The sequence below is a fragment of the Zingiber officinale genome, chromosome 2B, assembly GCF_018446385.1.
Source record: "Zingiber officinale cultivar Zhangliang chromosome 2B, Zo_v1.1, whole genome shotgun sequence".
Lineage (NCBI taxonomy): Eukaryota > Viridiplantae > Streptophyta > Magnoliopsida > Zingiberales > Zingiberaceae > Zingiber > Zingiber officinale.
The window spans coordinates 12,439,624-12,509,305 of record NC_055989.1 but is presented as its reverse complement, the minus strand read 5'-3'; the positions used below and the strand labels follow the sequence as shown (position 1 = coordinate 12,509,305).

Genomic DNA, 69,682 nt, shown 5'->3' with positions numbered 1-69,682 from the left:
GGTTCAGATAACCTAGCTCTAGGTTCAAATAACCTAGTAAAAGTAAGGTAAGATAAATCAGTTTATAAACAGTATTTTACTTTATCAGAGGCACTGTACTGGACTCTCAATTGTCCTTGGGTTGGGCTCCCATAGTCGTCCCTAGGTTTAAATAACCTAGTAAACCCTACTAGATTCGGGATTTGTAACCTCGGGTCTAGTCAGGGATGCGCGCATAGCAAGTACAGTTACCGGGCCCAACAGCAGCATGATTATTATTTTTATCTATGTATGAAAATAGTTTTCAAGCTCATCATGATTATAAGATATGGCAGATGGATGTGAAAACAGTTTTCCTTAATGGAAATCTGCTCGAGGATGTGTATATGACACAACCCGAAGGCTTCACATCTATCAACAAGAATAAAATATGCAAGCTTCAACGGTCCATTTATGGACTAAAGCAAGCATCTAGGAGTTGGAATATCCGTTTTGATGAGGCAATGAAACAGTTTGATTTCTCATAAAATCCAGACAAACTTTGTGTGTATCAAAAAGTTAGTGGGAGTGTAGTCGTATTTCTAATATTATATGTTGATGACATATTGTAGGATCGAAAGCGCTAGGGGGGGTGAATAGCGCTCGTGGCTTTCACTTTCGTTTCGTAAATACGCAGTGGAAATAGAAATAAACAAAAAACCAATCGCTAACACTTTAGTTACTTGGTTCGGAGCATGTGTCGACTCCTACTCCAAGGCCCGCACGTAAGAGTGCTTTCGATGGCCAATCACTAATTAATCGAAAGATTACAAATTGAGTATTACAAATAATTAGCAATTTAAAGAATACCGACACCAGCAAATCTTCGGTGGAACAGTCGTCGGAGCTTTTGGGCATCGTAGAAGCGTTTTCTGAGCAGCTCGAAGAAGCAGAAGTCGTTCGTTATGTTGTTCTAAAGCTTCTGGTTGAGGCTCCTTATATAGGTTGTTCCGGATGCCCGGAACCCCTCTGGGCGCTTGGAACACGTGTCTCAACCACTCCGCGCACACCACATCAGCTTCCCGATAACTTTTGGGTTCCGGGCTCTTGGACCGACTCCGAGCACCCGGACCCCTTCTGAGCGCCCGAACCATCTTTCTCCAGCCCTTGTTTTCTACAAAACAAAGTTAGTCTAAGAAAAAATAATATACATATAGTGTGAAATTATGGCAGCCTCTGACTGTATAGTTCTGACTTCGAATTTTCATCCGGAAACCCTAAGTCGAACCGACGTCTACTGTTCCCTCACCAGGAAACACATCCTCACCTACTCCACTCAGGAGAGTTTACCTGTTGCCAGTTGATCCTCTAAACCAACTGGACTTTTGCTCAGCGTCCAAAGCTTTCGATCTTTATGCTGGACGTCCGCTCCACGACCCGTCCAGTCTTCCACCCAGTTCGCGACATCAGGATTTCAAACTAGGGTTACCACCCCTAGGATTTTGCCCGAAGCTCTCGACCCGCCAAGACTTTCTGCCTAGGGTTACCACCCCCTAGGACCTAGGGTTACCGCCCCCTAGGGGTTTCTCTTTGCCTAACCGCAGCTAGGACTTTTCCTCACCTAGGGTTACCACCCCCTAGGGTTTTCCACCTGCCTAACTGCAGCTAAGACTTTTCCTGCAATCTCGATCAAACTCGTTAGATAACAAAACAACTTAACTTTGGACCCTTTGACATAATCAAAACACAGATTCGATCGTCGGATGCTTCCCGCAGTAACACATACTTATAGGAAATGATATACAAGTTCTACAATCATTTAAAGTTTGGTTGTCCAATACGTTCTCCATGAAAGACATGGGAGAAGCAACTTACATCCTCAGGATGAAAATATATAGAGATAGATCGAAAAAGTTGCTTGGTCTTTCACAGTTAACATATATAGATAAAGTGCTAAAATGGTTTATCATGTCTGAATCTAAGAAAGGTTTCATACCTATCAGGCATGGAATTCAACTTTCAAAGTCTATGTGTCCACGCATAAAAGACAAGAGAATTTGCATGGATAAGTTATCTTATGTGTCTGCAATAGGATTTATCATGTATGTTATGTTATATACAAGATCCAATGTATCATATGATCTGAGTGTTACGAGCAGATACGAGTCTGATCTAGGAATGATCATTGGGTGGTTGTCAAGATGATCCTTAAGTACTTAAGAAGAACTAAGGATATGTTCTTAGTTTATGAAGATGGTAATATGACCATACGCGGATATACGGATGCTAGTTTCTAGACGGACAAGGATGACTCCAAGTCCCAGTATGGATTCATATTCATATTAAATGGAGGCGCAGTTAGTTGGAAAAGTTCCAAGCAAGACACTGTTGCAAATTCTACCTGTGAGGCGGAATACATTGTAGCTTTAGAAGCAGCAAAGGAAGTGAGATCAAGAAGTTCGTTACTGAATTTGGAGTGGTTCCATCCATTGTTAAAGCATTACCTGTTTACTGCGACTGTTAGGATATATACTAAAAGCCTAGCATTTTGTATGAACATTTATTTTGAAATAAGAATCACATTGGTCAAATGTCTGTATTTAATAAAATATAGTTGTCTATTTAATTTATATTGTAGATAACATGGTGTGTGGTGTCACACAGAAGATCATGTTATCAGTTTCTTATAAATTATAAATAGTAGCTCACAACCAAGATGGATTGGGACAAATCATTGGAATGGTTGTAGTGTAATTTGATATTAGTTTATCTTGACTATAAAATTACACTAGTGCACTATGTGTGTATTGAGCAGGATCATTTGAGGTTGTTTCTTTTTATACTGACTGCATAAAAGAACATAACCTCTGTTATTATGGATGTGTGTACTCTTAATCCCGATATAATAACAAGCACATATACTTAGTATTTATTTCTTTAATTTATCAATGGGTGAGATTTATTCGTTAAATCAATAGGCCCGATAAGTTGAAAAATAATATTATTTATATGGTATGTTGTTGATTATAGAAGGAAACTATGTCCTAGTTATTTAGGTTGATGATGTCCCCTTAAGGAGCTCATAAGGATTGTCATGTAAACCCTGCAGGTGGACTTAGTCTGACATGATAATGAAGTTGAGTGGTACTACTCTTGGAGCTAGATATTAATTAAGTGAGTTGTCAGTAACTCATTCAATGGACATTCGATATCTTAAACACAAGGAGATTAATGCACTCATGATAAGAAGGAACCCATAATGTAATATGAGATTGGTGTGATAGTTCAATAATAACTCTTTAGTGGTATGAGTTATTATTGATGAACTTGAGTTGGGTGTTCGGGTCGAACACAAGAAGCTCAAGCTCATCAGGAGGCCAAAATCAATCCTCCTCTCGGTCCCTGCTGTAGCCTCTATAAAGCCTCGCATTCATCCTTTTTGATTTTCCTTCTTAACCAAATAAGGGGTCGGCCACATCCTTGCTTGGTGCCCAAGCAAGGGGCCGCCCAAGCCCTCTTGGTGCCCAAGCATGGGGCTGGCCATACAAGAAGAGAAAAGAAAGTTTTGTTGAAAACAAAATTTTGTTAAAATCTTTCCTTTTATAGCTTTCTACAATGGATTAATAGAGAGATTTTAATTTTGTTAAAATCTTTCCTTTTTTATAGTTATCTACAATGGTTAAAAGAGATATTTTAGTTTTGTTAAAATCTTTCCTTTTTTGTAGTTATCTACAATGGTTAAAAGAGATATTTTAATTTTGTTAAAATCTTTCCTTTTTTGTAACCAACCATTATAGGAATAAAAGGAAGATTTTGTTTAAAACAAAATTTTGTTATAATCTTTCCTTTTATAGCTATTTACAATGGTTTAAAAAAGAGATTTTAATTTTGTTAAAATCTTTCCTTTTTGTAACCATCTATAATAGCAAATAAAAGGAAATTTTATTAAAAACTTTCCTTATTAGCCGCTAGCAAAGATTATAAAAGAGGAGGAGGGGATGCTCTCTAATAACACAACCTAAGGCTCCTCTTCTAATTTCTTGTGGTCGGCTCTTCCCTCTTTTCCCTTTCCTCTTCATAAGGGCCGGCGGCACTTGGAGAAGGACCTTCACCTTGTGGCCAGTTGCTTGGAGGAGAAGAAGAAGAAGGTCTCTTCACTTTGTATTCTTTGGTGGCCGAAAGCTTGGAAAAGACGGAGAAGGTCGGGTGTCTTCGTCTTGGTAGATCGTTACCCACACGACGTCCAAGAAGAGGAGAGGAATACAGTAGAAGATCAAGATGTCTTTAGCTACAAGGAAAGGTACAACTAGTTCTTTATTCCGCTGCGAACTAGTTTAGTTTTTTTTTTGTGTATGGATCATGAAATACCAACACAAGAGGCTAGCGATTTTGTGTTTCAATTTTGTGCTTCAATTTTGTGTTTCGATCTTGTGCTTCGATTACGGTCTCTTTAGTTAAACCTAGGGTTTACTGTGAGGAGTTTAAATATTCAATTTCTTTGAAAGGCTTTGTCTAGGAAGTGGTGGATGATCCCATAACCAAGAAGGTCGAGTGTCTCGCCAACGACCTGGAAGTCAATCCCTAAAATAGATATTTGATCAACTTCTATAATATGGTTTAACTTCTGATGAACACATGGGTTGAACTTGGATTAATAATGTTAAGTTTCGTTTGCAATCCAAGTTTAACTTCTGAAGATCACATGGGTTGAATTTGGATTAATAATGTTAAGTTTCGTTTGCAATCCAAATTTAACTTATGAAAAGCACATGGGTTGCTAGGAAAAGTTCTGTGCTTGTACAAATTTTTGTACAGGGGAAACAGAACGGAATTCCGAGTAGCACCCAACAGCGACAACACTGGAGCCATTGCGCAAGCAAAGAAACCAAGGTCTCATCAGTGATCAAAACATGTGCTTCGTCGTTATCATCAGATTAGGGAGATCATTAGTAGGAAAGAAATACAACTCAAGAAAATTTCCACTGAAAGGAATCTAGCAGATCCTTTGACAAAAGCTCCACCATAAAGTAAGTTTGAGAGTCATGTATGTTCTTACGATTTAGGACATCGTGGCGATTATCTTTAGGCAAAGTATGAGTGTTAGAATTTGAGGGATGTCCTAAGGCAATCGCCTTACTTTTTTTCTATTTATTTGATAAGTATAGATTCACTATTTGAGTGCATATTATATGTTTGATTGTCTTAAACTCATTTACTGAATATCTGTAATATAATTCATAGCATGAGAGAATTTATGATTGGACCGCAACTAGTGATTATTTCTACATGTGCAATTATGAATATATTGAAATTTCTCTAGTCGTCGAATTGATGTATTCGGACACCATCAATTTTGTAAGACTAACACGAGTTATACTTTTTAGTTTAGCCAAGCAGTTGTTTTCTCACTGGCTGGAGACATTGGAATGTCGAGAGTTAACGTGGATATTAGTTACGGTAACTAGTTCATTGGAGTGACTCACTGTAAGACTTCATATGGTTATATATATATATATATATATATATATATATATGTTTGTGAAGTTTTTACTGCAGCACGAGTGCAAGTTTCCTTCGACTTGAGGTATACAAGTCATCTTGGTCATAGAGATTTACACTTTGACATCTTAAGCAAACATCTCATTGAAGTGTGGAAACGGGATAATTGGGTATAAGTTGAAGTGCCCGAAGGTATTTGGATAGTCCATAGAGGATTCATCGCTCCTTGCGAGAAGGCGTATATCCTATGACCACTCGTTATGATTATTATTCAAAGTCTTTGACCAAAGCATCATATATTAAGAGTACGAGACTCTTGTGCACATGTACGAGTAATTTGAATCCGCAGAATGAGGAAGTATTACTTAAGCTAGGTGTGACGTAGTCATCCTAGTGGGGACAAGACACATAGACCATGTCCTGAACCAAGTGGGTATAAGATGAGTGAAAGGAATGAGGCACGACTCACTGTAGCTACTGAAGGGTTTAGAATTAATTCTAAGATAAACTATGATTTTTCGGCTAATTGGTGATCATGATGTACTACTAGGTGTCACTCATGATCGTTCTATAATTAAGTAGTTAATTATAAACAGCCAAGATAACTCGGAAACCTATTGGGTCACACGCACTTACGAGTCTCTAAAAGACTTAAAACAAGTTAAAGAATAGGATTCTTAGATCAGGAGATAAATGTTTGATTGAACCACATAAGACAAATATGGAAATATTTATCGTAATGGAAGCACGGATGGGTCACATCTCTTATGGAAGAGTTGGACCATATTTGGTTTAATCATGAATTAGTCATGAACCAACTAGTAGGGCTGTAAATGAGTCGAGCCGAGTCGAGCCAAGTTTTGGGGTGTTCAAGCTTGTTTGATAAGATAACTGAGCCGAGCCGAGATGAGCTTAAAATGAACCAAGCTTTTGACATGATTGTTCAAGCTTGGCTTGGTTTATTTTTTATGAGCTTGAGCTTGTTTGAAGCTTGTCTTCAGCTTATCTTGTTTAGATGTTATCGAGCTCTCAATTCAAGCTTGGCTTGAGCTTGGTTCGAGCTTGGTCAGAGCTTGGTTTGTTTAGATGTTATCGAGCTCTTAATTTAAGCTTGCTTGATTGTTTAAAAATTTTAGTTGTTTGATTGATTATCGAGCTTGATAATTTAAACTTATTTGTTTATTTTATTTTATTATTTATTTAGCATATTGAAAAAGAGTTTTATTAATGAATATGGCTCGTGAACATTATTCACAAACGTTGTTCACGAACATTGTTTACGAACGTTAACGAGTTGAATACATATGTGTTCAAGCTTATTTATTTAGTTTAACGAGTTGTTCAAGCTTGTTTATTTAATTAATCTTGTATATATTAAACAAGCTGTTACCAAGTCGAACATCAAACTTGTTCACGAAGGCTTGGTTCATTTACAACCCTATTAGGTTTAGTTGTGAACCAAACCAAGGGGTTAATGGGTTAATTTTTTGTTAAGAGATAATGGTTTGAATTTCGACTTTCTAATCTAACTCATTAATTAAGGCTATATATTGATATGGTTGAGAGAAAATTATACACATGAGATCATTAATTAGCTTGTAAGGTTTTTGGAAAACCTTAACCTAATTTCTCTTCTCCTCTCCCTCTCCCCTCTCTCTTTGCCGCCGCCAACAAGGGGAAGCCTTTCCCCTTGTTGTCGTGACCACCACAAGGGAGAAAACTCTCCCTTGTGTGCTTCTCTTCCTCTTCCTCTTCCTCTTGATCCCTCTTCTTCGCTCATGGCTAGTAACTTTCGAAGGAGAGGCTTGTACTCAAGGAGTTGTCTTGAAGAGCTCGACATGGATACGGATAGAGGTGAGATTCGACAACGTCACTACAGTTGATGTCCTTCTCGTTACAGGTCATCCGCAAGGAACACCTAGCGCAAATTTATTTTCTGTAAAAATTTAATTATGCGATCATATTTAGCATGTTGTATCCTTGTATATGTGTGGTGCGTGTGATGTAATAATTTAGAATTATTATTGTTTTATTTTTTGCTACGTATGTTTACGAAATGTGTTTTAACACGCACCGCATATCCCAACAAGGAGAGGAGGGAGATGGCTAGTACAGGTTCGATGAAAACCTAAATTTACTTGTCGCAAACTGAGAGTTGAACAAGAGAGTCAGTGTCTAGGTTTTCGGCTTTTGAGGTTTTTGAAAACATGAGAGAGGGATTGCTTTTGGTGCCATGAGAGAGATCTTTCCCTGATCAGATTTCTGAAATAATTGCTTTCCCCAAGAAGAGAGTGTCAAGATTACATACATTCGGGCCAACGAAAGCTTTTTTTTTTATTTAAATATGGCTTGAATACTTAGGAAAATATGAATGAAGTTAGCAAAGGAGTATAATTGGAATAAAGTGTGCCTTTTGGGCAATCACAAAGTTCGGTGCGTCTTTTGGAGATTGCCAATGAGTATTTCTTTTTTTCTTTGTACGAGCAATTTATGGGATTGAAGTAGGTGAAGGCCCTCTGCTCTATTCATCTCAAATATAGTGAAGATCTTAGTCAATGTATAGCCTAAACCTTCACCTTAGATTTTAGCAATTTGTGGGGTAGAAGTAAGTTAAGGCCCTCTGCTCCATTCATCAGATTACAGATATGGTGAAGATCTTATCTTAATCAATGTATAGGTTGAACCTTCTTCGCCTTAGATTTGCTGCATTGCATAAAATATTATCATCCATTCCTGAGTTGAGTTTAGCAAATAACATGTTAGTTATTACTATCAACCACAAGACATATTCCTTAATTATTATGCATTAATTTTAGCATCTAAACCACCTTAAAATGACCTAAACGATCTAAAAGAGGTCAAGAACCTGCAGTTTTAAGTTTGAAATTCGCCTCTATCAGAATGATGGGATGTAATGTAATCCGGTAAAAGTGGGAGAGAGAGAGAGAGAGAGAGAGAGAGAAGAAAGGTGGGGATCCAGAATCCAGTAGCTATATTGAATTTGGAGAAAGTAGAGGCTTTTCATTTTGAAAAGTTACAGAAGATATCATTATTCTATGTTGTGAAAGAACTGGCGTGGTGCACCATTCTTGGAGTTAAGTAGACGTTAAATTTCAAGCTTCACTGAGCACATGCTTGTTTGTTTCTGACCCTGCTAACTCCAGTCTGTACAGTTACAATCAATGAGCTCCCTTAGGAGATAGTTGCAGGCCATGCAATGCAATTGTCTTCACATACATTGACTAATATTCACTTGTTCTTGCCATGAAAACAAGCTAACCCCACTGTTATTGCTCAATATTATTTCCTTGTACCAAAATTAAAGAAAACAAACAAAAGCAGCCAAGCATAACAGATCAGAACACATTTCCTAACCTCAACAACAATGATTAAACTTTTATCTCACAGTTTCTATGCTATTCGACTTGAAGAGAATGTAAAAACTAAAGACAGTTTCACCTTTGCCATCTGTCAATCGTTGCTGCGATAACAACATGAATGGCATATTTTACTGAAAGGTTGATGAGATGATGATTTGAGGGTTTAGCTCCATTAAAATTATGTGAGAAGAAATATGACTTTGTCGTGCATAAACTGTGACTAAAATGATTTGATCCTTGGCTAAGTGTTCAGCTATCTACATCCACTGTTACATGGCTTTTAAGTCTTATTTGAGCACTGTAAACTCAGTGTGGCCTCTAAAATAGTCTTGTTGTTTTTGAGCAGACCACACAAATCTTTATTTCAATTATGACAGCGAGATTAGAAGAAAAGAAGAATGTGAAGAAAAGAAAAAAGGAAAAAGAAAGAGCAAGAAGATGCAATTAAAAGAAGAAAAGTGATTAAAAATGGAATAGATGGAAATAGAAAAATTATTTCAAAGGAATAGAATATATAATAAATAAATAATATATATTTTTACTTTAATTCACATTATGCTAATTATTCATATTTTTATTCGACTCCAGTTAGCCACATGATCTATCAATAGATTTACTTGTAAATCTGACCAGACAATCTATACTTGCATGCCAAGCTCAACCAAGTATAATTAGTATTGGCAATATACTAAGTTCGACAAACCTACTCAACCTGACTAACTAGATCGATCATGTGGCTTGCTTGACCGGGTGACCCTACTTGATTAACTCACTCACTCCAACTAACACATCCCTTCCACTCAGCTCGTTTGGTCCTCTCAATCATTCAAACCTAATTGAATTATTTTACTCAACATGGTTACATGAACACTGGTAGCAGAGAAATTGATTAAATCATTTCTTAGTACATTAAGAATTGATCTTCCCAAAAGTTAAGAGAGGAGGCAAGTTTTATGAGTAAAACACAGGAAAATGGCACACTTTCTTGTATGACAACAACAAATATTATCATACATGTCAAGAACTGACGAAGTGAAAAGAACAAATACCATTATTGTGCATCGTCTAGACAAGACGGCATTGCAACTTTAGACTTTGGCAGCATGCAGATTTTGCAATCTGATTTGAGGATGCCTCAGATTGGATCAAACTCTAAGGCTGATGTTTAGAGTATATGCTCGCGTCTGCATAGGCATCTTGCAATTTTTGGAGCATGTATGCCGCACAAGTCACTGGAGGGAACCTGATCGATATGGTCATGCAACAATTAAAACGTTAGTGCAAGGAATAACTTCTCGGTCATCAAAAAAAAGAAAGAAAGATTATACATTGCTTCCACATTTCTTCATCAGATGCAAATACTTTAAGCTTTGATCAACTTCACATGGTATAAAGTCTTCACTTGGAGGTATGTCATGCTAGAGTGGAACTTACTTGGGGGGGTCTGCCTCAGATTTGCAAGTCGGCAAGCATTCAATAAGACAATCATGGCTTGGATCCGCAAAATAAGCGATCTGTTCCAATGGAAGTAGACCATTCAGTTAGCAGAGTATACAAATACGGTCAGAAACTGTGTTGAAGCAAATATCTAATCAACTCCATTGAAGAAATAGATTAAGGAAATAAATGTCCTACCGAATAGCGTTCCCTCCCATCTAAAAGTACTCTGTGCATAGTGGACCTGCATGTCAAATAAGAAGAATGTCGATGATTGTTTTTGCAAATGCTAGATTGCAATGCATAATCTAGTCAGTGGCAAAATGATACATGAGGATCTGAATATCTTTTTATTATATTTGAGTAGTTTTTGAGTTTTTTGATATTTAGGATATTTTTGGTATTTAGAATATTTTTGGTAATTTTTATTTTTTATATTTTTAAATTTTGAGTCTTTAAGATTTTTAGAATTTTGAGTTTGTCAAGAATTTTTCCTTCTCTATTAGGATTTCTTTCCTTTCTTTGTGTCTTAGGATTTGGAATCTATATAAATAATTGTTTGGGTTGATGTAAGAAAGTTTTTGATTAATAAGAATTTGCATCCGTGTCGTTTCTTCCCAAACGTTGAGTTTGGTTGTCTATCTCTTGGCATTCCGCGAAATCAACAGGATTTAGAAGTTTGCTTCCGGTATTCATCTGTGAATCTACAACAACAACAACCAAACATTTTCCCACTAGGTGGGATCGGCTGTATAAATCCTTTTATGCCATTAAGCTCTATCTCCTACTATATCATCATCTATATTTAAATAAATTTTATCTTGTTTTATTGTTGCTAACCAAGTCTTTTTTGATCTTCCTCTTCCTCATTTAATATGCAAGTTTATCATAGTTTCACATCGCCTAACTGAAGCATTTATTCGTCGTCTAAGTACATGTTCGTACCATCTTAAACGTGTCTCTCGGAGTTTTTCATCAATAGATGCATCTCCGACTCTCTCTAATGCTCTCATTTCTTATTTTGTCCATCCTCGTATGTCCACACATCCACCTTAACATCCTCATCTCTGCAACTCTCATCTTCTGTTCATGTGCTTGAGTCATAGTCCAACATTCAGCTCCATATAACATAGCAGGTCTAACTGCGGTTTTATAGAACTTACCTTTAAGTTTAAGAAGTACTTTACAGTCACACAAAACACTCGACGCTCCCCTCCATTTCACTCATCTTGCTTGTATTCTATGTAAGACATCTCTCTCAATCCCTCCATTGTTTTGCAAAAATGATCCTAAATATTTAAATCTCTCGGTTCTGGGCAGCTCATCCTCTCCTATCTTAACAATTGTCTCATTACTTTTAATATTGCTAAACTTAAATTCCATATATTCTGTCTTTAATCTACTAAGCTTAAAACTTTTCCCTTCTAGTATTTCCCACCAAGATTCTAGTTTAGCATTTACTCCTTCACGTGTTTCATCTACCAAAATAATATCGTCTGCAAATAACATGCACCACGGTACTGTGTCTTGAATGTGCGCAGTGAGTTTGTCTATAATTAGTGTAAAAAGATAAGGACTTAAAGCTGATCCTTGATATAACCCTATCTTTATTGGAAATACTTCAGTTACTCCGTCGGAAGTCTTTACTCTGGTCGTTACATCGTTGTGCATATCCTTAATTAGGTCAATATATGTTACGCTAACACCTCTCTTTTCTAGAATTCTCCATATAATTTCTCTTGGACTCTATCATAAACTTTTTCTAAGTCAATGAATATCATGTGTAGATTTTATTTTTGCTCCCGATATTTTTCAATTAATTATCTAAGAAGATGTATACCTTCTATTGTCGACCTTTCAGGCATGAACCCAAATTGATTTTCGGTCACTGTGGTCTCCTTCTTTAATCTTTTTTCTATTGCTTTTTCCCAAAGTTTCATAGCATGACTCATTAGTTTAATACCCCTATAGTTTGCACAATTTTGTATATCTCCATTGTTCTTATATAAGGGAACTAGAGTACTTATCCTCCATTGATCAGACATTTTTTTCGTTTTCAATATCATGTTAAATAATTTTGTAAGTCATTCAATACCTTGTTCCCTAGGCACTTCCATACCTCTATCGGAATATCATCTGGTCCAACGGCTTTTCCATTGTGCATCTCATTTAAAGTTTGTTTTACTTACGATAAAAATTAAAATTTCTATGCTCATTTGACTTACTTAAATTACCTAAGTTAAGTTAGTCACCTAAACCTTCATTACAAAGTTGATGAAAATACCTCTTCCACCGCTCTTTTATTTCTCCATCATTTACTAATACCCTATTACTTTCATCTTTAATACATTTTATTTGGCTAAGATCTCTTGTTTTCCTTTCTCTCACTTTAGCTATTCTATAAATGTCTCTTTTCCCTTTTTTTATCCAATTTTTGATATAATCGTTCAAAAGTTTTATTTTTTGCTTCACTCGCTACTTTCTTAGCTTATTTCTTGACTATTGTATATTTTTTAAAGTTTTCCTCATTCTTACAAATATATAATTCCTTATAAGCTATTCGTTTTTCTTTCACTTTCTCTTGTACTTTCTCATTCCACCACAAAGATTCCTTAGTGGTGCATGTCCCTTTGACTCACTATATTTCACCTAATGCTTGTACTTCTACCTTCTCCTGAAATATATTTTGCTTCACATCCTTTAACTTCCACCACTTAACTCTAGGAATTGTATATATTTTCTTTCTATTGATATTATATTTGAGGCGTATATCTAACACTACTAACTTATATTGGGTAGTTAAACTTTATCCAGTGATGACTTTGCAATCTTTACAAATCTTTCTATCCTTCTTCCTAACCATAAGAAAGTCAATTTACAATTTATTATTCCCACTTTTGAATGTGACTAAGTGTTTTTCTTTTTTCTTAAAAAACGTATTAGCTAATATAAGGTCATATGTTATAGCAAAATCTAATATAGTTTTCCCTTCCTCATTTCTCGTTCTAAACACATAACTCCCATGTACCCTCTCATATTCCTCATTTTTCACTCCGACATGCTCATTCAGATCACCTCCCATTAAAATCATTTCATTTGGTGGAATATTTTGTAATATTTCATCTAAGCCCTCCCCAAATCTTGATTTGATAGCTTCATCTAATCCTACTTGAGGTGCATATACGCTAATTATGTTTATAGTTTCTTTCGCCACTATTATCTTAATGGCTATAATTCTATCTCCTTTTCTAATTACTCCTACAACTTCATCTTTTAACAAACAATCTACAATAATACCCACTCAATTTCTTGGTTTACTCTTTCCAGTACTATATCTTTGTCTTCTTGCCTATCTATTTTGCCTTTTGTACACACAAAATATTAATTCTTCTTATAATCATCATATCTACTACCTCCATTGATTTACTGGTGAGAATTCCTATGCTCCATGTTCCAAATCTTAGATTATTAGTTTTCTTATCATATTTATTCTTATCCAACCTATGGTGTGAATCCATGGATACGATAATTATCTACTACGTCAGTAGTATCAGAGTCGAGTCGTCGTCTCCTTCAAAAACAATGAGTTTTGCTTTTCTATTTCTTGGCATTCATGTACGAATCAACAGGGTTTAGAAAATTACTTCCGATATTTGTGCGCGAATCAACGGATTCAATAGCTTTCCATTGCATCACACCAAGAAGATCGCAACGCATTAACAACGCTTCAAATGATGATATGACAAGCAATTTGAGGGCGAATTTTCTCCACCATGGGAGAATGATGTCGAAGGATTTGAAATTGACATAAAATGTAAAAGACATAAATTATCAAAAATACCCTAAATACCAAAAATACTATAAATATATAAAAAAAACCTCAAAAACTACTAAATATAATGATGCGGAAACATAAGAGTAATTTTAGTCTCTTTTAATATTTTGCCGAGTTTGGTATTTAGAGTATTTTTGTTAATTTCTAAGTTTAGTGTTTAGGCTATTTTTGTTAATTTCTATCTTTTATATTTTTTTTAATTTGGAGTCTGTTTTGGATTTTTAATATGTTTAGAATTTTTTTCTGTCAGGATTTCTTTTCTTTCTTTATGTCTTAAGGTTTTGAATCTATATAAGGGTATGTTCAGTTTATGTTAGGGGATAGTTTTTAATCAATAATAATTCGACCACGTCGTTCTTTTCCCTAAAGCTTCAAGTATTTTTTGGATGCCTATTTCCTGGTATTTGAATACGAATCAACAGGTTTAGAAAACCGCTTTCAGTATTCATGCGTAAATTAACGGATTCGATAATTATCCGTTGCGTCAGTTGGTATCAAAGATAAGTTGATCCAATGAAGTCATGTAGACAAGAAGACAGCAACGCGTTAACGACACACGATATGGAGCAGCAGGTTCTAGCTATTGGCAAATGGATGGAATGCATGGTTGGGTTTGTGGAACAACTTGCTGAAAGGATGGCAGTGAGGATTGAAAATCAAAATAAAAAAATCCGATCTGACACCATCACCGGATAAACTTGGATCTCGAAACAGGTGATGGAGAGGAGGATGCTTATAAAGAAGTTCTCCGCGGGCGACAAAAAGCAATAGCAGAGGAGGATCACATGCATTAGGAGACAGGTATGAGAATCGAAATCCCTGAGTTTCATGGCACCCTACAACTAAATCTATTCATTTGTTCATTTGACGAGGAGGCGGATGAAGTCGACAACAATGAGGGAGATGATGGCTAGATCAAAATATTTGGTGATCTAATTTATGACGATGATGAGGTGGATAAAATTGTTGATGAAGGATGTGAAGGCAAAGACAACAGCAAAATCAACCTATTTGATGCCTTCATGGAAGGGATCCAGGAGAAGATCCGAGTTTCACCTCTACAAAACTGAAGAACCGAGAGGAAAATTATAATTCGAACGAGGTGGTGTATGCTACGACCAAAGCCTCAACCCAATCCTGGAATATTTCAGTCATATCCGATCATGTTTCAACGTCTCTGTTTATGAAACTTCTTCAAAAAATAAAAACTTTCAAAAACAAATGTCGGAGTCCAAGGGCAAAAGCTTGTATTTCCAAACGAGAATGGAGGAAGAAATCCTTAGAGATGGTCGGTGGAGTGAGGAAGTTGTCATCCTCGTCCCCGGGATATTATTAGCATCAAGTTTGGAGACATCATCCCTGCATATGCCTTTCTGCTTGAAGGAGATCCTTTGAAGATAGATCAGAGTGCACTTACTCGGGAGTTGTTACCTGTCATGAAAGACTCCGAGGATGGTGTAAATTCGAGTTCCACTTGCAAGCAAGGTGAGATTGAAGCTGTTGTCATTGCTAAAGGTGTACATACTTTTTTTGGCAAAGCTGCACATCTAGTGGACACCACCAACCAGCACCAAGCCTATTGTCCTAGAATCGACAATCTTTTGGTTCTTCTCAATGGAGGAATTCCCATAGCTATGCCTACTGTGCTTTCAATTACAATGACAATTGGTCCACATCGCTTATCCCGGCAGGGAACTATTACAAAGAGGATGACCGCAATTGAAGAAATGGTTGGGATGGGAGTGCTATGGAGGGATAAAACTTGCACACTTACTTTGAACAAGCTTAGTGTAGATAAAAACCTTATTGAGGTCTTCTCCAATTGTGTAAGCCAGGACACTGTGATTTTGATGGTTGTTAGATCCTCGAGGATAGAAAAACAAGATACTATAGGCATTGCTATTGTTGGAATGCTTGCTGATCCGATAGAGGCACGGGTTGGTATTCAATAGAGAGAACTGCTTTAACTTATATTGATACTGAGGGGAAACCATATCGAGTTAGCAAAGGAGCGCTGGAACTAGGGGTGCAAATGAGTCAAGTAGCTCACGAGCGGCTCAATCAAAGCTCGACTCGAGCTTGGAGTTAGTCGAGCTTGAGCCGAGCTGAGCCGACTCGTTTAATATTCAAGCCGATCTTAAGCCCATTTAATACTGGCTCGATGGCTTGTCGAGCTTGTTCGAGCCAAGCTAATTCAATATTCTAATATTTAAAATAATTACTACTTTAAAATTAAATAATAAGTTGAGGAAGTGTTTATAGCTAGAGGGTTTCATTAGGTTTGCCTGTGGTTGAAGGTTCAAATCATATCATCCTAAATAGCCCTTTTTTAATTTTTGTAAAATACCGGAAAAATGGCAGATAATGATAAGGGAATTTTCCGGAATTTTTAGAAATTTTTCGGAAATTTTTCGGAGCTCGTATGGACGAGTTTACGGGGATAAAAACGGGAAAGCCTGTTTAGGCTACCCCATCTAAGCGAGGAAAAGTTTAATTATTTATATTCTTTTCCTTTTCTTTTCTTTCTCCCCAATCGCCGTTTTCTCTCCCTCACTGCCGAACCCCACGCCGAAGCCCAAACCGCCGCACGCGATGGTTTTCTTCCCGATTTAAGTCGTGGCCGAGGTTTTTCAATGTCTTCTTCTTCTCCACTTCGCCTCCCAGTGTCGAGTTCTTTCTCCCCTTTGTCGCGTTGCCCTCTTCTTTCCCCGACAGCTGCTCTTCCTCGCCGCACACCACGATCCCGACGCCACTGTGCGCCGCTCACCGCCGACGTCTTCTCCTCGCCGGCACTCGAGCACCGTCAACATCTATTGGCGCCGCCCTTTCTCATCTGTGCCCTAGCCGTCTCCACACGATCGCCTGACTTTCTTTGTCTCTGCGTGCCATTGTCGATCCATCGCCGGTGTTCCCGTGCCCTAGCAGCGATCCTCAAGGTAAAGCAGGGACGAGAAGTTTATGGATTTAATGATCTTGTTTGATTGGGTTTATCGGCTTGTGACCTTCTTCCTGTTTTACACTAGGAGGAAGATTTTGGATCGTTTCTTGCTACTTCCCCTAATCGGAGCTCAGACTCCTTCCTTGCGGAAGAAATTTAGGGCTACTGGTTGGAGGTAAGTGTCATACCTAGCTGTGGATTTGGGCTTGATTCTCTGTTTGGGTGTTGTTGCTTGATCTCACCTTGATCCAGAATCAAGGCAGATTGGCTCACTCTGTTCTAACAGCTGCTACCTTAAATTCCAACAGCAAACAACCCTTGTTCCAGAAACAAGGGCGGTTGGGAATTTAGGTATAGTGTAGGAATTGATCTTCGTTGTAGATGATTGCTAGTTGTGTTAGCAATAATTGTTAACATAGGTTTAGAATTAACCTAATGGTGTAATTAGGGTTAATGAAGTTAACCCTAGATGGTTGGTGGATTATGAATTTGTTTAGCTATTTGTTTATAATTAATTTAGCTAAACTGTACGGTTTACTACAGGACTTTGACGCGAGACGAGAATCTCGACGTCGGATTTGGACCGGATACGATCCTTTCTATTGGAGGCGAGTACTTTGACTTTATGTCATATGATATGCATAATAATGTCTTTAACAAATAGCAACGATTGTGTTTTCTTATCTGTTTCGGTTGATCACTACCTGACCAGTTACATGCTTGCTTGTTTATTTGCTATGCACATCATGTTAGTATTTACTTGATTATACCTACTTATAGAGGTAGTGACACAACCATGTTATTTATTATGTTCAGGACCTAAGGTTTTTGATACCTTATCTGGTCTGTGTACTTTGATTTGATTCACTTTCCGATGGTACACATTTTACATATATATGGATATTGCTATGCTGCTGAGTATTTTGTCATGCTTAGTATCATGCACCATTCGCATGATTGCATGCTGTGCGATAGTCTGCTCCATTATTGTTGAGCACATCGTCAGTTTCATCACTGTCGGTGCTCCGTTGGTCCGCTCATGGGTAGCGTGACGCAGCGTGGTAGCACGTCAGTTTTGCTCTGTTCGGTGCTCCGTTGGTCCGCTCAGGGGTAGTGTGACGCAGCGTGGTAGCACGTCAGGGATCCCTCCCCGTCATGGTGTTCCGGGAGATGAGAGCATTACGCTCCCCCATTTATGATTTGGGGTAGGAGTATGTGTGTACTCCGACAGCATCCCGTCCACTCGGTCATTCATCAGGGGCAATGATGGCAGAGTGCACGGTTGTCACAGCCCTACCCACTCGGTCTCACTATTGTGTGTGACATGGCTGACTGGCGTCAGGGGTGACCATAGCATTTGCATCTTATGCATGATGCATTTATTGTTTGTGTTTGCTCCATTTACTTGCTGCATTTATATGGATGCATATGATTGACATGCATACAGGATTATGACACTTTCGGTCTGACGACCCTATTGTCCTTATACCTTGGTCCTAGTTAGTACAATTTTCTCCTGCTTGTTTCAGTTGCATTTATCCTTCTTGTATCAGGAGACTGTATGCATAATTAGTGTTGGATGTTATTTTCTTTATTATGCATATCAGTTGATACCCGCTGAGTGTTGGACTCACACTCTCCTCCGTTGTTATTTTCAGGTTGATGCTGTCCAGAGAGTTCCAGTCGCTAGTCCCCTGCAGTCCACGAGGATGTTTATTTGTCTTTTGGTGTCTTTTACTAGAATATGTTGAGACTTGTTTTATTTTGATACACTTGGATCTTATATGGACATTGTCGATGAGTTTTTATTTGGATTTGTTTTACTACATGCCTGCCTGGATGGCAGAAGAGGTAAGTTGATCTTATCGTCGGATTTGAGCTTTATGAGTGTAGTGGAGTAGGAATATGTTTTGAGCTTTATGGGTGTAGTTGAGTAGGGTTGTTTTTGAGTCATATTATCACTGTTATAGTTTGTTAAATTATTAACTGCGTGGGTGATTGTTTATATTATTGTTATTGTTCCGACCGTGTTGACCGAGGTATATGTGGCCCAGAGGGCGATGTAGAAAGTTTCAGATTGTCCGCCGTACAGGGGAGATGCTGCCGAAATTCGGACAGGGACTCCTCCGGAGCGTGACAATTTATTTGGTATCAGAGCACAAGTTTTACGATCTTTGTTTTCGTATTTTGGATATTTTGGATAACCTTATACCAATTTATTTGGTATCAGAGCGCCAAGGTTTGGCGATACTTGTTTTGATTTTCGTGTTACGGATCTTGAGATTTATCTGATACCAATTTATTGGAATTGGTATCAGAGCAGGGTGTGATACCTGCTTTTGGTGTTCTGGATATTTGAGTTAGCCCAAGTTTGCGAGTCAAACTGGGTAGTTATTTTGGATTGCACGGATTTTCCATTTTGTATATGTTTGGACTTCCGTTTCGGATTTATATGAATTTCCGGCGATTTTCTCGTTCGGAATTTTGAGGTAAATTGGGGACTGGACAGCGACGGAACATCTCCAGACAGCAAATAGGTATGATGTTTATTTTATGATTGTTATACTTGTAGTAATATCTGTTATATAACTTAACAGATATGAGGAGATCTACACGTATTGCTGCGAGACGTGGTGCTGGACGGCCACGTACGAGGACCGTGGGATCTCTGGATTTGCCAGAGATGCCTACTGGGGTTGAGCCTGTCAGTCAGGGACAGACTCAACATACTGCGGCGCGTCGGGCTCTCAGACCCCGATGGCTCCTATAGAGGTACCTACCTCGGCTGTGCCGAGTGTACCTATCCCTACTGTATTTCCGATACCACCAGGGGTACTACCGGCATACCCCGCATCTGCTCCGGACCAGCCTACGGCATACTCGGCACCACCGCCATCTGGACCTACCGTGTACACGACATCAGTGGCACCTGTGCCCCCAGTACCTACAGTGTACCTAGCAGCATCTGCACCAGCGATGTCGGCTGCTCCACATCTGGTACCACCACCTACCGTACATCCAGCCGCGGCCACCTATGCTCACCCTGCAGTGCCACCGACGGCATATGCTCCAGTTTATACAGCAGCACCGGGAGTACTTCCTCCGGTCTATTCAGCGGTACCACATGTAGCACCAGCTCCAGTGGTTCCGCCAGTTCTTGCAACCGTTTCGACACACCTCACTGACATTGTCGCGGCACGAGCCAGGATTCCAGCGTTGGCAGAGTCAATGAAGAGTCGATTTACACTCTTCCGAGGAGACCGTGATCCGAGTGTGGCCCTGTCTTTGATTGAGACTATGGAGCGCACTTTCTTCTATATGGCTTGCTCCGAGTGGGAGAAAGCAGAGCTGGCTGTTTTTCACTTACGGGACAAAGCCGACACTTGGTGGGTTACTCAGCGTTCCATCATCGGCGAGCAGAACATTACTTGGGCCAGATTCAGAGAGGCTTTTGAGAGCTGCTTCCTTCCACGAGCTTATCAGATGGCTTGCCGGTAGGATTTCCTGAGTCTGCGACAGAACCACCGGTCAGTGACAGAGTATAATGCAGAGTTTGACAGATTGGCCCAATTTTGTCCAGAGCTAGTTGCTGAGGACAGTTCACGTATGCATCAGTTCATTCAGGGGCTGGATGGACATTTGCAAGTAAGACTTGCCGGTCTTGATTGCGCATCTTATTTAAAGACGTTGGACAGAGCTCTCATGATTGAGTCAGCTCAGCAGAGAGCGTTTTCAGACAAGAAAAGGAAGCAGACTGAGCGGACATTCGGACAGTTCAGTCAGTCCAGAACTTATCGAGGAGGGCGAAGAGCCCAGCCTTCGCATGGCCAGCAGCGGGTTGCTCCCCCTGCAGCTGTTGCATTTGGCATGCTCGGACAGGAGTAGGGTACTCCCATAGTACCCCAGAGCTCCGTCCCGGGACCTCATTATCTGACTCAGGGGCAGTATCAGCTGCAGCCCCAGCCACAGGCTCAGTATCAGACGCAGTCCCAGCCCTCGGTACAGTATCAGTCGCCGCCCTCTCAGACTTCTATGGCACAGTATCCAGTACCGCCTCCGTGGCAGGCTCCTGCCCAGACGCAGCAGTCGCAGGCAGTGTTACCACCTCTTCTTCCGCCAGAGACTGGGCATATTCATGCGGTCACTAAAGAGGATGCGCAGAGAGCCGACGGATCCATTTTCCGCGGTACGATTTCTATTTATGCCTTATCTGCAGATATACTGATAGATACTGGTAGCTCGCATTCTTTTATATCTCGTACTTTTATGCGGGAGATTGGTAGATTACTCACTTTCAGATCGCAACGACTGACCGTCTCTCTGCCCTCCGGTGACACCATGGACGTCACCCAAGAGATCAGAGGTTGCCCGTTAGATTTTGGCAACCTAATACTTAAGGTGGATCTTTTAGTATTGGAAATGGTCGATTTTGATATTATACTTGGCATGGACTGTTTGTCAGCATATCATGTCACAATTGCCAGACGAGGGTGGTCACATTCCGGCCATTATGAGTTTTTGGTAATGTCATTTGGGCTTACCAATGCTCTAGCGGTATTTATGGATTGTTGTGGTGGAGCATTGCTCCCACATGTCATGGATGGTTGTGGTGGAGCGTTGCTCTCACATATTGAGGATTTCTTGTGATAGAACGTTGCTCCCACATATGTGGTATTTCCTGTGATGGAGCGTTGCTCTCACACTGGAGAATTTATTCTTTGGTGATTTATATTGTTGGTGATTAGATTTCAGATTTGTTGTCGGGGATGATCTTATAGTTGAGTATGTCTGTTGTACGGGCATTATGAGTTCTAGGTTTTACCATTTAGGCTTACAAAGCCCTAGATGCTTTCATGGATTGGATGATTTCGGTATTCATAGATTGTTTGGATCGGTTTCCACTGTCCTTGTTGACAATGTTGTAATCTATTTTTTTTTTTTTATCCGAGCTCGATATCCCCACCTTTTCACTTGAGGTATGTGATTTAATTTACCGGTCAGTATTTATACTCTATATCTATTGTTAGTACTTGCTGATAATAGATAACGAAATTTGGGGACCAAATTTTTATTAGTGGGGGAGAATGTAAAATACCGGAAAAATGGCAGATAATGATAAGGGAATTTTCCGGAATTTTTAAAAAAAATTCGGGAATTTTTCGAAGCGCGTATGGACGAGTTTACGGAGATAAAAACGGGACCCGGGAAAGCCTGTTTAGGCTACCCCATCTAAGCGAGGAAAAGTTTAATTATTTATATTCTTTTCCTTTTCTTTTCTTTCTCCTCAATCGCCGTTTTCTCTCCCTCACTGCCGAACCCGACGCCAAAGCCCTAACCGCCGCACGCGATGGTTTCCTTCCCGATTTAAGTCGTGGCCGAGGTTTTTCAGCGTCTTCTTCTTCTCCACTTCGCCTCCCAGTGCCGAATTCTTTCTCCCCTTTGTCGTGTTGCCCTCTTCTTTCCCCGACAGCCGCTCTTCCTCGCCGCACACCGCAATCCCGACGCCACTGTGCGCCGCTCACCGCCGACGTCTTCTCCTCGCCGGCACTCGAGCACCGCCGACATCTATTAGCGCCGCCCTTTCTCATCTGTGCCCTAGCCGTCTCCACATGATCGCCTGACTTTCTTTGTCTCTGCGTGCCACTGCCGATCCATCGCCGGTGTTCCCGTGCCCTAGCAGCGATCCTCAAGGTAAAGCAGGGACGAGAAGTTTATGGATTTAATGATCTTGTTTGATTGGGTTTATCGGCTTGTGACCTTCTTCCTGTTTTACACTAGGACGAAGATTTTGGATCGTTTATTGCTGCTTCCCCTAATCGTAGCTCAGACTCCTTCCTTGCAGAAGAAATTTAGGGCTACTGGTTGGAGGTAAGTGTCATACCTAGCTGTGGATTTGGGCTTGATTCTCTGTTTGGGTGTTGTTGCTTGATCTCACCTTGATCCGGAATCACAGCAGATTGGCTCACTCTGTTCTAACAGCTGCTACCTTAAATTCCAATAGCAAACAACCCTTGTTCTAGCAACAACAGCGGTTGGGAATTTAGGTATAGTGTAGGAATTGATCTTCGTTGTAGATGATTGCTAGTTGTGTTAGCAATAATTGTTAACTTAGGTTTAGAATTAACCTAATGGTGTAATTAGGGTTAATGAAGCTAACACTAGATGGTTGGTGGATTAGGAATTTGTTTAGCTATTTGTTTATAATTAATTTAGCTAAACTGTACGGTTTACTACAGGACTTTGACGCGAGACGAGAATCTCGACGTCGGATTTGGACCGGATACGATCCTTTCTATTGGAGGCGGGTACTTTGACTTTATGTCATATGATATGCATAATAATGTCTTTAACAAATAGCAACGATTGTATTTTCTTATCTGTTTCGGTTGATCACTACCTGACCTGTTACATGCTTGCTTGTTTATTTGCTATGCACATCATGTTAGTATTTACTTGATTATATCTACTTATAGAGGTAATGACACAACCATGTTATTTATCATGTTCAGGACCTAAGGTTTTTGATACCTTATCTGGTCTGTGTACTTTGATTTGATTCACTTTCCGATGGTACACATTTTACATATATATGGATATTGCTATCTTTTCGATATTTTGCCATGCTTAGTATCACGCACCATTCGCATGATTGCATGTTGTGCGATAATCTGCTCCATTATTGTTGAGCACATCGCTTCAGTGTCATGCTACGCTTAGTTTCAACGTGACGCAGCGTGGTAGCACGTCGGTTTTGCTCTATTCGGTGCTCCGTTGGTCCGCCTGTGGGTAGTGACGCAGTGGTAGACGTCAGAGATCCCTCCCGTCGTGGTGTTCGGAGATGAGGCATCGCTCCCCATTTATGATTTGGGGTAGGAGTATGTGTGTCGACAAAGATCCCGTCCACTCGATCGTTCATCGTGATGGCGAGTGCGGTTATCACACCTACCCACTCGGTCTCACCATTGTGTGTGACATGGCTGACTGGCGTCAGGGGTGACCATGACATTTGCATCTTATGCATAATGCATTTATTGTTTGTATTTGCTGCATTTACTTACTGCATTTATATGGATGCATATGATTGACATGCATACATGATTATGACACTTTCGGTCTGACGGCCCTATTGTCCTTATACCTTGGTCCTAGTTAGTACAGTTTTCTCCTGCTTGTTTCAGTTGCATTTATCCTTCTTGTATCAGGAGACTGTATGCATAATTAGTGCTGGATGTTATTTTCTTTATTATGCATATCAGTTGATACCCGCTGAGTGTTGGACTCACACTCTCCTCCGTTGTTATTTTCAGGTTGATGCTGTCCAGAGAGTTCCAGTCGCTAGTCCCCTGCAGTCCACGAGGATGTTTATTTGTCTTTTGGTGTCTTTTACTAGACTATGTTGAGACTTGTTTTATTTTGATATACTTGGATCTTATATGGACATTGTCGATGAGTTTTTATTTGGATTTGTTTTACTACATGCCTGCCTGGACGGCAGAAGAGGTAAGTTGATCTTATCGTCGGATTTGAGCTTTATGAGTGCAGTGGAGTAGGAATATGTTTTGAGCTTTATGGGTGTAGTTGAGTAGGGTTGTTTTTGAGTCATATTATCACTGTTACAGTTTGTTAAATTATTAACTGCGTGGGTGATTGTTTATATTATTGTTATTGTTTCGGCCGTGTTGGCCGAGGTATATGTGGCCCAGAGGGCGATGTAGAAAGTTTCAGATTGTCCGCCGTACAGGGGAGATGCTGCCGAAATTTCTTCGGACAGGGACTCCTCCAGGGCGTGACAATTTTAATTCAATGTTTCGAGTCGAGCCGAGCTCGAGCCCATGATTAATTGGTCGAGCCGAGCTCGAGCTCAAATTCACAAACTCGCTCGAGCTCGAATCGAGCATCTTTAATCTTCTCGAGCTCGAGCTAACCCAAATTTGAGCTCGGCTCGGCTCATTTGCACCACTAACTAGAACAGATTTTGAATCTTGCACACAATAAGTCTGAGATAGAGCAAAGGGTCCATGCTATTATTGACAAGATTGCTGAGCATGGAGTACGATCACTTGCTGCTGCATATTAAAAAGTTCCAAAGGGAAGAAAAGAGAGCTCAGGAGGTCCGTGGCAATTCATTGGTCTCATGCCACCTTTTGATTCCCCAGGACATGACAATGCAGAAACAATTCAAGAACAAATTTTCTCTATGTTGGAGAGAATGATGCGGAAACATAAGAGTAATTCTAGTCTCTTTTAATATTTTGCCGAGTTTAGTATTTAGAGTATTTTTGTTAATTTCTAAGTTTGATATTTAGGGTATTTTTGTTAATTTCTATCTTTTATATTTTGGATTTAGAGTTCGTTTAGGATATTTTAAATTTTTAGTATGTTTAGAATTTTTCTTTTCTGTCATATATCTTTCCTTTCTTTATGTCTTAAGGTTTTGTATCGGTATAAGAGTATGTTTAGTTTATGTTAAGGATAGTTTTTTATCAATAATAATTCCGTCATGCCGTTCTTTTCCCTAAAGCTTCGAGTAGTTTTTGGATCCCTATTTTCCGGTATTCGTGCACAAGTCAACGGATTCGATAATTGTCCACTGCATCAATTGGTATCAGAGCCGAGTTGATCTTATGGAGTCAGTCATCGTCTCCTTCTTAAAGAATGACGAGTTTTTCTTTTCTATTTCTTAGTATTCGTGCGGGAATCAACAAGATTTAGAAGATTGCTTCTGGTATTCATGCGCGAATCAACGGATTCGATAGTTATCCGTTGCATCAATTAGTATCACCGAGTTGATTTTGTGGAGTCAGTTGTCGTCTCCTTTAGGAACGACAAGTTTTGCTTTTCTATTTTCTGATATTCGTGCACGAATCAATAGGATTTAGAAGATTACTTTCGGTATTCATGCGCAAATCAACAGATTTAATAGTTTTCCACTGCATCACACCAAGAAGACCGCAACGCATCGATAACGCTTCTGATGATGGTATGACTAGGAATTCGAGGGTGAATTTTCTCCACCATGGGGAGAATGATGTAGGAGAATCCGAATATCTTTTTATCATTTTTAGTAGTTTTTGTATTTTTTGATATTTAGGGGATTTTTGATATTTAAGATATTTTTGATAATTTCTATTTTTTATGTTTTTGGATTTTGAGTCAATTTTTAGTATTTTTAGAATTTTGATTCTGTTAAGATTGTTTTCCCTTTTTTGTCAGGATTTCTTCCTTTCTTTGTGTCTTGGGATTTAAAGTCTATATAAATAATTGTTTGGGTTAATATAAAAAAGTTTTTGATGAATACTCCTTTAGTTGCTTATCTCCTGGCATTCTACAGAATCAATAAGGATTCGAAGATCGCTTCGGTATTTGTGCACAAATCAACGGATTTGATAGTTATCCGCTGCATCACAAAATAAACATGCATGCAACAGGAGGAAGGGTCAAGTTTTTTCTTCCATTCCTCTGCATTTTCTCTTCCAAGATATTGTTTGCCTTACCAGCTAGCTATTAATTAAAATTTGAAGGTAAGAATATGAATAAAATAGCTTTTCTTACATTATCGTAACCTTAAATATCTGACACCAGAAATTCAGATGATTTTCCAACTTCACTAACAAGATTACAAGAGTCCAAATAGCACCACAAAAAGACTCCATGAGAATATTGTTATTTATATTATTTTATCAACAAGAATAGAGAGATACAGAAATTTTTATGACATTAAAGATTACATTATTAACCAACAAAATTGTAATTGTAAATTTCCTTTTTCCAGATAAAATCTAGACAATTAAAACAAACTAGTTATCAATCACTTTATGAATAAATACACGAGCTATTCTGCATGCAGAATGTTAGATTACCTGAAAATCCCATTACTCCAACGTTCTAGCAGGTCGCCAAGATTGACAATGAACCCTCTGGAACAAACATGGAAAATAAGCTAGCAACAAAGGTAAATTTTAGAAAAAATCTTTCATGCACAAGATGTACAACATATCGACTAGAACCTTTGCGTAAAGTACATCAAAGGAAAGATACAAATGGATATTGATGAGTTTGGAAAAAATCTGCTAGAGACAATTTTTATACTAACTATGAGGTGTTGTTAAAGTTTATAGATGACGAAGAACTAACCCACTAACTGGTGCCACATATTCCCACACCTGAGGCCTGGCATCTTTATCCTTGCATATCTGTGCCATAAGGAAAAAAATAAAACCAATTAAATCATAGAACATTAGAAACATATGGGAGCTTGTATTTGTACCAATTAATGGTGTTGGTACTTGGAACTCACTTGTAGACCCATCACATCATCAGTTGCCAATAGAGTTATTAATCCATAATCAGAATGTGCTCCGGCTCCAAATACTCCTTTTTCAGGACATGATACTTTACCTGATAGTTAGAAAAGGCATCATCATGGCATGTGTTGCATCAGCAAGAATTCCACAAACATAAGACTAAAACATGACCCAAACTTGTTTCATACCTCCGTAGTGTAGGAGCCGCAAACTTGCAATAGGCTCGCCAAGCATTTCTGGCTTATCAAAGAAACCAACATCTAAGTTAAGTGCAAGGGCTATGATTCTAGCAACTGCTTTTGCCACCCTCCTGACAGTGAAAGAATAGATATAAGATCAAAATCTCATCTTGCTCAATCTATATAGTAGGATAAACAAATATTTGGAAGAACTACACTTCTATCAGTATACTGGTCATATAGCAACTACATATCCATGAAGATAAGTGCTACTGTTTTCACAAGAATTTAAAAAGTAACACAATTTAATTTATAATAAAATACTGGCTTGAGGTTCTTCGCTTAAACAGCTCCATGGTGGAACCTAGGTGATAGACTGCAATCCACTTTGAAAAGAAAGGGCGAAGAATCCCTATAAATCCACCGTGCATGCCAATGAAGTGAAGCACCAAAGAAATAATGTTCAAATTAAGGACACTTAATTCCTTTCCTCTAGGAGCTTTCTCGGGTGGAGGGTCAAGAAGAAACGAAAGGTGATTACATACATAAACACTCTGATGATTAATTACAGTCTTAAGTAATATGTTATGCAACAACTCTTTTTTAGACTATGTTTGTTTTTTTTACCTATTTTATATTTTTTTTGAGATTTGGATCGGATTTGGTGACATGGCCAAGTGGTAAGGCAGTGGACTGCAAATCCTTTATCCCCAGTTCAAATCTGGGTGTCGCCTGATCAACAAAAAACGGGGGATTTCTTATTCTACTATTTAATTCGACGAATTTTGTCCCCGGAGCCGGAGAAGTATAAGCCTATCGATAGTTTTTTTTTCTCAAAATCTGGTATTTGGGTGTGACTCAAACCGATACAAATAGGGATGAAGTGAGTCTTACTTAGTAATATCATTGACTCTCGCTATTTTTTTTAATAGTGAGAGTCAATTCTGGAATTCAGAACGACGAAAATCAGAGGTCCCCACAGATGGCATATCAAAATCTTCAATTAAAAAATCATCAATCTCAAAGGTTGTGATTAAGGCACCAAAATATGATATAATCACTATGTTAAATTGAAGAGAAACACTTACAGTGACTCCTTATGATACTGCTCCATAATCTCCTTCCATCCAGGTAATATATCTTCAGAAAGAAAACATGAAATCAGAATAGAAATTTGAAAAAAAATTCAGATACAGCCCCCATTAACCAGTTCATTAAAACCACTTCAAAGAGTAAATTTTTGGCTCCTTGGAAAAAAATAATGTTCCTGTACATAAATCTACACTATACAAGAAAATCCAGTAGGTGAAGCAAACATAGCATTTGAAATAAACCTTATATGTAGCCACTGTCGTAAAAAACATCCAAAAGAAACTAGTCAAGGAGTCAGAGCCAAATCTACTTCTATGAGTTAGCAAAGTGACAGATGATAAGAAGCAGACAACTTACCTGTAGTTGGCCACAAATTTGACCCATAAAATGGTTTTTCTGCATTTAGGTCATCTTCAGGTACTTCAATACCAATATAGTATCCTTCCTTATAATCACCTAGAACAAAGAGAGCAATAAGTTTGTATTAAGATGTTAATAAGGATAATCAAGATAAGAAAATCATCTGCAGAAATTTCAACTTCTAGATCAAAGCTGTTTTCAAAATATCGAGCAACAGATGTCAGGCAGCCATATAAATTTAATTGATTCATTATTAGGCTATACTAGCTTTTTCTTTTCAAAAGATCATTTGCAAAGATGCAGTCTTTATGTGACATAACAGTTCTAAAAGCAAATCAAACAGCATTTAGGATCACTTGTTGAAGGTGTTCTTTTAACCCACAAAGATACTGCTTTGTGAAAGTAAAACAATATATATCTCAGTTGCGAAATTTTCACAACTGCATAGCATATTCAAACAGCTCCTTCACTTAAGCAATAAATAAAACTGAGTTATGCAATTCACATGTGGATGATGCATTTCATGGAGTAGAAAGTGTAAGAAAACTAAGATGAGTAAAAGATCTGCATAGGATCAATCATAAAAACTAAGCAGAAGGTAATTTGATACAAACATCAGTCTTTCAAATAAAAAAAAAAATGTACAGCTAAAAGCATCAAATTGTGAACTGAATGCAGATAGGCAGAAAGATACACAACTACACATAACAGGTTTCAGTAGCTCAAGCTTCAACTCATCCAAATCGAGCCATATACTAATTTTCTTAGTAACTAGCAAGTAAAGCATAGAAAGGGTTAGAGGCAAGAATGAACCTTAACAAGAAGAATGGAAAAAACTGAACCAGAAAAAATAAAGTACCAACCACTTGTTTGATTTCCAGGATCCGAAGTCTGGGCCAGAAAAGGTGTATAACCTCGATGTTTCTTATTTTGGAGCAATTTCATTTTCTCATGTAAAGGTAGATCAAAAAATTTCTGACTCTGCCTAAAAACTTCTTCCATTAGATCTTGGTCAATTCCATGATCAATCACATAAAAAAATCCAGAATCTTGGCATGCCTGACCAACAGATAATGAGAATATATATTTAAGAAGATAGAAAAACAGGGAAAGTAAAACAGAGAGAGAGAGAGAGAGAGAGACCAACATGCCGAGAAATAAATGATAGATAAGTGTGTGTTTTAAACCAGTGATAATGTTCTCATTGTTCTTATCACATCTATCCTCGTGTATCCGCAAATTCACTTTAGCAACCTCTTTTCTTCAACTCTTATCTTCTGCTTATGTGCTCGATTCATAGTTCAATATTGAGCTTCATATAGTATATCAAGTCTAACTGTTGTTTTATAAATCTTCCCTTTTTTAGAGACATCTTACGATCACAAAGAACCCTTGATTCCCTCCTCTATTTCAATAATCCTGTTTATATCCTATGTAAAACATTTCTATCAATTCCTTCATCCTTTTGCAAAAAGGAAACTAGATACTTAAAGCTCTTAGCTACAGTTAATTAGTCATCTCCTATCTTAACAATTGTCTTCCTATATGTATTACTACGAAACTTAAATTCAATATATTACGTCTTTACTTTATTAAGCCTACAACCTTTTATTTCTAGTGTTTCCAATTTAGCGGGAGTCACAATTTATTAAAAATAAATTCATATAGTTATAGTGAAGGTCAAAGTCTACTCTCAATAAAGCATATAATTTTAGCAACAATTACTTCATCTCACTAAAGTGAATTGTGGGATGATATAACCACACAGTTACAAGAGTCACAAGTTCGCAACTCACAAATAGGAACGAAGAGGTTGCCTATGCCTTCCTCCTCAAGAATGTGATTTCTCGAAGAATATAAGACGAATAGAGCACTATCTTCTTCCTCCTTGAGAAAGCTAGAAAACAAACATCTACATTGGCATATCCAACTCTTGCCCCTTCCCCTTACCACGATGCAAAATCTAAATAGCCTCAACGAGCTCTCTTCTTCCAAAATGCTCGCTCAAAATCATAGGTAAGACTCTAGATCTATCTTTCTATCACTTCTCGGAAGGGTGCCCCAAGATCTCACTCGGAATTAGCCCATCCAAATCCAACTCGGCCAATTTGAATATGAATCAGTCAATTCTTCCAACCATGCCTTAGACACTTAGACACTGATTAGGCTTAGGTAGGCCTGCTAAAGATTATTAGGATGGGCTGATAGCAAAAGTTGACAGAAGGTTGGTGCCTTGGCAAAAGACTTTCTTATCACTCTAAGGCAAATTGACGCTCATCAACAACACACTCTTTGACTCTCTTTTCTGCTTCTGTCTTTATCTTTCCATCTTGGGTTATTAAGGCTATTGATAGGATTAAAATGAACTTCCTTCGGCATCGAGGCATGGATGGGCGTTTCTTCAAGAGCTAAGATCTTGGTTTCATGGAGCATCATCTGCAGGTCTAAGCTTCATGGTGGATTCCGTCGTGCTTCTAGATGTGACTGCATGTTCAGATATTCACCGGAAATATTCCGTCGCTTAATCAAGAAGAACATCATAAAACAAGTTCCTTTTTTTCCTCGATCCATTAATAGAGAAGGCACCTGCTTGAGAAGGGAAACGGATTTGGTAATGTCAGGCTCCGAGAGACTGATGCAGTTCAGCGGTACGGTTTTCGGTGCCGACCCGCCGACGATCACTTCCGGCGCACTCGCCATGTTTCCCGACACCACCACCACCACCACCACCACCTCTCGACTCTCTTGCCGCTTGTCGCTTTCTCTTCCGCCGCCCCCCAACCTTGCGTCGAGTAGTCTGCTGGAGTCAACCTGTCCCACGATCGAATCAACAATCAATCTTATTAGCCGAATCAAACTCTATTGACTCGACAAATTAAACCAACCTGTCTTATTATATTTATTATTAATCGATGTAATGTAATTAACACAAATTACAAATAGAATGACTAATGATTATGATCTTCGTTTCATCTTCTATGATCGATCCTCCTTCTTCTTCATCATCTACAGATCCTATCGAGAACATTTCTGTGACCACCCCTCTTTTGTCATTTTGGTCAGGCTTTGCCTCTGTCTCATTTGGAACGGTGGTTGTGGCGCTGAGTCGCCTCAGGAAGCATGGTTCGGACTGTTTGTTCCTTCAGCTACCGGCCCTCCTCCCTTGCAACCCCAATTTAAGCCTGCTCCACTTCCCTCCCGTCCATCAAATCCAAAAATGCTCTTAATTCCTCTGCAAAACCAGCTCGAGAAGCCATGAAGCTTAACCGGCCGGCGACTTCGACAGGTTAGTTTCGTGTTTATTTTGTTCCTACCCAGCCAATTCGATCGAAGCAGTGTGCTTTCGATATGCTTTCAGCGAGTGATACATAGTTCATGCACAAGAACAATAGCCAGGAGAGGTAGCATGTGACATTCAAGGAGGGTTCAAATTAGGACGGTAAATAAATCGGGTGTCCAAACTTATTTGATAAAGTAATCAAATCGAGTCTTAAATGAATCAAACATTTAAAATGATTGTTCGATCTTATTTTCATATATTTTTTATGAGTTTGAATTTGAGTTTGGTTCGTTTAGATATTATTATGTTCTCAATTCAAAACTGTGGAACAGTCACATTAATGGCCCCCCACGCGATGACCTCATGTCGATAGAAAAAGGTTCATTAAGAGCATAGGTGTTAAGTGTATAGCGAAATAAATACAAGCTATGCATTCCCTTGAACTCAAACCCCTATCCATTACAAACAAACTATCATGTATTTACCATTTGTGTCAACCTCTAGAGACTAACAAGTTTTCAATTCAAGCTTAAATTGAGCATGATTCATTTAAATATTATCAAATTCTCAATTCAAATTTATTTTTACTTGCTTGACTAGTTATATACTGACTTGATAATTTAAACTCGTTTATTCATTTTAATTATTTTTAAAATTTATTTAGCATGTTAATTAAAATTTTATTAATGAACGTTATTCATAAACATTAATCGACTGAATATATATGTGTTAAATTTTATTTATTTAATTTAACGAATTAATTATTTAAATTTATTTATTTAATTAATCTGGTACGTATTTAATAAATATAAATAAACTCAAAAGTTTTGATGAAGCTTCGATTCATTTACAGTCTAGTTAAAATCTCTCACAAGGCACATCTCCCGAATTTAGTCGATATTTAGATTTTTGACCTTGGAAAAGTCAAAGCCAGGGTTTTAACGGACTCTAACTACCATTCATCTCAAGCGCGCGCGCATCTAAGCGAGAGTTGATGGTCAGTTGAGAGATAGGTACTTGTCAATTAGGCAACTCCAAGTTCTGTAAAAGGCTGGTCAACTTGGAAGGACAGGTAAGGATCAGGTCAGGTGGGCTTGATGAATTAGTCATGTTAGGCAGCTGTATGAGTGGACTTAGTACAGTTGTGGTAGGCTTGGACAGACCTATATGCCAATCGATCGAGTCAAGTATGTCGGTTAGTCCAAACTAAGTGATCTAGCTAGCCTAAAATAGAACTAGATAGTTATATATATGTGATATAATTTGAGAGTACCTATAATATAATTTATAATTTAATTGTGCATAGGAAACAATTTTATTAACATCTATAATACATTAATATCATAGTAATAACAATTCTTGTTGATAGTTAGAATTTATTGAAATTATAATTTAATTGTGCATAGGAAACTTTGAAATTTATCCTTCCTTCTTGAAAATGTTTCTGTCGAATATAACAGTCAATTTCAAGTTGCCTATAGTTAGAATATATTACAAAATTAATTCTGCCTAGCAAAATAATACTAACTAAACTGATCAAATTAATGTGTAGAAATATTCCAAATCTCATTTGGCAGCAAATTAATGTGTATGCAAGCATGCATGCACACGCATTAATAAACATAATGAAGTAATTAAAGCTGTGTTCTTTAGTTCATGCATGATACTGGTTTCTCAAGCATTTATCAACAATATCTATCTATCTATCTATTACTATTACAGCACACTACACATAAATATATATATGAATTAAACATAACCTCCTCGTTGACGGGTTGATGAGGGTGCTGCACGAACGTATTCATCTTTTGTCACAATATATATGAATTAAACATACTTAGATTAATCAGTCAGATTCCTGCATCAGGATCACCTGTAAACTGCTCGTGTGCATTGTCCTCCAGATCTAGATGAGCCTCGAGATCCTTTTCCCAAACGAAGGCAAATTGTTCGTCATCAGGAGGAGTATCGCCATTAATGTGATCGTTTTCGCCGTCGCCGATGAGTGAGTCGAGGAAGGAGGAGAAGATGTTGTCCTCGCCGAAGCTGACGCCAAACAGTTCTGGTTCTAGCCGCTCTCCGGCTTCCGCCGCCTCCGCGTTGACGTCGATCAACTGATCGTGGTCACTGCTCTCCGTCCAGCATCCGTCGGGCATGTTAGGGTTAGGGTTAGGGTTAGGGCGAGGTGGGTGTCGTGGGATGGCATAGGCCGCCGGTGCAGCGACGGCGGATGGGGCGGAGGGAGACGGCAATGGCTTGTGGGTGCGCGGATCGATGCCTTGGCCGATGAGCTTCTTGCTGAGGTGCGTGTTCCAGTAGTTCTTGATCTCGTTGTCGGTGCGCCCCGGAATTCTGCCGGCGATCAGCGACCACCTGTCGCGATAATCGGTTCTTCTCGATCAAAGTTGAATTGGAAGAGGTAGAGAATTGGGGAACGATCGGTACCGGTTGCCGAGGAGGCGATGGAGGCGGAGGATGATGTCCTCCTCGTCGGGGGCGATGGGGCCGCGCTTGATGGAGGGGCGGAGGTAGTTCATCCACCGGAGGCGGCAGCTCTTGCCGCAGCGGCGGAGGCCTGCTCGGGCCGGAAGGGTGCGCCACCGGCCCTCGCCCTCCAGCCGCACGTAGCTCGCCAGGGCCTCGTCCTCCTCCGGCGTCCACGGGCCCCGCTTCATCCCGTCCTTGCTGCAGCACGCCCTCGGCTCGCCGCCGGACCCTCCTCCTCCCCTCAGGATCTTCCTCCTCCCAGCCGCCGCCGCCGCTGAGTTGCTCCTTCTCATTCGATCTGGCTGTCGCAAACTAATTGATTCCTTGCAGGCAAAGGATGCATAAGGGAGGCCGAATGGTGGTGGGAGCCACGGCTTATCCATGTAGAGTGGGATCCGCAGTGTAAGCCGAGATACAAACAGCAGCGTTGGACGAACCGCGAACGCCAATGGCGTTTGTTAGCTCTCATGTGGCTCGTGTCGCCGACTGAGAACAGCGGATCCCAATCTTTCGTCCCCAAGTCTTCGTTGATTAGGGGTGAATACTGAATCTGTCAAACCGACCAATCCGTTTATACCGATCTGAATCGATCCGAAAAAAAATCCGTCGGATATAGGATCGGATGTAGGGTTCTAATATTATATTATCTGATCTAGTAAGGTCAGATAATTTTTTATCCCAATAATCCAATCAACTGATCCGCGATCACTCCTATGTGTAGCGATAAGTTGCTACACATTATAGCAGCTACAGGCGATTAGCTGCTACAACGTGTAATGAATAATGTCTATTATCATTAAAAAATATTTAATTTTATTTTTTTATTATTTTATATTTATATTTTATATTTCATTGGATATATGGTCGGATATTCAAATAACGGACAATCCGTCGGATATCTGATACATAATAATCGTCGAATATAGGACCATATATAGATCCTGATATTGTATTATCTGATTTAGTAGGAATAAATAATTTTTTACCTAAATAATCGAATCAATCAGATCCACAATCACCTCTATTGTTGATGACTTTTTAATTTTTTTTTTTTTTCTCATTAATACCTGTCTATATATTTTACCATGAAATTTAGCAGAATAATTATTATTTTCCCTTCAATTAATATTCTTAACGATGACAATGTTTAATCATCTTTTCTTAGTAGTGTAAGAATTACAAAAAATGTTTTAGATAACGTGGAGAAGAGAATGTTACATTTTATTTTATTTTCAGTTCAGTTTTTTCATCGTATTAATTATTGGCAGAACATTCAAAGAGCTTAGTTTATCTTAGAAGTCGACTAAAATCTGAAGCCATTTCTAGGTCAATTACTCCGGTGGATATATAGAATGGGAGATATTGATCAAAAGCTGAATCAGTGTCCAACTGGCCAAAGCTGGACATAGTAACAATGTCGAACCAACTTTGTTAAGCATCCAGGACGAGAGAGTGGCGGCAGTGGCATCGGGGCGGCAGTACTGGAGGCGGGCGGTTCGCGCGCGTTGGAGAGGGAAGAGGGTTGATCAGCTGGAGACGGCGTAGCAGTCATTAATAAGGCTGTAGAACGACCATCGTGATGAACTCGGCGGCGGTGCCGGAGAAGGGGCGAGCTCCGATGCGTTTTCTTATGGTTTCAACAATGTGTAAAAGTTAATTCTTGTTTGGGCTTTCCATTTTTCTCTTATTTTCTCCGCCTTTCTTCTTCTTTTATTTTATTCCCCTTCTTCATCTGCGCGTGGGAGGAAACAAAGCATAAAACCCTACTAAAAAGCTATCATATCATCTAACAAAAGCCTCTATGATGCGGTCAGAAATTTCGCCGCGGTGAAAATCCATATAGCATTCAAGAGCGATGATGTTGAAGTTTTCTTCTCGCTGTTCTTCTCGTGATGCGACAATTTCTGTAGAATTTAATAAACATCAAAAGGGGATCAATTTCCTTAATAGCATCGACAATACTCTAATGTTATAACATTCATCATCTCATCAAAAAGTATAAGATTCACTGTCACATATTCATTATAATAACATTATTTTTTCACTCACATCCCTTTTAACGTTAATACTCATTATTCATAGATCCCACCATCCACTCACTCATCTTAAAATTATATCATATTAAATAAATATATTTTAAATATATTTTAAAATATTTAAATTATTATTATTATTAATCTTATGTTTAAAAATATAATTTTATTATTTTTCAAAAATAATATTAATTTTTTAAATATATTTATTAAATAAAATAGATGTTTGTGAGAAAATGAAATTACAATATTAAAAAAACAAAATTATAAAGTTGGGAAAACGAAATTACAACTGAATACCTAAAATTATAAAGTTAGGAAAACAAAATTACAACTGAGCGGTTAAAATTATAAAGTTGGGAAAAGAAAATTTATTTTAAATTACCATGTAATTATGAAATTGAAATGCAACAATAACTTAAATAAATCATACTATTATGCCATTAAAAATAATATATGAAATATTAATTCACGGATTGTTGTTGTATTGCCCCCAGATATGCTCAACTAAGTCGGCGCTGTTAGAGTGTATACTAAAAGTCTAGCTTTTGTAAACATTTATTTTGGAATAAAGAATCACATTGGTAAAAAAATGTCTACATTTATGCTAAGTGTAGTTGTTCAATTAATTTATATTGTAGATAACATGGTGTGTGGTGTCACACACAGAAGCTCATGTTATCGGTTCTTTATAAATTATAAACAGTAGCTCGCGACTAAAATGGAAAAGAATAAACCATTGGAATAGTCGTAGTGTAATTAGGTGTTAGTTTATCTTGACTGATAAATTACACTAGTACACTTTGAGTGTAATAAGCATGATCATTTAAGGTAAGTTCTTTTTATACTGACTTGATAAAAGAACAACACCTTAGTTATTATGGAAGTGTGTGCTCTTAATCCTAATATAATAACAAGCACATATATTTAGTATTCATTTCTTTGACTTATCAAAGGGTGAGATTTAACTCGATAAATCAATAGGTCCGATAAGTTGGGAAATGATATTACTTATAGTGTGTGTTGTTGATTATAGAAGGAAACTGTGTCCTAGTAATCTAGGTTGATAATATCCCCAAGGGGAGCTCATAAGGATTGTCATGTTAAACCTTGTAGGTGAACTTAGTCCGACGTGACGATAAGGTTGAGTGGTACTACTCTTGGACTAAGATATTAATTAAAATGAGTTGTCAGTAACTCAATTAATTAGTGGGCATCCGACATCTTAAACACAAGGAGACTAACACACTCATAATAAGAAGGAGCCCAAAATGTAATTTGGGATTGGTGCGGTAGTTCAATAATAATTCTTTAGTGGAATGAATTATTATTGATGAAATTAAGTTGGGTGTTCGGGGCGAACACGGGAAGCTTAATTTCATCGGGAGACCAAAACCAATTCCTCCTCTCGCTCCCTATCGTAGCCTCTTGTATATAGAGAATTATACCCACCACATACCCACTTATTACCCACCTTATACTCATCCTAATGGGGTCGGCCAAGCAAGCTTGGAACCCAAGCTTGGGTGAGCCAAAGCAATTAGGATGAGTAAGATGGTGTGGCCAGCCCTAGCTTGAACCCAAGCTTGGTGTGGTCGGCCACATCATATTAAAAGGATTTTATTTTTTTTAATTTTCTTATGTGGATTCTATGGTTTTAAAAGAAAGTTTAAAATTTAAATCTTTCATTTTTATAGCTTTCTGCAAAAGATTAAGAAAAGATATGATATCTTTCCTTATTTGTAAATTGAAAGAAAGATTTTAATTTTAAGAAAATTTTCCTTTTTTGTAACCATGTTCATGATTTAAAAGTGAGTTTTAAAATTATAAATTTTTTCTTTTATAAGTTTCTACAAAGGATTAAGAAAAGATTAGATATCTTTCCTTATTTGTAGATTGAAAGGAGATTTTAATTTTAGAGATAACTTTCCTTTTTGGAAATCATTCACATGTTTTAAAAGAAAGATTTTAATTTATAAAATTTCCTTTTATAACTAACCATGAAGGGAAAATTATTAGAGAAATTTTTATTAAAATTTCCAGAAATAAATTAGGAAGTTTTAATTCTTGTGTTATTAAACTTTCCTTGTTAGGAGCTTGAAGGTGGCCAGCCACTTGATTCATGAAAAGGAATTTATTTTTAATCTTTTAAATTTTCCTTTTTATGTCAAAGTAATAAGGAAGTTTTTTATTTAAAATTTTCTTATTTGTCAAGACCAAGGATTATAAAAGAGGGGGTAGGGGTGCCTTCATGAAAAACAACTCTATTCTATTTCCCTCCCTCTCTTCCTTGGTGGAGGCCGACCCTATTACTTCTAGCTCTTCTCCTTTTCTCTTCCTCCTTTGTGGCCGGAGGCATCAACACAAGAGGAGTCCTTGGTGGCCGGTTCTAGCTAGGAGAAGAATGAGAGAAAGGAGACTTTGTTTCTAGCATCCCTTGGAGTTTGGTGGTGGTGGCCGGACCTCTACATCTCTTGGAGAATTAGTGGTGACCAAATCTAGCTTGGAGAAGAAGGAGCTTGGTGGTTCTCGTCTCGGAAGATCATTGCTCACACAACGTCCGAGATTAGAAGAGGAATACGATAGAAGATCAAGAGGTTATTTGCTTACAAAGAAAGGTATAACTAGTAATTGTTTTCCGCATCATACTAATTTTTATTTGTATGAATTCCAAACACAAGAGGCATATGATTCTAGAGTTTCGGATGTGTTTCAAAGTTGTGTTTCTTTTGTTTTGTTTTTCGGATTTGTGATTCGATTGTTCTTTTCGGTTAAACCTAATGTTATTTTAGGAAATTAAATATTGAATTTCTATTAAAGGCTTTGTCGAGGCAGTGGTGGATGATCCCATACCCAAGAAGGCCTAGTGCCTCGCCATGTTTGACATCGGAGCCGATCTCTTAAATAAATATTTCATCAACTTTATAACATAGGTGGATTTAGATCAATAGTGTTAAGTGTTGGTTGCTACTCGGAAAACCTAGAGGTTCCACTGTACAAAAATTTTGTACAAAGGTCTAAACATTTTCCTAGCTACCATGTCTTCTTTTAAATTAAATTTTGGATCGCCTGCAGAACTTAACACGTTTGATCCAAAACTTAATCTATTTGTTCTTTTAGGTTTTGACTTGGATCTCCTGCGGAACTTAACACGTTCGACCCAAATCACCTTAAGTTATTAATTCAATTAAATATTAATTTCCATAATTGGTTTCCAGTACTGACGTGGCGAGGCACACGGCCTTCTTGGATATGGGAGCAACCACCACCGACTAGACAAAACCTTTTATAGAAATCTAATATTTAATTTCCTAAAATAACTTTAGTTTAACCAAAAAGAACAATCAAATCACAAGGAAAAGAAAAAACAAAAGAACACAACATCGAAAAACATATTCGAAATTCTAGAACGTAAGCCTCTTGTATTTGGTATTATTTCCATAAATAACTAGCATGATGCGGAAAGAAAAATTACTAGTTATACCTTGTAGAAAAACCTCTTGATCTTCTACCGTATTCCTCTTCTAACCTCGGACGTTGTGTGGGCAACGATCTTCCGAGATGAGAAACCACCAACCACCTTCTTCTCCTCCTAGCTAGGTTCGGCCACAAAGAAAGAAGCTTCACCAAGGAAGAAAATTAAATCAAAACACCAACCAAGCTCCAAGAGATGCTAGATTCCTCTCCTTCTTCTTCTTCTTCTCCAAGTAGTATCCGGCCACCACAAGAGCTCCAAGGGAAGAGAGGGGTTCGGCCACCACAAGAGGAAGAGAGGGAAAGGATGGCCGGCCACACCAAGGAACAAAAGAGGGAGAGAAAATAATAGAGGTTGTGTCTCATGAAGGCACCCTCACCCCTTCTTTTATATTCCTTGGCCTAAGCAAATTAGGAAATTTAATTACAATAAAATTTCCTTAATTTCCTTGACATGATTTAATTGAGAAAAAATAAAATACAATTTCCCCAATTGAATTCAAGTGGCCGGCCACATCATGAAGAACAAATTGGACAAGTTTCAATCAACAATTAAAACTTCCTAATTTATTTCCGAAAATTTTAAAAAAAATAAAATTTCTCTTCAAAAATCTCTTCATGGTTGATAAAAGGAAATTTCTATCATTTTAATTTTATCAATATGTGAATAATTTTAAAGAGAAAATAAAATATCTCACCAATCTACAAATAAGGAAAGAGATCTAATCTCTTTCTTTAATCTTTTTTAGATCTTTTATAAGAGAGATTTTTAATTTAAATTCTCTTTAATAAATTATTTCTTCCACATAATAAAATTTAAAATTAAAATTCCTTTTTAATTTAATTTGGCCGGCCCCCACTAGCTTGGGTTCAAGCTAGGGCCGGCCACCCAATTTTATACCTAGGTATAAAATTGGGTGGCCGACCCTAGCTTGGTTCCCAAGCTAGCTTGGTCGGCCCCCTATTGGTGGGTATAGAAGGTGGGTATAGGTGGGTATAGTACTCTATAAATAAGAGGCTACGATAGGGACCGAGAGGAGGAATTGGTTTTGGTCTCCCGATAAAATTAAGCATCCCGTGTTCGCCCCGAACACACAACTTAATTTTATCAATAATAATTCATTCCACTAGAGAACTATTATTGAACTACCGCACCAATCCCAAATTATATTTTTGGGCTCCTTCTTATTATGAGCGTGTTAGTCTCCCTGTGTTTAAGATATCGAATGCCCACTAATTAAGTGAGTTACTGACAACTCATTTAATTAATATCTAAGTCCAAGAGTAGTACCACTCAACCTTATCGTCATGTCGGACTAAGTCCACCTGCAGGGTTTAACATGACAATCCTTATGAGCTCCTCTTGGGGACATTATCAACATAGTATCTCTAGGACACAGTTTCCTTCTATAATCAACAACACATACTATAAGTGATATCATTTCCCAACTTATCGGGCTTATTGATTCATCGAACTAAATCTCACCCATTGATAAATTAAAGAAATAAATATCAAATATATATGTTTGTTATTATATTAGGATTAAGAGCACACACTTCCATAATAACTGAGGTTTTTGTTCCTTTATAAAGTCAGTATAAAAGAAACAACCTTAAATGGTCCTACTCAATACACTCTAAGTGTACTAGTGTAATTATACAGTCAAGATAAACTGATACCTAATTACACTACGACCTTCTAATGATTTGTTCCGTTCCATTTTGGTCGTGAGCTACTGTTTATAATTTATAAGGTACTGATAACATTATCTTCTGCATGTGACACCTCATGCTATGTTATCTATAATATAAATTAATTGAACAACTACAAACAAATGTAGATAATTTGACCAAATGTGATTCTTTATTCAAAACAAATGTTTACAAAAGCTTAGGCTTTCAGTATACACTCCAACAATCTCCCACTTATACTAATGACTAAGCTGCCATATCTTCTACCATACATCTGATTCCCATTCCTTCCACATGCCGATCGAAAGCTTTCACCGGAAGGGCCTTAGTGAAAGGATCTGCCAGGTTATCTGCTGATGCAATCTTGGCGATGACAACTTCTCCTCGCTTCACGATATCTCGTATCAGGTGGTACTTGCGCTCTATATGTTTACTTGCCTTATGAGCTCGTGGTTCCTTCGAGTTTGCAATCACAGCTATTATCACAATAAATTGTGATAATTTTGGGCAAACCAGAATCACATCTAAGTCCATTAGAAAGTTCCCGAGCCATACTGCTTCTTTAGCTCGGAGGTGCTACATACTCGACTTCCATGGTTGAGTCCGATACGCATTACCGCTTAACACTCCTCCATGAAATGGCTCCACCTCCTAAAGTAAACACATAGCTGATGTAGACTTCTCGTTATCCCTATCGATTGGAAATCAATCAGTGTAACCCACGGAGCGGATCGTGCTTGGGAAACTAGCATATAATCTCTAGTTCTTCTCGGTACTTTAATATATGCTTTACCGCATCCAATGTCCTTGTCGAGGTTACTCGATATCTCACGACCATGCCCACAAAATATCGGTCTCGTCATAACATTGCATACATTAGGCTTCCCAGAAGCATAAGGAACTGCTTTCATGTCCTCTATCTCTTTCGATGTCTTTAGAGACATCTCTTTAGATAGAGCTACTCCATGTCTAAAAGGTAAGAAACCTTTCTTGGAATCCTGCATGCTAAAACGAGCAAGGATTGTATCTATATATGAAGCTTGGGACAGACACAACATTCTTTTCTTACGATCCCTTATAACTTTGATCCCAAGAATGTGTGCACAATCTCCTAAGTCCTTCATATCAAATTGTTTGGACAACCATACCCTTACGTCTGATAATACCTTGACATTGTTGCCAATTAACAAAATATCATCTACGTATAGTACAAGAAATACCACCACGTTTCCGTTACACTTCTTATATACACAAGACTCATCCGGACTTTGAATAAATCCATATGACTGGATTACTTCATTAAACCGGATGTTCCAAGATCTTGAAGCTTGCTTTAGTCCATAAATGGACCGATTGAGCTTGCACACTAGATGCTCTTTGCCTTTTTCAATAAATCCTTCTGGTTGCTTCATATGGATGTTCTCTTTAAGACTTCCATTAAGGAAAGCTGTCTTGACATCCATTTGCCAAATCTCATAATCCATATGAGCAGCAATGGATAAGAGTATCCGGATAGACTTAAGCATAGCTACCGGTGAAAAAGTTTCCTCATAATCGATTCCCTCTTTCTGAGTGTACCTGATCCGGTGGTAAGAGCCCGGGACCCCCTAACGAGGGGTCAACGCCACGTGGAGGTCAAATGGCCAAGTAGCCCACCGGAGAAGGGTGAGCCGACCGGACTTGGAAGAAATGGATAAGGCCGATCGGCCGATCAATGGACATTCGGTAGTAAAAGGCGCCCTGACCGGGCTGGGGTTCCGACGCTCAATGAAACAATGTCTCAGAGCCGAGAGGAAGTCACTCGTCTGGAAGCCTCCCCGGCATCTCAGCACAAGCGACAGGCGAGATATAAGGGGCGTGCCGTTCGGCCGACGCAGGGGATGAAGGCCGTCCGGACGATGTGCTCCATCTGGCCGGCCGGACGTACGTCCCGACCGGCGGTAAAGGAGAACAGGAACATCTCCTGATAGCCGTCAAGTCACATGACTAAGCCATACTCCTAGTCTGACAACGGGGTGTCTTGTTGTCCCATCGAAGGCGCGATGGGACTGTTGAAGTATGGCGTCAAGTAAGTTTTCTGACAGGCACACACCGAGGCATGGGCTGCGGATACGCATGCACCTCGATAGGCGTGTAGGACCTTTTTCATCGCCTTATATAAAGAACCGTAGACTTTGCCGGAGGTACGCATTCTACAAGCTTGGGAGCTCCTTTTTCCACTACTTACCTGACTTGAGCGTCGGAGGGTCACCGCCGGGAACCCCTTCCCGGCCCGACTTCTATGCAGGATCGCCGGAGCTTCGGAGGCCTGCGCCATCGACTAGGAGAGCGCCACGTGCCCAGCGTCCCTTGGTTCGGCGATTCGGACAGGATCAGTACCCTTTCGCAACAAGCCTAGCTTTGAAGGTTTCTACCTTCCCGTCTGTCCCTCTTTTCCTTTTGTAGATCCACTTGCATCCAACGGCTTTTACACCATCAGGTGGTTCTACAAGCTCCCAGACCTTATTAGAGTACATAGACTCTATTTCAGAATTCATTGCCTTTTGCCAAGATGCTGCATCTATATCTTGGAGTGCTTCGTCATATGTTCGTGGATCAGGTTCATGTTTACCCGGGATCAAGTCCGAAGACTCTCCCAAAAACATGAATCTTTCAGGCTGCCTTACAACCCTCCCACTACGACGAGGCACTGTCTGTGGTTGTGTATCATGTGTGACACGTGTTGCAGTCTCTTGTGGTACTTCATCTTGTACTGTTGGTACTGAAGTAGACATGTCCTCTCTAAGTTCTTCTAAAACAACTTTACTACTGGGCTTGTGATCCATTATATAGTCTTCTTCTAAAAACTGGGCATTGGTGCTAACAATGACCTTCTGGTCTTTAGGACTATAAAATAAACCTCCTTTCATTCCTTTGGGATATCCTACAAACACGCGAACTTCTGTACGAGATTCTAACTTATCAGCATCTGGTTTTAGCACATGTGCTGGACTACCCCAAATCCGAATATGTCTTAGACTGGGTTTTCGCCCATTCCACAATTCTATGGGAGTAGAAGAAACTGATTTAGAAGGTACTAAGTTCAGAACGTATACTGCTGTTTCCAGAGCATATCCCCAAAACGAATTTGGTAATTCTGAATAACTCATCATCGATCTAACCATTTCCATAAGAGTCCTATTCCTTCGTTCTGCTACACCATTCTGTTGGGGTGTTCCCGGTGCAGACAATTGGGATTGAATCTCAGCCTCGGATAAGTAATTCCTAAACTCTCCTAAGAGGTATTCGCCACCACGATCAGATCGTAGTGTCTTGATACTTTTACCTAATCATTTCTCCACATCAGCCTTGTATTCTTTGAACCTATCAAAGCACTCGGACTTGCGGCGCATTAGGTAAATGTATCCGTATCTTGAATAATCGTCTATGAAAGAGACAAAATATTCAAAACCTCCTCTTGCTTGGACATACATAGGACCACACAAATCAGAGTGAACCAATTCTAACACTTCTTTGGCTCTATACCCCTTGGCCTTGAACGACCTTTTGGTCATTTTACCTTCTAAGCAGGATTCACAAGTTGGAAAATTTTCCAACTCTAATGAACTCAAAAGTCCATCAGCTATAAGCCTCTGAATCCTACTTAAGTTAATATGACCAAGCCTTAGATGCCAAAGATATGCTTGGTTCATTTCCGAAGGTTCTTTTCTCTTATTTGAATTAGAAGATGAGTTATAAATTTCCATATTTTGCTTTGTGGAAGAAATTGGATTTAAAGTATACAAATTGCCAACTAATGTACCAGAACAGATAAACACTTTATTTCTTTTAATAACTACATCGTTACTAAAGGAAACTGAATATCCATCTAAAAACAGTTTAGAAACTGAAATTAAATTCTTTCTAAAACTGGGTACATAAAGACAATTTCTTAAAATCAAATTTCTATTTCTACTAAAAGATAAGTAGACGTCTCCCACTGCAACAGCTGCCACTTTAGTAGCATTGCCCATGTAGACGGTAATCTCTCCTTCAGATAGTCGTCGGGTTTCCTGGAACCCTTACAGGGAATTGCAGACATGATTAGTGGCTCCCGTATCTACACACCAGGTGCTGGTAGATAACACCGCTAAACATGTTTCAACAACTAATGCATGAGATATACCTTTGTTTTGGTTCCTACGAGGACAGTCCGCCTTCCAATGTCCTGCCTGCTTGCAGATGAAGCACTTGCCCTTGGGCTTCTTCACTCCAGCTTTAAATCCCGTACTCTGAGATTTATTCACTTTCTTTGCTGAGCCAGCTTGTTTCTTCTTCTTCTTTCCTTTCGGTTTAGAAGTAGAACCATTTTCAGCATAGTGAATTTGAGAATTGTGACGAAATAATCCTTCTGCTGCTTGAAGTTCTGTCAGTAGTTCCCAGTTCAGGCGAAACTGCTCAAAACTTCTAGGTAGCGTTTGGAGGATCATATCGATCTGGGTTTCCCCATCAATTTCTCCTCCAAGGATCTGTATCTCGTTTAGATAAGCCATCATCTTTAGGATATGATCCCTTACAGGAGTACCCTCTTGCATGGTGGCTGTCATTATCTTTCTCATAGCTTCTTGTCTAGAAGCCCTATCCTGATGACCAAAGAGTTCCTTGAGATTGTTCATAATATCATAAGCTGTTGGTAAATCTTGATGCTGATGTTGCAATACATTTGACATTGAAGCCAAAATGTAACACCGCACCATCTCATCTGCTTTTACCCATCTCTTATGATATTCAATCTCCTCTTGAGTAGATTCACTAGTGGGTGCATCAGGACAAGGTTCAGTCAGTACAAATTTATAGCTTTCAGCAGTCAGAACAATGTCCAGGTTCCTTTTCCAATCTATGTAATTCGGTCCAGTAAGTCTATTTTGTTAAAGTATGATGGACAGTGGGTTGAAAGTCATCCTAAGAATCACAAATAACTTTTGGTCAGAACTCTAAATTTAGAATAATATTGATTCCTCAAACAATACTATTTTAAATTAACCAACACCTCATAACACCGTGAATTTTGTATGCCACATTAGTGTGGACGTATACAAATTCAACATTTGTAAAAGGAGGGTTTTAACCCATTAATTTTATTATCTTGTCAACCTAACTTTTGACAAATAAAATTAATAGTTGGTATTATTTGGTCACACAAATAATAGCAGTGACTCCGATGGGGAGGATACTATTAGATGTGTCTAAGTGTATACCATTACTTGACACTAAGTCCATTAATAAGATTATGCCCCTTCCGTTGGGGAAGATCACACGCTCTTAATTAACTTTCTATAGTCATCCAAATATGGAAGTCTGTTCTAGTGATCCGCAAACAAGCTCATCCGTTATAGAGGAAGGCACTCAGAGCCAACGCGCAAGCTTGTTTGCATCACTTACAAACCAGTAATGGAGACCATGGGATTTACTTAAAAATCCCTCTCCCACTTAGTTATTTATAAATGAGAAATTTTAACTATGCTAGCCTACTAAACTTGTAAACTAACATGCACACACAGCACAATATAAAAGCAATAAATAGAAAATCTAATTTTCAACTATTATGGCTTTTATCTCTAGTTGTCCTCCGTGTGTTGTCATCCCAAGCTGCTGCCATATTTGGCCACCGCTACTGGGTCTAGCTGTCGCATCCATCTTGCTCTTTGTTCCGCTGCGCCTCCGGTCCTTAGAAGGTTCCACGCTTTGCAAGATTCGATCGCGACATAAATATAATTTTACATTTTTGATCCTATATTCCATAAAAGGAATGTACATGTATCTAGATCAAAAATAAAATTATAATAAAACTAAATACAGCTCCTGCTGTATTTTAATACAATCATGCACACACATATAAATGCCCTTGACATGTTCAAGGGTCCAATCACACACATAATAACTAAAAGCCATAATAGTTGGATCCTGCATCCACAAAGTTAGCACATCCTACTATTAACCTGCCTAAATTATGTATGACATGTGCATAATTAACCTAATACCAAATACACAGAGGCAAAACCCTAGCTCTGATACCAATTGTTGGTTGCTACTCGGAAAACCTAGAGGTTCCACTGTACAAAAATTTTGTACAAAGGTCTGAACCTTTTCCTAGCTATCATGTGTTCTTTTAAATTAAATTTTGGATCGCTTGCGGAACTTAACACGTTTGATCCAAAACTTAATCTATTTGTTCTTTTAAGTTTTGACTTGGATCTCCTGCGGAACTTAACACGTTCGACCCAAATCACCTTAAGTTATTAATTCCATTAAATATTAATTTCCATAATTGGTTCCCAGTACTGACGTGGCGAGGCACACGACCTTCTTGGATATGGGAGCAACCACCACCGACTAGACAAAACCTTTTATAGAAATCTAATATTTAATTTCCTAAAATAACTTTAGGTTAACCAAAAAGAACAATCAAATCACAAGGAAAAGAAAAAACAAAAGAACACAACATCGAAAAATATATTCAAAATTCTAGAACGTAAGCCTCTTGTATTTGGTATTATTTCCATAAATAACTAGCATGATGCGGAAAGAAAAATTACTAGTTATACATTGTAGAAAAACCTCTTGATCTTCTACCGTATTCCTCTTCTAACCTCGGACGTTGTGTGGGCAACGATCTTCCGAGATGAGAAACCACCAACCACCTTCTTCTCCTCCTAGCTAGGTTCGGCCACAAAGAAAGAAGCTTCACCAAGGAAGAAAATCAAAACACCAACCAAGCTCCAAGAGATGCTAGCTTCCTCTCCTTCTTCTTCTTCTTCTTCTACAAGTAGTATCCGGCCACCACAAGAGCTCCAAGGGAAGAGAGGGGTTCGGCCACCACAAGAGGAAGAGAGGGAAAGGATGACCGGCCACACCAAGGAACAAAAGAGGGAGAAAAAATAATAGAGGTTGTGTCTCATGAAGGCACCCTCACCCCTTCTTTTATATTCCTTGGCCTAAGCAAATTAGGAAATTTAATTACAATAAAATTTCCTTAATTTCCTTGACATGATTTAATTGAGAAAAAATAAAATAAAATTTCCCCAATTGAATTCAAGTGGCCGGCCACATCATGAAGAACAAATTGGACAAGTTTCAATCAACAATTAAAACTTCCTAATTTATTTCCGAAAATTTAAAAAAAATAAAATTTCTCTTCAAAAATCTCTTCATGGTTGATAAAAGGAAATTTCTATAATTTTAATTTTATCAATATGTGAATAATTTTAAAGAGAAAATAAAATATCTCACCAATCTACAAATAAGGAAAGAGATCTAATCTCTTTCTTTAATCTTTTGTAGATCTTTTATAAGAGAGATTTTTAATTTAAATTCTCTTTAATAAATTATTTCTTCCACATAATAAAATTTAAAATTAAAATTCCTTTTTAATTTAATTTGGCCGGCCCCCACTAGCTTGGGTTCAAGCTAGGGCCACCCACTTAGGCCGGCCCTAGCTTGGTTCCCAAGCTAGCTTAGCCGGCCCCCTATTGGTGGGTATAGAAGGTGGGTATAGGTGGGTATAGTACTCTATAAATAAGAGGCTACGATAGGGACCGAGAGGAGGAATTGGTTTTGGTCTCCCGATAAAATTAAGCATCCCGTGTTCGCCCCGAACACACAACTTAATTTTATCAATAATAATTCATTCCACTAGAGAACTATTATTGAACTACCGCACCAATCCCAAATTACATTTTTGGGCTTCTTCTTATTATGAGCGTGTTAGTCTCCCTGCGTTTAAGATATCGAATGTCCACTAATTAAGTGAGTTACTGACAACTCATTTAATTAATATCTAAGTCCAAGAGTAGTACCACTCAACCTTATCGTCATGTCGGACTAAGTCCACCTGCATGGTTTAACATGACAATCCTTATGAGCTCCTCTTGGGGACATTATCAACATAGTATCTCTAGGACACAGTTTCCTTCTATAATCAACAACACATACTATAAGTGATATCATTTCCCAACTTATCGGGCTTATTGATTCATCGAACTAAATCTCACCCATTGATAAATTAAAGAAATAAATATCAAATATATATGTTTGTTATTATATTAAGATTAAGAGCACACACTTCCATAATAACTGAGGTTTTTGTTCCTTTATAAAGTCAGTATAAAAGAAACAACCTCAAATGGTCCTACTCAATACACTCTAAGTGTACTAGTGTAATTATACAGTCAAGATAAACTGATACCTAATTACACTACAACCTTCTAATGATTTGTTCCGTTCCATTTTGGTCGTGAGCTACTGTTTATAATTTATAAGATACTGATAACATTATCTTCTGCATGTGACACCTCATGCTATGTTATCTACAATATAAATTAATTGAACAACTACAAACAAATGTAGATAATTTGACCAAATGTGATTCTTTATTCAAAAAAAATGTTTACAAAACTTAGGCTTTCAGTATACACTCCAACATTAAGTTCCGCTTGCGATCCAAATCTAAACCATTAAGAACAGATGAGTTAAATTTGGAATCAATAATGTTAAGTTTCGTTTACGATTCCTAATTTAATTTCTAAAGTATACAATAGGTTGTTTAGGAAAGGTTCGACACTTGTACAAAATTTTTGTACAGTGGAACCGGTACGATCTTCCTAGGACCAACCAACAGGCGTGAAGTTGGTGATGAACTTGAGTGTCACGTAGCTCAAAATTTGTTCGAAGATAATCCTGAAATCCTCGGTTTGAGCCATGGATAGGTTATGCGGGTTCGTCACCTTCTTCGTTGTACCAATTTGTCACGTGCCCTCCCTCATCCTCAACAATCATATTATGCAAAATAATGCATGCTAACATGATTTGTTTGAACTTTTTCCTATACCAATACCGAGCTGGAACTCTGACAATCGCCCATCGAGATTGGAGCACCCCAAATACCCGTTCAACATCTTTTCTTGTAGACTCCTGTCTTTCCTTAAACAACTTCCTCTTGGGATCCTCCGGGCAAGGAAAAGCCTTAACAAAAGTAGCTCACTCGGGATATATTCCATCTGTTAGATAATAGTCCTTCGTATATGCAGTGTCGTTCACCATGAAATTAATCTCCGACATATTTCCTTGCAAGACGTTGTTGAATATGGGAGATTCATATAACACGTTAATATCGTTACATGAACCGGCGATCCCAAAAAATACATGTTATATCCACAAGTCATGAGACACGACCGCTTCAAGTACAATTGTTGGTGACCCATGTCCCCTTGTAAATTGACCTTTCCAAGCAACTGGACAATTTTTCCATTTCCAGTGCATACAATCAAGGCTACCTAACATGCCAGGAAAGCAATGTCTCTCATCATGCATTTGAAGAAGACGTTGAACATCATCAACATTTGGCCTTCTCAAGTACCTATCATCAAATATTTCAACAACGTATTCGCAGAACTTGAAAAGGCACCTGATGGCAGTTGATTCACTCATACATAGGCACTTAGCTTCAACTTCAAGCGAACGATTCTTAGCTTCAGATTTGGACAATGCAACTTTTGCCTTAATCTCTTCTACTTCGAGTTGTTTTTGTTTCAAATCGACTTCGGACTTCTTCACGCTTGTGTACTCAGTGAACTTTGTGATAATATTGTAGTTTACTGTCAGATCCTCCATGGTTGATTTTACTTTGTCTTTTCCCTTTCTTTTTGCTGCATTTTACCCCATTGGACGAGTATCTTCATAATCCAGGTATATACTCACATCTTGGTTGGAGGAGGTGTTGCTTGCTCCCGACTCTGAGGTCCTCATCTTCTTTGTGGCCACAAAGTGATCAGCGGACTGTGGAGTAAACATTGGACGGTTTTTGACAATTCTCCACACATGTTCGAGATTGAATGCAACACCATTGTTTTTGGATAGATATTTTTCGTACGCAAACCTCAATATATCTTCATCACTGTGACCACTTCGATATGAACTATAAATACTATTGTAATTTACGTTGAATCAATATACCTTCTTTTGGATTGTATTGTGCCAATGTGACCGTATAACATTTGCACTTCTGATGTTTGAACTTAGGGGAAGATTCTCATTGTAGTAGCTTGCAACCCGTCCCCAAAAAGCATCCGCCTTTTGATCATTGCCTATTATTAAGTCATCATTGATAGTGACAAAACTTCTCGCTAAGATCTCGTCTTCAACCTTTGTCCAACTTGAACGTTTTCTTGTACCCTCAGCATTTGAAACCGCCTTTTCTAAATTGACCACCTCAATTGGAGATTCACGGTCGGAAAGTTGAGTCTCCGGGACAAAAGTCGGCATTGCAGGTTCATTCGACATCGAAGGAGTGAAAGACATACCAGTTGTGTGCGGGGTACCATATCCATGAACAACCGACGGCGTGAAATACAGATGTCTCATGTTTTGCCAATATTCGACTGAAAGCGATTGATATGGACCTCGAGAGGCATAATTCAAATGATTCATAGAATTTCCAAAACCTTGGAAATTTTGAAGATTTTGTGGAGGAAACGACATATTGGGAAATGGATGTGGGTATTGATAATTTGGTGGAATTTGTAGATTTTGCGAAGATGAATACTCTTGCGAGTTGTTTGTAGAATTCAAGAAATTTGTAAAAAATGCCCTATTATTTTCATCCATTTCGGATAGAAAATAAGATGGTAGGAACTTGAAAAAAAATAGATGGGGAGAGAATTTAGAGAGTAGAATTGAAAGAGTAGTGAGTTGAAATGAAAATATGTGTGCATATTGATGGTTATTTATAGATGAAATTTCGAACTAGCTGTTAACTAGCCGTTAAAAAATAACCGTTAAATAACTAGCCGTTATTTAATTTTTAATTTAAAAATTTACATTTAAAAAAGCTTGAACGCCATGAACGCTTCACTGAACGCGTTTATTTACATAACTAGCCGTTATTTAAAAAAAGGCTGTTATTTTTTTTTTAAAAAAGAAGTTTACACATGGGGTGGGCCCGCCTTGGCCCACCCCATGAACGCTTGAACGCGTTCAAGCGCTTTAACGCCGCATTGGCATCTACAATGCGGCGTTAAATGAACAGTCGCGTTATAACGTGGCATTAACGCCGCGTTGCAGATGCTCTAATGAAACCACTCTGATGTCTAAGTCATCGTTGTGTTTTGATAGCAGAGTGAAAGGGAAAAAATGTAATATGCATGAGAGGTTAAGTTAGAGAGTCCCCTTTACCCGAACCATAAAGTGGGGAAGTGTTGGGCGTTACTGGAGACGAAGGGGCATAGTTTGCCCTTCGTTACTCTCTTTGCTGCAAACGCCAAGGAGACGAAGGGGTGTCGTTTCCCCTTCGTCTTCCTCAACCTTCTTATAAAGGTGTGTCCAAGCCTTTGAGAAGGGGGTTGGTCGTCGATCGGAGAGAGCGCAGCAGAAGGTGATCAAAGAGGGGTTGTGAGGAGATTTGGTCGAGCAGTATAGAACGTTCAGAGGCCAAGATTTGGTTCGTGAAAGAGTTCGAGGAGGTTCCGTGAGGTGATCTTCTCGGCGACAGCAGCAACGACGTCTCCGGTGGTTCTTCGGCGATTTCTTCAGGAGGTCACTGTGAGTGGTTACCATATTATTTTATTATTGTTTCATGCTCTCAAAATTACCAACAATGGTATCAGAGCATAGATTTGAAAGCATGAAAATCAACGCAGAAAAGCTCGTGTTTTTTCTTCTTCTTCTGTCGCGAAGAAGAAGATGAACAGTGAGTACTGTTCATCAATTGAATCGATTGAAATTTCATTTCAATCGATTCAAAATCGCATGGAGTTCTTCAATCTATTCATGGATTGATTGAAGATAAAAAAATTGACTTAATCGATTAATGAATCGATTGAAGAAGGAATGCTTCGTTTTGACGAAGCACAGTAAATAAATAAATAAAAAATGCATGCACTTGAATCGATTCAAGAGTAGGATGAACAGTGCTTCGTTTTGACGAAGCACTGTGGAGAAAATAAAATAAATAAAACGTGTATAAAACATGCATGGTTTTTTTTCCTTCACATATATAAACAGTGGAGGTTAATTAAATATATTTATTAATTAATTAAATACATACTGAAATGTATTATTAATTAATAAATAAATATTTAATTAATTTAAGATTCGATTTACTGAAAATTGAATCAAACCAACTTGTCCAATCAAACCCAGATCCGGTTTAAATTATTAATTGATTTAAGCAGACCAGTTTGATTCAATGATACCTAAAGCTGGTTTAAATTATTTGTTGGTTTAACCAGTTCGGTTTATTGTTGAATTAATTGGGGTAATCTTGATTACAAAAGTTGGGTTGATCAAATATGACCAGATCAGTTCTGTTGTGTCAGATTTGATAAAAAAAGATTAGATTTGTTCTAATGAGTCAGACTTAATCCAATGGACAATTGGACGAATCAAACGAAGCTGAGTTTGATCAATAAGTCTGAGATTGATTCAAATGGGCTTAAACAATAATAGAACATAGGTCAGAAATCCCTGTCTAATTAGATTAGTTCTAATGAGGATAATAGACTAAACTTAAGATCCGGACTCCTGATTGACCGGTCCAATGGATCAGTCGACTTAAACTCCTGAAAATCAAGAAGATTTGTTTTTCTTGATTTATAATGATGGTATTATGCCTGTATGAATTGAATTAAACTGGTTTTGTACTAGTTAGTCGGTTTTGTACTGACTTATTTAAATTCGATTTTTCAGATGGAACAGACTATTACCACATTGACTCGTCTTGAAGTGCGGAGAAACCAGCTCCGAGAGGAGATTTAGGAGATAGAGTATAAGTCTGCTTATGGAATCGACTGACATGTAAGAAGGCTTGATAGACAGTTCTAGAAACTTGAGCAAGAAGAGTTTTCAGTCCTGGACAGTTATAGGATATGGGCATTGATGCAATCATTGTCAGAGTATCCTAGGGTAATAGCTGCTATGTATGGGGATGTCATGAAGGATGGGTCACATATTCAAAACTGTGTGAGGAACTACTTCAACGTATGGGTGAAGAAGAGCCTGAAGAGTCTGAAGAGGACCGGGAAATGTCCGAGGAATATCCAGAAAAATGGATTTGATGGAGAATCCTGAAGCTGCCCCATCTGAGATTATCCCAAATGAGTCTAGGTTAATAGGGATAATATTGGCTGCTGCACTAGTGTTTGTTCTAGTTGGAGCAGTGTTGGCCTATCTAGTTTATTAGTGTTCTGTTTATTGTCGTTATGTACGAACAGTGTTAATTAGCTCATCTAGTTTTTGAGTCATGTAATAATTTATGTCGTTATATACGAACAGAATTATATAATGAAAATTTATGTTATATGTTAACAAACTTGGAAATGATTAGTTCATTTCATGACATGATTAGTTCATGTGAATATGATTCGTTCATATATTCATATGATTAGTTCATATGAAAAATGATTAGTTCATTTTAATAATGATTCGTTCATTAGATGGGATGTGTGTAATATGATTGATCAGTGTTGATTAGATTAGAACATACAAATGATGAGTGGAAACAATGTTATCACTTGATTTTGTAAACTAACTCTAATTTACACTGAGTCAATAAATAATTACACATATATGAATTACACTGAAATTATAAATAATGTGTTTATTTATGTAGATCATGGCAACTAAAAATATTATAGCTGAACTCAATAAGGGTGAGAAATTATATGGGGATAACTACAAAATCTGGCACCTCAAGATACAATACGTTCTTGAGGAACAAGAAGTTCTAGAAGCTGTAAATCAAATCATGGAAGAACCAGTTGATGGTTCTACAGCACAGTACAGACGTGACCTTGATGCCTATAAGGCATGGAAAAGGAAGGACTCCATTGCTAAGGGTATATTGATTAGTTCAATGGTGGATGACCTGGTATTTGAGTATGAGCCATTACCATCTGTTCATGCTGTCTGGGCAGCCCTTAAAGAGAAGTACAGTGGAGTAAGTCTGAGTAAGCTCCGTCAGCTAACTATCAAGTTTGATAGCTGTAAAAAGCGCTCGAATGTTACCATGGCCCATCATCTCAGGGAGATGGGTAAGATGATTCGAGAGCTTAAGACTGCTGGTTATGCGTTGACCGATGAACAACAGGTTCAGGCAGTTATCCATTCCCTTCCAGATTCTTGGGAAACGATGAAACATAATCTGACACACAGTGAAAGTATCAAGACTTTCACCGATATCTCACGCCATGTTGAACTTGAGGCTGAGAGGATTGAATCCGCAAGGATTTCTGGTCAAGCTTTTATAGTTGAAGGTTCTGGTTCCAAGAATAAGAAAAAATGGTTTAAGAAAGGAATGGGAAAAGGAAAGAAGGCTAGTGTTGTTGCTGTTAAAAACCAAATCAAGAAGAAAGGAAAGAGATATAGACAAAGACTTATGAGCAAGTTGACCTGCTTCAACTGTGGTAAGAAGGGCTATTTTGCTCGGGATTGTACTGAGCCTAAAAAGGTAGGTCCATTGTTATCTTCTTTCCACGAGCAATATGTTGCAAGTACAGTGTTGTTAGCTGATTCATATCCTTTGTGAATTGTAGATTTAGGAGCAACGAACCACGTAGCACGTGATCGAGCTACATATGTGGAGTACCATCGGGTACCAGCTGGCAACAAATGGATATATGTAGGAAACAATACAAGAATTGAAGTCAAAGGAATTGACACTTGCAAGCTCAACCTACGTGGTGAGCGTACATTGTTTCTGCATGATGTCCTGTATGCTCCTAAGATTTGACGGAATCTGGTTTCCATCATTTGTCTTCTTGATTTAGGTTATAATGTAAATTTTTATAGTCATTGCGTGGAACTTCGAATTAACTCTATGTTAATTGGGTATGGTTATGCAACAAATGGTTTTATGGTTCTTGATATAGAACCAAATAATAATGATGGTTGTTTTTCAAATATTGCTCTTACTAGTAATGCTGATGTTAATGATGAAATTTGGCATGCTAGATTGGGACATATAAGACAAGAACGAATGAATAGATTAGCTAAGGAGGGCCTTTTAGGCACTCATGCTAAGATTAACTTATCTATATGTGAGCATTGTCTTACTGGAAAGACGACTAGGAAACCATTTGGTAATGTTGTTAGGGCTGAATCATCATTGCAATGAATTCATTCAGATATTTGTGGACCAATGAATATGAAGGCTAGAAATGGGAGTTCTTATTTCATTACATTTATTGATGACTTCACACGTTTTAGTCATGTGTATTTGATTTCTCATAAATCTGAAGCATTGGATTGCTTTATTCGTTACTTGAACGAAGTTGAGAATCAATTGGAATATAAGGTTAAAACCTTGCGCACTGATCGTGGAGGTGAATATTTGTCTGATCAATTTAAGACAATATGTAATGAGAAAGAGATTATTAGACAGTTTACTATTCCTGGAACTCCACAGCAAAATGGGGTTGCTGAAAGAAAAAATAGTACTCTTCTTGAAATGGTTAGGTCTATGATGGCGCAGGCTAATTTACCAATCTCCTATTGGGGAGATGCATTATTAGTTGCGACCTATATACTTAACAAAGTGTCTTCAAAGTCAGTTCTATCCACCCCACATGAACGTTGGACAGGCAGAAAGCCGGATTTAAGTAATCTGAGACCTTGGGGGTCAGCTGCCTACGTTCATGATAAGACTCATGAACATGGAAAATTATGACCCACAGGTAAGAAGTGTATCTTTATAAGGTACTCTGAGATAGGGGTGTCAAAAATAAACCCGACCCGACGACCCAACCCGAGTCGACCCGAAAAAAATCAGGTTCAGGTTGGGCATTTTCGGGTTCGGGTTGGAGGGTTGGAGAGTAAAAAAGTTTCGGGTTGGGTCGGGTCGGGTTCGGGTTGACCCGGGTTGACCCGGGTTGACCCGGGTTGACTTAAATATAGGATTTTGTGAGTTTTTTTGGGGTTAAATCAAATTTTATTTTAAAAATTTAGATGTTTTTATGTATATTAATATCATATTTGTATGATAATGATGGAGTATTGAGATAAAAGTGAAGAATTATAGGGAAAATAGCCCAAAAAAGTCATTTTGAATCGGATTTTCAGGTTATATGGGTCGGGTTCGGGTTGATCGGGTTGGTCGGGTTTGGGTTCGGGTTGAGGTGTTTTGGGTTAAACTCGGGTTCGGGTTCGGGTCGGGTTTGGGTTGGGTTAAAAAAAAAAACTCAACCTGACCCGACCCGCCCGAATTGACACCCCTACTCTGAGACTTCTAAGGATTATATTTTTATTGGTGAGCGACAAGATGGAATCATCTCTGAAATAAAGTCAAGAGATGCTACTTTTCTTGAAACTGAGTTCCCAACACGAGGTGAAGTTGATAAGACAATTCCTCTATATGAGATTGAGGAGGAGGATAATATTCCTTTATCAATAGATCAGGAGATGCCTAAATCTAGTCAACCTAGTGGGAGTAATATGCCACTGAATGAGTCAGTTTCTCAACAGTCTAACCTTCGAAGAAGTAGTCGTCAGATTATTCCTCGGAGAATGTTTGATATTGAGAATGAGGCATTGATGGTTCTCCCAATTGATGATGAGGAACCTCGAACAGTTGAGGAAGCTTTGAGAAGCTCAGTTAGAAAAGAATGGAAAATTACAATGGATGAAGAAATGGAGTCAATGAGAAAGAATCAAGTTTAGAATTTAGTCGATCTTCCTCCAGACCGAAAGGCTATTAGGAATAAGTGGATTCTCAAAGTAAAGAGAAAAGTAGATGGATCGATTAATCGATACAAAACTCGATTAGTTGCAAAAGGATATACTCAAATGGAGGGTATTGACTTAGAAGAGACATTCTCCCCAGTTGTGAAGTTCGTGTCAATACGTGTCATCCTAGCTATAGTAGCACAATATGACATGGAATTACATTAGATGGATGTAAAAACAGCTTTCCTTAATGGTAATCTTGACGAAGAAATCTATATGGTACAACCAGAAGGTTATGTTGCTGAAGGCCAAGAAAAAAGAGTATGTAGACTTAGGAAGTCTATATATGGGCTAAAGCAAGCGTCAAGACAATGGAACATAAGATTTAATGAAGTAATATTATCTTATGGTTTCAAAATGATCAATGAGGATCATTGTGTTTACCTAAGAAATGAAAAAAGGAAAGTTTGTCATTTTATCATTATATGTTGATGATATGCTAATAGCTAGAAGCGACATAAAGTGTGTGATAGAAGTCAAAAGTTAGCTTTCATCACAATTTGACATAATAGATATGGGAGAAACAGAGTACATCTTAGGAGTGAAGATCATTAGAGACTGATCAAAGAGACTTTTGGGTTTGTCTCAAGAAGCTTATATCATTAAGATGCTGCAACACTTCAATATGTCAGATTGCAATGTTGAACAAATGTCTATAGAGAAAGGTATTGTCTTGAGCAAAAGTATGTATCCCAAGACTCCTGAGGAAATAGCCGAGATGAAGAAAAAATCATATGCCAGTGTCATTGATAGTTTGATGTACACTATGTTGTGTACTCGTCCTAATATAAGCTATGGTGCTGGCTTAGTTAGTTGTTTTCTAGTTAAACTCAGGATCGAGACACTAGAAAGTAATGAAGAGGATAATTAAATACCTCAAAAGGATAACAGATTATGTATCTATTTTTCAAGGATCAAAGATGAGCCTGAGTGGCTACACAAATGCAGATTGGGTAGGAGACCTTGATGACAGAAAAACCACATCAGGCTATACCTTCTTGCTAAATGATGACGCCATGTCATGGAATAGCAAGAACTAGGCTTATGTAGCCTTGTCCACATTGGAAGTTGCGTGGCTTGCGCATCAGTTGTGCAACAATATGTCTAGTTGAAAAAGGTTCCTAAAGCATTTGAAAATTACTGAGGATGGTGGGAGTCCTGTTACAGTGTACTGTAACGACCAAGCTGAGGATCCCAAATATCACAGCAAAAGCAAGCATATAAAATTAAGTATATTTTGTAAGGGATATTGTGGACAAGAAAATGATGATTCTTGAGTACATTCCTACATGAAATATGCTTGCTGATCCTTTTACTAAGTCATTGACTAAAGAGTCATTTCATGGACATGTGAAGTCTTTGGGACTTTGAATAATGTAACTAATTGTAAAGACATTTTGATAAATGAAAAATACCATGATCTATTCAGTGTATATGTCTTTGTTACATTCGAATAAAAGTCTCGATAAGCATGTTGGCAGATTGGGATTGGTCCACTCACATGGACAATCATCTCTATTTATCAAGTACAAATAGAGGTAAGACCGTTGCTTATGGGACAACTTATGTAGTTGTGAATAGAGATATACCCATAAGTTAAGGTCGCCTTGATAATTGTGTCAAGATCAGATCATTTGTGTAATGATTGGAGTAAATGCACCCACCATTTACTGAATATGCTTAAAGGCCAGATTAGAATTCATATGTTGAATTCAGGATTAGACATTAAGAATGTCTAGATCGAAATATGTACGATGTTAAATTTAGGAAAAACATGTGCTCTTTTTAGTAAAGAGAATAACATCGTAGCATGTGATTCATACCACATGTGCTATGGCGACAAGAAGATTAGTAGGAGAATGGATCCCTGCTTCTCTATTATGTGAGACCCTTGAGATTATAAGTTAATCTCAATCTTACCCTAAGTGACTATTTAGCTGTCTACTTAAGTTTTGATCAGTGTCTACTACTTTAGCATGTTTCCTATTGATTATGGATGATTCAGTCTATGGAGCATAACTAGGAAAGCGACTGATTAGAATGAATAGATTCTAGCTAAAAAGGAAGATTAAGATTGATTTACATCTGTGACATTTATTTACTGGTACCAGTTACATTTTTAGTTCAATACATAAAATATAATTGTGAATAATTTGTTTGATTGGAGATGTTGAACATGCTCTTGACATATAGTCAATATGAGAGATTAGAGATGTTCATAATGATGTAAATAATTTAATCTAGGATAAAGGCAAGTCATTTATGTCTCTGATTCGTTCTATGAACATATGTCTCTGATTCGTTCTGTGGAGCAGCTAAGTAAGGTGTGACAATCTTCTTAGTAGTTGAATGCTCAATGTGATTGCTGTCGCATGAACCATTTTCCCTAATGTATGGAATGGATGTTCTTATTTCGTCTTTGTGACTAAATTTTGCTCTGGTCTTCGTGACTTGATCCTCATAAAGTCTATGTGACTTATTTAATCTTTGTGACTAATTTTGCTCTGGTCTTCATGACATGATCACCTTGTAGTCTATGCGACTGACATGGTCTATGTGACTATATGGATTGACTTGGACAAGTGGGAGATGTTGGGTGTTACTGGAGATGAAGGGGCATAGTTTCCCCTTCGTTACTCTCTTTGCTGCAAACGCCAAGGAGACGAAGGGGCGTCGTTTCCCCTTTATCTTCCTCAACCTTCTTATAAAGGTGCGTCCAAGCCTTTGAGAAGGGGGTCGATCGTCGATCGGAGAGAGCGCAGCAGAAGGTGATTAAAGAGGGGTTGTGAGGAGATTTGGTCGAGCGGTAGAGAACGTTCAGAGGCTGGGATTTGGTTCGTGAAAGAGTTCGAGGAGGTTCTGTGAGGTGATCTTCTCGGCGACAGCAGCAGCGACGTCTCCGACGGTTCTTCGGGAGGTCATTGTGAGTGGTTGTCATATTATTTTATTACTGTTTCATGCTCTCAAAATTACCAACAGGAAGACACATGGAAAAATGGAGAGCATGCCTCATGCCTTCCTGTGCCCAATTAATAGAACTCGGTCGGGCTTGGGGATCCGTCATATTGACTCGGTAACTCGATGGCATGGCAAGTCAGATCGGCTCTACTAATTAGATAGTCATCTCGGCTCGTCAGGAGGGCAGTTCGGCAAGTCAGAGAATCAAGTTGGTTTGCCAAGTGAGTCTATGTTGATCAAGTCCTGATCATTCCACCCAAACTCTTTGTTGACCGTTCCTACCACATGAGCCATGTTCTCTCCACCGCATCACTCTCTATTAAATTAATTATATTCTACAGTCATTCAATACAAACTAATTAATCAGTAATCATTATAATCATAATTGAGAAGCAAATAGAATAACTGGTGCGGGAGGTCATCAAAGGGGGCCACGTGGCACGGAGGTTAATAATCCTGTTGTTTGCTGAGGTGTAGTCAAAGGCAATGGAGAGTCGTTGCCTAATTCCACAATGCCTTAACTCCAAGAAGGACCTCGGTTCCAAGATTTTTTTTGTAGTGACATAGCCCAGAGTCCCTACAAGGTTCCCCGACTCCTAATGGACCCCTGACTCTGAAGAGACCCCCAACTCCGAATGAGTCCTAGATTCCCTAAAAGATTCTTGACTCCGAAGGGATCTCCGACTCCGAAGGAACCCCCAATTCGGAATGAGTGGGACTCCCTAAAAGATTCCCCTACTCCGAAAGGGCCCCCTAACTTTGAATGGATCCCATACTCCTAGACTACTTGAAAGATTCCCCGACTCTGAAGGGAACTCACTTGAAGGCAAACGTTAGCCATTACTCATGGAAGATGCAGGTAACACCGTCGTTTAGTCTGAAACTCATGGGTAACGTCTTCATTTATTTTAGGAGATGTGAGTAATGTTAGTGGAAATCTTGGAACACGTGGAGAACATGGGAACAGAGCTATCACTCTATAAAAGGTAGCCCGATCCTATGGTCGTAAGTACGTGCACACACGTATCCAAAACCCTAAATTTCTCTTCTTCATTCTCCCTCCTCCACCAGAACTAATTTAAGCATAAGAGTAGCTGTGTTGTGAACCCCTTGACCGTCATTCTAACTCTCCCTTGCTTGTCATTTTTCGTCCAGGATCGGGTGGATCTCTCAACCAATTCTCGTTGTTGCTAGGCTTCCGACGACCCAGTCAATATTCACGTCTACTTATCGGTGACTCGTTCTTCTGTATTTTCAAGTAGGATCAAATTGACGTCGTCTATGAGAACATTGAGTTAAGACCTAAATTGAGACGTTAAGATAGATGACATTAGAAGACCTAACGTTATCGCCATAGCAACAGGCAATTTCGACAAATTGGTTGCTACCACAGTGCACGCGGTGTTGCAAGGACAACCCCAGCAGCAAACACCGCCTATGCCCAATCCCACAAAGAAGATATTACCCCCGTCAGCGGAAGTGAAACAAGGGTCTCGCCAATAGTTGACTCAGCAAATCGAAATGCCTCAAGGGGTAGTCCCCTCTCTAATTAATACCTCAGTTGTATGAGTATCTACCTCAGAATCCTCAAAAGAGGCCCCACATTGTGACCCTCTAAAAGGAATATCTCCTTTATCTGATGGAGCAAAGGTCCCCCGAACCTTCTATTCTCTCATAGCATCCTCTTGGATGAGTTGCCACGACATTTTTGAGCGCTGATCGGAAAATATAACGGCATGACTAACCCTCAAAACCACATCTGCAAGTTAGAGAATGTCTCCCTGTTACATTAATACATGGATTGCATCAAATGTTGAGTCTTCTTGACGACTCTATCAGGCTCGGTGTAAAGGTGATTCAATCGTCTCTCTGCCTCCTCTATTCGGACCTTCGAGGACTTCAAGGCCGTATTCATGTGGCACTTCGTCACTAGTCGGAGGTATCAAAAGACTCCGCATGACTTTTTTAGCCTTAAGTAAAAGCCTAAAGAACCTTTGAGGGAGTATCTGTAATGGTTCAATCACGTGACTATGGATGCTCCTCTAGTCACCCTGAGGTGTAGGTCAATATTTTCTTACAAAGCCTAATCGATAGATACTTCTTCAGATCTCCTAGTCAACTTTGACGAACTGAAGGCTTGGATACTGAAATATGTTTAGGTGGAGGAAGCCCAGTCTACAAAAAATAAAAGGAAGTGTCAATTCTGATCTTTATCTCTGCACAACAAGACCAAAAAGATCCCCTTCATCCGCTACAGAATCGAGAATTCATGAACCGAAAAGGGAAAAAGGTGGTGCAAACTGTGGAAGCAGCCTCGACTCCTACTTCAAAATCCTATCAAGGGTCTCCTAAGGGAGGTCATTATTGTGCCTACGATCAATTAGAAACTCACCCCACTCGAGACTATCAGCATCACGCGATGGAGTTAAGACGAGTGGCTGATCAATGGAAACTCGGTTGAAGTTAACCCAACAAGAGAAGATCTTTTGAATCATACAAGCATTGTCGTCATCCCAACCACAATGCTGATACTGATCACCAGTCATATCGTCGATCTCGTTCTTCCCCTAGAGAGCCCCGGGTCTCCTCCTGATCTCGTTGGGAAGTAGATGAGGGGAAGGACAAGGACAAAAGGGGCAAAGACAAGATCCCCGTGGACTGTAAATATTTCGGGAGACTTGATTAATGGATATTTTTCTTACATCTGAAAGGTTCATGGTAGAAGGCTGGAGAATTATGCAATCAGTACCAGTTGGGGAAAAGTAAAAGACCCTTCAATTAACTTCGGGCACGAGGATCTGATAAGAATAAAAGCTCCTCGTGAAGGCACTCTAGTGATTGAGGCTTTCATCATCAACTACCAAGTAAAGAGAGTGTTCAAAGATATAGGAGGTTTTATCAACATCATCTTCAAAACGGCTTTTGACCAAATGTAATTAGACAGAGAGAAATTTCATCATATACATATCCCCTGTATCAGTTCATAGGACACGAGGTATAGCCACTCGACGAGATTGACCTCTCCCTTTCATTGGAGGAGGAGCCATTAATGCAAACACGACATACATTCTTCATCATCATGAACACGACTTCCACTTATGACATCATACTAGGAAGACCGTCACTAAGTGCTTTCCAATGGCAATCTCTACTTTTTATCAAAAAATTAAGTTTTTGATGGGAAGTCAGTCGAGAAGGTGAAGGGCGGCCAATCAATGGTAAGAAAATGCTACATTGATGCAATTCGGACCGACTTGCATAAGGCTCGTCGAACTCAAGATACTGCAATCCAAGTTGTCCAGGAGTCGTTGATATCCTGACCGGAGGGTCATAAAAACATGCGAGTTCATCCTGACTAGATGGATGGAGTCACCCGAGTAGCCACAAATCTCCTCTCTAAGTTCAAATAGAAATTAATTACTTGTCTCTTGCACAACCACAATATCTTAGATTGGTCGTTGAAGGATGTTATAGGCATTTCCCTGACTGTGATGGTTCATCGGCTAAACACGCTCCCAAATGTTCGACCTGTCTGACAAAAGAAGCAAAATTTCTCACCAAAGTAGAACCAAGCGATTCAGACGAAAATTGATAAGTTCATGGAAGCTAAGTCGGGCATGTACAAGAGGTTCAATTCTCGACTAGGTTCGCCAACATGGTGTTAGTGTCCAAGTCGACGAGCAAGTGAAGGGCCTGCATAGACTTCCGAAACTTCAATAAGGAATGCCCGAAGGATTGCTATACTCTCCCTCACATCAATCAGCTGCTAGATTCAACCTCCGACTGTGAACTCATATGCATGTTAGATGTCTATCAAGGCTATTATTAAATTACCCTGACTTTCGAGAATCAAGAAAATGTCAGTTTAATCATTGCTAATGGGACCTTTTATTATAACATCATGTTGTTCAGCCTAAAAGGTCAGTTACTGCCTTGGGGTACTAACAATCTCCCCCTTTTTGATGTGATCAAACCCAAGTTAAGTTAGGGTAAATCATAAACAAATAACAGTTATAATTTTTACAAAAAATTACAAGTACAAAAATTAAATCAAGTACAAAATTAAAAAAAATAAAATTGTACTACCCTTCCCCTAAATAGACATAATCTGTACTGCTCCCCATTTTGATCACATTAAAAGTGGAATACGTTAAACATATAACTTGGAAGGTCTAAAAAGTCTAAAGGAAAAATAAGAAAATTTTTGACAAAATTTAAAAAAATTACATTTTGATCACTAGTTCATAAAAATTTTAAAAGATTGTTTAGATTAGCTTTTAAAAAACTTAAACAAATTTTAATGATTAGACATTTTTAAATAAAATTTTCTAACAAAAATTTGAAGCATTAGTTAAATACTTCACATTAAGTCAATTAAACATTCAATTCAGTAGTTGGCTTTCAGGTTGTGGCGAGACACTAGACCTTCTTGGTTATTGAATCATCAACAACTTCTAGACAAAACATCTTAAAGAATTTAAACATTTAATTTTCTTACTGAAAGCCCTGAGTCTAAAAAAATAGTTAACCTAAATATGATTTTGGAACCCAGTACAGACTCCTACCTACTAGATTTATTAAAAATTTGAGAGGAACATAACTTCTAGGGACTTTTCTAATTTGCCCTTGGTGTTTTCTAATATACCAGTTTAGCCTATTATACTTTCTAAATTTTGATTTTTGAAAGTTATTCAATTTCAAACATGCATGTTCATTTTTCAAACTTTCGATTTGTATTTTTAATTTATCATATTTTAATTTTAAATTATCAAACAAATCTAAAGGGCATGCATTAGCTAATTGTCTTTTTGAATCTATATTTTTCTTTATCTAATTTTACTAAATCCTTTGAAAGATTTTAATAAATTTAAACAACTTTTCAGGAGATAAGGCACGTACCTGACTTCCTCGTATTCTGATACTCCCCCTTCATCGTAGCATTCCTCTGATGATCCTCCTCTTTCATCGATGCTCATCTCTGAGCTGCTTTCGTCTTCTTTTTATAGTCTACCATTAGGGCTAGTTTGGCGTAGGCTTCGACTTCATATTCGGATGACGTGTCTGTTGGAGTGAATACTGAAAGCCTAAGCTTTGTAAACATTCATTATGAATAAAGAATCACATTTGGTCAAATTGTCTACATTTAGTTGTAGTTGTTCAATTAATTTATATTGTAGATAACATAGTATGTGGTGTCACATGCAGAAGATAATGTTATCAGTACCTTATAAATTATAAACAGTAGCTCACGACTAAAATGTAAAGGAACAAACCATTAGAAGGTCGTAGTGTAATTAGGTATTAGTTTATCTTGACTATATAATTACACTAGTACACTCAGAGTGTATTGAGTAGGACCATTTGAGGTCGTTTCTTTTATACTGACTTTATAAAGGAACAAAGACCTCAGTTATTATGAAAGTGTGTGCTCTTAATCCTAATATAATAACAAGCACATATATTTGATATTTATTTCTTTAATTTATCAATGGGTGAGATTTAGTTCGATGAATCAATAAACCCGATAAGTTGGGAAATGGTATCACTTATAGTGTGTGTTGTTGATTATAGAAGGAAACTGTGTCCTAGAGATACTAGGTTGATAATGTCCTCAAGAGGAGCTCATAAGGATTGTCATGTTAAACCTGCGGTGGACTTAGTCCGACATGATGATAAGGTTGAGTGGTACTACTCTTGGACTAAGATATTAATTAAATGAGTTGTCAGTAACTCACTTAATTAGTGGACATTCGACATCTTAAACACAGGGAGACTAACACACTCATAATAAGAAGGAGCCCAAAAATGTAATTTGGGATTGGTGCGGTAGTTCAATAATAGTTCTCTAGTGGAATGAATTATTATTGATAAAATTAAGTTGTGTGTTCGGGGCGAACACGGGATGCTTAATTTTATCGGGAGACCAAAATCAATTCCTCCTCTCGGTCTCTATCGTAGCCTCTTATTTATAGAGTACTATACCCACCTATACCCACCTTCTATACCCACCAATAGGGGGCCGGCCAAGCTAGCTTGGGAACCAAGCTAGGGCCGGCCCTAGCTTAAACCCAAGCTAGTGGGGGCCGGCCAAATTAAATTAAAAAGAATTTTAATTTTAATTTTTATTATGTGGAAGAAATAATTTATTAAAGAGAATTAAAATTAAAATATCTCTCTTGTAAAAGATCTATAAAAGATTAAAAAAAGAGATTAGATCTCTTTCCTTATTTGTAGATTGGTGAGATATTTTATTTTCTCTTTAAAATTATCCACATGTTGATAAAATTAAAATTATAGAAATTTTATTTTTGTCAACCATGAAGAGATTTTTAAAGAGAAATTCTAATTTTAAAATTTTCGGAAACAAATTAGGAAGTTTTAATTGTTGATTAAAACTTGTCTAATTTATCTCTTTTAATGTGGCCGGCCATTAGAGATTAATTGGGGAAATTTTATTTTATTTTTCTCAATTGAATCATGTCAAGGGAATTAAGGAAATTTTATTGTAATTAAATTTCCTAATTTGCCTAGGCCAAGGAATATAAAAGAAGGGGTGAGGGTGCCTTCATAAGACAACCTCTATTATTTCTCTCCCTCTTTTATTCCTTGGAGTGGCCGGCCATCCTCTTCCTCTCTCCCTCTTTGTGGTGGCCGAAACTCTCAAAGGCTTGGAGCTCTTGTGGCAGCCGGATACTACTTGGAGAAGAAGAAGAAGAAGAAGGAGAGAAAGCTAGCATCTCTTGGAGCTTGGTTGGTGTTTTGTTCTTCATCCTTGGTTAAGCTTTTTGTGGCCGAACCTAGCTAGGAGGAGAAGAAGGTGGTTGGTGGTTTCTCATATCGGAAGATCGTTGCCCACACAACGTCAGAGGTTAGAAGAGGAATACGGTAGAAGATCAAGAGGTCTTTCTAAAAGGTATAACTAGTAATTTTTCTTTCTGCATCATACTAGTTATTTTTGAAAATAATACCAAATACAAGAGGCTTACGATTCTAGAATTTCGAATATGTTTTTCGATGTTGTGTTCTTTTGTTTTTTCTTTTCCTTGTGATTTGATTGTTCTTTTCGGTTAACCTAAAGTTATTTTAGGAAATTAAATATTAGCTTTCTATAAAAGGTTTTGTCTAGTCGGTGGTGGTTGCTCCCATATCCAAGAAGGTCATGTGCCTCGCCACGTCAGTACTGGGAACCGATTATGGAAATTAATATTTAATGGAATTAATAACTTAAGGTGATTTGGGTCGAACGTGTTAAGTTCCGCAGGAGATCCAAGTCAAAACCTAAAAGAACAAATAGATTAAGTTTTGGATCAAACGTGTTAAGTTCCGCAGGCGATCCAAAATTTAATTTAAAAGAACACATGGTAGCTAGTAAAAGGTTCAGACCTGTGTACAAAATTTTTGTACAGTGGAACCTCTATGCTTTCCGAGTAGCAACCAACAATTGGTATTAGAGCTAGGATTTTGCCTCTGTGTATTTGGTATTAGTTTAATTATGCACATGTCATACATAATTTAGGCAGGTTAATAGTAGGATGTGCTAACTTTGTGGATGCAGGATCCAACTATTATGGCTTTTAGTTATTATGTGTGTGATTGGACCCTTGGACATGTCAAGGGCATTTTCTGTGTGTGCATGATTGTATTAAAATACAGTAGGAGCTGTATTTAGTTTTATTAGGATTTTATTTTTGATCTAGATACATGTACATTCCTTTTATGGAATATAGGATCAAAAATGTAAAATTATATTTATGTCGCGGATCGAATCTTGCAAAGCGTGGAACCTTCTAAGGACCAGAGGCGCAGCGGAACTAGGAGCAAGATGGATGCGACAGCTAGACCCGGTGGCGTTGGCCAAATATGGCAGCAGCTTGGTATGACAACACACGGAGGACAACTAGAGATAAAAGCCATAATAGTTGAAAATTAGATTTTCTATTTATTGCTTTTATATTGTGCTGTGTGTGCATGTTAGTTTACAAGTTTAGTAGGCTAGCATAGTTAAAACTCCTCATTTATAAATA

At 38.3% G+C, this 69,682-nt stretch overlaps 3 protein-coding genes and 1 non-coding gene across 5 annotated transcripts; 1 reads left to right on the top strand and 3 right to left on the bottom strand.

Annotated features, from left to right (window-relative positions):
- Positions 1 to 9,753: 9,753 nt before the first annotated feature.
- On the bottom strand, positions 9,754 to 32,129 carry LOC122045324 (2-oxoglutarate-Fe(II) type oxidoreductase hxnY-like). 2 transcript variants are annotated; one of them, XM_042605500.1, is made up of 12 exons: positions 31,868 to 32,129; positions 31,569 to 31,793; positions 29,846 to 30,041; positions 28,980 to 29,078; positions 28,619 to 28,670; positions 27,540 to 27,661; positions 27,345 to 27,445; positions 27,182 to 27,240; positions 26,908 to 26,964; positions 10,473 to 10,518; positions 10,272 to 10,351; positions 9,754 to 10,080 (listed from the first exon to the last, which is right to left on the bottom strand). In XM_042605500.1, the coding sequence occupies exons 2-12, from the start codon at positions 31,680 to 31,682 to the stop codon at positions 9,990 to 9,992; spliced, it is 1,017 nt and encodes a 338-aa protein (XP_042461434.1). In that variant the 5' UTR covers positions 31,683 to 31,793; positions 31,868 to 32,129; the 3' UTR covers positions 9,754 to 9,989. The 2 variants fall into 2 exon arrangements, with proteins under 2 accessions (XP_042461434.1, XP_042461435.1); XM_042605501.1 differs by lacking the exons at positions 29,846 to 30,041; positions 31,868 to 32,129 and having other exon boundaries at positions 31,569 to 31,694.
- Positions 28,194 to 28,264, top strand: TRNAC-GCA. Its single transcript has one exon. It is a non-coding gene; the product is annotated as a tRNA-Cys (tRNA).
- Positions 32,130 to 33,838: 1,709 nt separating the features above from the next.
- LOC122045325 (transcription repressor MYB5-like) lies at positions 33,839 to 35,481 on the bottom strand. Its single transcript, XM_042605503.1, has 2 exons — positions 34,708 to 35,481; positions 33,839 to 34,635 (listed from the first exon to the last, which is right to left on the bottom strand). Exons 1-2 carry the CDS (start codon positions 35,130 to 35,132, stop codon positions 34,113 to 34,115), a joined length of 948 nt encoding a protein of 315 aa, XP_042461437.1. The 5' UTR covers positions 35,133 to 35,481; the 3' UTR covers positions 33,839 to 34,112.
- Positions 35,482 to 51,929: 16,448 nt separating this feature from the next.
- On the bottom strand, positions 51,930 to 52,463 carry LOC122048155. Its single transcript, XM_042609753.1, has one exon. It carries the CDS (start codon positions 52,461 to 52,463, stop codon positions 51,930 to 51,932), a length of 534 nt encoding a protein of 177 aa, XP_042465687.1.
- Between the last annotated feature and the right edge of the window lie 17,219 nt (positions 52,464 to 69,682).

Excerpts from the sequence above, each read along its gene's own strand:
- LOC122045324 (XM_042605500.1), bottom strand. The coding sequence starts at position 31,682 with ATGGCGAGTGCGCCGGAAGTGATCGTCGGCGGGTCGGCACCGAAAACC. Across the intron at positions 30,042-31,568 it reads CCGTTTCCCTTCTCAAGCAG|GCATGCCAAGATTCTGGATT; the intron begins GTGCCTTCTCTA and ends TCTGTTGGTCAG. Across the intron at positions 29,079-29,845 it reads TCCTGGAAATCAAACAAGTG|GTGATTATAAGGAAGGATAC; the intron begins GTTGGTACTTTA and ends TCTTTGTTCTAG.
- LOC122048155 (XM_042609753.1), bottom strand. The coding sequence starts at position 52,463 with ATGTCGTTTCCTCCACAAAATCTTCAAAATTTCCAAGGTTTTGGAAAT.
- LOC122045325 (XM_042605503.1), bottom strand. The coding sequence starts at position 35,132 with ATGGATAAGCCGTGGCTCCCACCACCATTCGGCCTCCCTTATGCATCC. Across the intron at positions 34,636-34,707 it reads CATCGCCTCCTCGGCAACCG|GTGGTCGCTGATCGCCGGCA; the intron begins GTACCGATCGTT and ends TTATCGCGACAG.